Source organism: Peromyscus eremicus, chromosome 7, assembly GCF_949786415.1.
Source record: "Peromyscus eremicus chromosome 7, PerEre_H2_v1, whole genome shotgun sequence".
Classification (NCBI taxonomy): domain Eukaryota; kingdom Metazoa; phylum Chordata; class Mammalia; order Rodentia; family Cricetidae; genus Peromyscus; species Peromyscus eremicus.
Window position 1 is genome coordinate 5036735 of NC_081422.1, and position 64459 is coordinate 5101193.

The following is a 64459-nucleotide window of genomic DNA, read 5'->3' on the forward strand; positions in this document are numbered from 1 at the left end:
AAGACAGAACCTGAGAGGTACATTTGACTAATATATCCACAGGATAACAAATTAGCATGGTTTTTGTTACTGAACTTAGAGATGTTTCAAGATCAGGCCTAGATTTGTTTGGCTCAGATATATTTAATAGATAATGGTCCTCAACCCCTTCAAAGATCTGATGAATATGGCATTTAAATTATTTAATTAAAAAGCTTACTAACTTTACTATAACAAACAGAGATTCCCAGCTCCCAGCATTAACTTCCAAGGTCTCCAAAGAAGATATGGAATGACAAGAAGATGCCATCTGAATTGCAGACAACACCGACCACTGGCAAGATGCCCTGACTTAACACCTGCTGCCAGGGATCTGGCCCACACTGGAGACACTGACAAGATAAGATCAGTCTTTCCCAAGTTGCTCCTCCACAGGGAAAATTTCACGTTATGGGCCTGGCAGCCAAGACTGATGCTGTCCTGACACCTGTCCTGCCAATGCTATGAAGACTAAAGGAGCCTGGGATGGTGGCAATCTGGGCAATGGATAGTCTCTGTCATTTTTTAATAGATTTGAAAGTCTGTACTCAGGTAAAATTTATCTTTCTCAGCTCTTTGATGGCATTGATGACTGGGCTAACTATAGCTTTGTCAGCTTAGTAACATCAGTCAACCAGAGTCTTCCACAAAGTTGCAGCCACCTTATTAATTGATTGATCAATGCATTAATTAATTAAAGCTACTAAGTCTCTTAAAAGAGAGAGAGAAACACACATAGGTTCTGAATATAGACTTACAGATGACTTTTATAAGGCCAAAGACATTTCAGTCCAATCTATACCTGGCTCTCTAGACAGAAAAGACAGTATGGATCTCAACACAAATTGATAATACTACAATTACTGAGACTATGGGTCTGAAAGTTCCTAATAAGTTCATAAATTAACTCCTGTTCCTAGTTTATATCTGTCTCAACAGGTTTCCAGTTGGCTGACAGACGAGCCCTGAACTTGCTGAAAGTTGATATGGACCAATCCAGCAGATATAAATGCCATCTCTTCAGCTGGTCAATAAAACATTCCCTCCTTGCCTTTGACTGACATTCTGGCTTTCCAGGACCCTGACAACAATGTCCCAATGTCAGCAGGAAGTAATTACAGAAGCGAAAACATCACCCTTGTTTCCACCCCTGGAATGTTAGATCAAAAGGGAATTTCTTGTCATAGGGAACCTGAGATAAAGTAATATCTGGTCCCCATTCTCATTTCCAAGTTCCTTCAGGATAAGGAACTCTGTCAGCCATCACAGGGATTTTGGTCCTTCTGCTTCTGCTAATTACTGTTGGCTCTTACGTCATTGATGCCTTAACTAAATGAAGATTCCTGTCTGGGTACCACTAAACTGAGGATGCTAAAATCCCAACATCAGCCCCTGAATTACACCCATGACACACATGCAGATGGCAAAAACTGAATAAGAGGAAGCTCACTTTGCCATTGATAATGGGAAAATTCTTATGTCCTGATCCAATTAGTCTCTAAAGTGATCTACTAACTTGGTGGTAAAGTCTTTTACCAAAAAGAAACATCTCCAATCTTGGAGATGATACACTACTCAAGGGGAGAATGAAAGGACTAAGCAGATGCCATAACAGGCTGTCAGTCTTCCCTCAGAGATCAGGCCTCAATTTCAGTTTCCTGAGACTTGAGCAAGCAGTTTCTGGGAGGGCCATGAACAAAAGACGTAGTCCTTGCAGTAGCTCCCTTTCTGCACGTACTCTGACTGTTCAAAGTTCAGCCAGATGTTTACTCTCTGGGACCCCTCACCAACTTAAGAGTTATGTGCATGGGCCAATGTGAACATGCGAGGCCAGCCAGCCTCCATGACAGCTCAAGGACAAAGCCTGGGACTTGTCCAGGCCTGCCTAAAAATGATAACTGTAACCCCTAACCAGTAAATTCAAAGGTTACACACCCTCACCCAATCATATGACACCAAGACTTGTACCACCTTGCTTGTGGTTTTTCCCTTTAAAAACCCCTCACCCTGAGAGCTCAAGGCTGTCCTCCTTCACCTGGCTAGCCAGTATGTTGGACATGGACCAAGCCTGGGCTTGCTTGCTATCAATAAACCCCTTTGTGTTTTGCATTGGATATCATCTCTGTGGTAGTCTTGCTTGGGGGTCTCACAACGTGGCCACAACAATTGGAGTGCCTGGGGACATTGGGAGGGAAGAGTCGGGATTCCTGGGGAGTTGGAGTACATATGATCAAGACGCACAGTTTACATGTGTGAAATAAGAATAAATAATAAAGAATAAATAAAAGATACTCTTATTTTTAAATAATTCATGTGTATACACATTTTTCCTCCATGTATGTCTGGGCACCACATGTGTGTAGTGCCCACAGAGGCCAGAAGAGGGGATCAGATCCCCTGGAACTGGAGTGACAGATGCTTATAAGCTGCCTTGTTGGTGCTGAGAACTGATCCTAGGACCTTGGGAAGAGAAGCCAGTGCTCTTAACCACTGAGCCATCTCTCCAGCCCAAGATATTCTGTTTTTAGAGTTTGCCAGGCAGCAAGAGCAGATAATTTTTGTATTGGGAAATAACTTATGTGTCCTATGATTCTATATCACAATCATTTAGAGGGGGGTGCTAGGGTTGACCTGGGGACTTGTGCTAGCAGGCACAAGCATCTGTAAGCTCTACTGTCAACTACCTACATGATTGTAAGCACAAGGAACATGGAGCAGAAAGGTCTGCAAAGAAAATCACTTAAATACTAACCATGATGAGGAAAAACACAAAGCACTTTTGAAAATTTAATTTTCATATTTCTGTATCATACTTAAGTTTTTAACACTAACGTAATAGTTTTGACTCTTTTGGAATGAAAAAAAATTAAAGTAGCTATAAATGTTTACAGAGTGCTTAAAATGGTGAACAGTCTTCAGGAACTGCATGCATGAAGGATCTCTCAGTATTCCTTAGAACATTGGCTCATGAAATCGTTCACAGGTGGCCATACCATACCATTTCTACAGAAATCTCAGAGCCCTGATGTGGCCACTGCTGTTCTCACGTTACAAATGAGGTAGGAAAGGAACTGGTGGGGTGGGGTGGCCAGCACACTAAAGCAATGGAGAAGCCAGGAGTAAGGCTCTCAGAAGCAAGCTACCTGATCATGGTTCTACACAGGGCTTGCAAATTCAAATACAACTTCCAGAAATAAATGAGGTAATGGAGAGTAAGTCAATAGATGGCTGGTAAGGGTGGGGGAATCAGCTTTCTTTAGGGGTGTGGTCCATGAGAGCTGCCCATGCTCCACCGAATGCACATATGGGCAGCATCAATTGGACTCAGTGGGGTATTAAAAAAAAAACACATAAAGTTGGCAAGAGCACATAAGAGGGGGATTTAGGAAGAGTTGGAGGTAGGGAATGGATATGATTGAGATACATTGCACACATGTATAAAATTCTCAAGGAATAAACTTAAAATATTACATTTTCTTTTTTTTTGTTGTTGTTGTTTTTGTTTTTTAGAGACAGGGTTTCTCTGTGTAGCTTTGCGCCTTTCCTGGATCTCGCTCTGTAGACCAGGCTGGCCTCGAACTCACAAAGATCCTCCTGCCTCTGCCTCCCGAGTGCTGGGTTTAAAGGCGTGCACCACCACCGCCTGGCTAAAATATTACATTTTCAAAAAGCAAAAAAAAATATGCTGGGTATGCTGCTGCTCATCTTTAATCCCAGTATCGGGAGGCAGAGGCAGGAGTTTGAAGCCAACGTGGTCTACAGATTGAGTTCCAGGACAGCCAAGTTACACAGTGAAAGTCTGTCTCAAAAAACAATTGTGGAAAAAGGGCTTGGGGTGGGGTATGGCTTGATGGAAGAACACCTGCCTGGCAGTGTGAGGCTCAGACTTCCCAATGCTGCGTAAGAAAGAAGAGGAGGGAAAAACCACAAAATCTTGTGCCCAAGTCCCATCACCATCTAATCTTTCAATATACCAAAAGAAACTGACATTTAGATTTCTGAATTAATGTTCCAACTAATTTTTCAGTATCCAAACTGTTCTATTGATGAACAATGCAAAGCCAAATGCAGCATATCACTGGATGTTCACAGAGTTTGGGTAGAAATACTAACACACCCTTCAGACCTGGGCCAGTTCCCATGCATTCCATTAGCCCTTTGGTCAACAGGACACTGGGCCCCTCTCAGATCCTTGGTCTCCTAAACAAAAGAATTTTTGTTTTTGTTTTGTTTAGGCAGGATCTCATGAAGCCCAGACTGGCCTCATACAAAGTAGCTCAAACTGGCCTTGAACTACTGATCCTTCTGTCTCTGCCTTCCGTGTGCTAAGATTATAGGCATATGATATCATAGCAAGTACTACAGATAAAATAATGGAAAAACAGACACATGGCCTGGGGATGTATCTCAGTCAGTACAATGCCTGCCTGAAAACAGACACAAAAGGGACCAGAAGCCAGGAAAGGTGGCTCACGCTTGTAATCCCAGCACTTGGGATGGAGGTGAGAAAGTTCCTCAGTGATGTAGGCAGTTCTGAGACCTACCGCAAGAGACCAAATAAAGAATAAATAAATAAGTAAATAAATAAATAACGGCTCATTCAGCAGTGAGGGGAAGGGTGTCGTGTGTACAAGTGTGTGCGTGAGTGTGTATCTCATGGGGCAGCTGTTCCTTCCACTTCCTCATTCTGTGCTCAGGTGTGCGCCACTTGTTTTTCACTGTGGCATTCCATGCTTATTCGGTTGTAAAGCATGACTTCCTCTCACAGGAGGTCCCCAGTCTGGTCTGATGTAGAATCTCTGTCCTTATAGGGTACTCCTGACTACTGACAGTGTGGCCTCTAAAGGGTGTGACCGATCACCAGTGCCAACTACATGGCTGCCTCTTTATGCTGGGTGTGGTCAACATGGTGATGATAATATCATTCCAGATGGTGTCTGGGAAACAGGAGTGCACAGGGTTTTTCTGCCCACTTCCTTCCTCACTAATGTTCATTCTCCCCTTGCTCATGGTATTTGAGAATATCTTAGTACCTAATTAAACCTATTCAGTTTATCATTTTTAAATGTTAGAAATTGTATTTTGCCATTTTAGCCAATTTTAAGTTTAATTCAATGGAATTAATTACAGTCACAGTGTGTTTGACCATTGCCAATAGCTCTATTCCCAAAACTTTCATGGCTCTAGCAAAGGCTTTTTACCTGTTAGGTTTTAACTCCCAATCCCTTGCCCACCCCCAAGCCTTGTAACTTTGTTCTGTACCGTACAGAAGGATGCTATAGCTGTGCATTCAGTTTATTAAGCACATAGCAAGCAAAAGTAAAAAAAAAAACAGAGAGCAGGTAGCAGATAGAAGCAGCAGAACGATAGAAAAACATCAAATCAGGAGCTTAAACCACAAGCAGAGATGATTAAAGTCGCCTTCCATAGAGAGAAAATGAACACAACATCATCAAATTGGGTCCTTATAACATCCTGCAGAAACCAAGTGGAGAACTTGGAACTCCAGCTGGAACGCCACCAGTGAGTTTCCGGACTTTCATTCCCACTGCAGGTATGTTTTTTGGGTTTTGTTGTTGTTGTTGCTGCTGCTGTTGTTTTTGTTTTTTGGTTTTTTGAGACAGGGTTTCTCTGTGTAGTTTTGGTGCCTATCCTGGATCTCACTCTGTAGACCAGGGTGGCCTCAAACTCACACGCCTGGCTCTGCCTCCTGAGTCTTGCGGACTGCAAGAATATATTATAGAGATTCAGCTGTGTATTAAAGCTATACTTTGACTGGCCAGGGTCTGTCAAGAGGCAAGCCATTTATTATGAATGTTTGGTGTTATCCAGCCTTTAATATTTCAGCTGCCTTCTGCTATGAAATTCTTGAGTGCCCAAGTATTTCCAGACTTGCTGAAATCCTAGGTTACTAACTCCCCCTCTGAGCCCAGGAGACAAGCTGGCTGGAGACACATAGCTTTGCTTCTTGTGCAAATGAAGCTCAGACCATCATCACCTCACCTCGAGGCCTAGTGGCTCTCCGGAGCAACTGACTGAGAACAAAAGAGGTTTTTATATATCAAGGTGGGAAGTAAAACAACATTCCTGAGGAGGCAGAGAACCGTGTGCCCAGGGAAAGAAAGGGCAGACATTTTCTGTAGAGACAAAACTGCAAGGCGAGAGAGAAGAGAGGAAGACAGAGGTTCCCTAGAGGGTAAGCAGATCTCGTGTAGAGTTTTCTGAGAGCCAGGAGTAGAGAGTAGTAAAAACGGAGAATGAGAATACAGAGGACGAAGATGAGGCTGGAAGCACAGGAGTTTAGTCGTTAGCAGGGCTATGAGCTAGGGAACTGGACGGAACTGATGCTATGTAGACAGGATTTCATCCCGGAGAAATAAAGTAGACGGATATAGATTGGTATGTCTAGAGCTACTCCTGCCCTGAATGCCTGACGGAGCTATAGCTGTACTGATAGAATTTTGTCTTAGAGGAATAAAATTAATAGACATAAGAACATAGTGTACGTAGATTTTTTTTTCTCTCAGATGTCCCACCCCAGATGTAGTTAAACCCCCAGGACCCCTGGGTATTCTGTGTGTGTGTCTGTCTGTCTGTCTGTCTGTGTCTGTCTCTCTCAGAATGTATCTGTGTGTGTGTGCATCTGTGCCTGTCTGTCTGTGTCTGTGTGTGTGTCTGTCTGTCTATCTCTGTGTGTGTCCGTCTGTCTCTCAGTATGTGTGTATTTGTGTGTGTGTGTCTGTCTGTCTGTCTGTGTGTAAGTACACACATTCATGGCACAGCATGTGTGTGAAGGTCAGAGAACAACTTTGTGGAGTCAATTCTCAGTTCTCTCCTCCATGGGTTCTGGAGATCAAACTCAGATTTGCTGAGCGCTCTCCCTGGCCCCCCACCACAGACATGTTAGACCATGTGATCAACAACAGCAAGCACTGTTGGTGTTGGTTGCCTCCTTCCTGCTCTTGAGGACACACTGTTTTAATACCTTTAGAGCCTGATTATTTTCCTTTCTCCCTGGCACAGTAAGGAAAGGGACCTTTGAGGGGACACTTGAAGTAAACATCCCCAGAGTCCACATTCAGTGAGCTCAAACAGTGTGCAGATATCACCAATACAATGTAGGTCACAAACCTCTAATCTGCTGCTTGCCTCTGGCCTGTGTGCTTTGGACACTTGCCGTAAACAGCGTGCAGAGAGATTTAACCCTTTCCTTTTTTGGGTGCAGCTTATTTCACTTAGAAAATACTTTCAAGGTTTATTCTTGTTGTAGTATCTATAAGAACTCCCATTCTTTTTTATGATGAAGTATCCCATATGTGTGAATACCACCTTGTGTTTGTTTATTCATTCATCTGTTGATGGACACTTGGGTTTTCTCCACTGTTTGGATATTGCAGGTGATGCTGGGAACATTTGCATTTTAGTCATTTTAAGTCTCTGGTCCTGTTTTTTTGTTCTTTTGAGTACATATCTAGAAGCAGAATTATTGGGCAACATGATAATTATGTACTTAACAACCAAACCACTTTCCACAGTGATGACATCATCTTACAATCACATCTGCAATGTGTGTAAACAGATCTTTTTATTTGTTTTTTATTTATTGTTTTCTTGAGACAGGCCTCGTGTTGTTAATCCGCCAGTCAAGAATAAGACCACTACCACAATTTAAAGTCAAATCTGAAGCAAGCTTTAACTAAATATTGGCCAGGTTGATATACTCTGGCCAGGTCCATACCAGGGTTCCCAGGGAAATGGCCCAGAGGCACTGGCTTGCAAGGGCTTAAAAAGGCAAAATCCATAATTCACCACATTTCCCATCAGATCCAATCAGAGGCACACATATATCCTGACGTATTCCCTGCCCCTGTCTACTGAAAAAGTATTTGGTATTTGCTGTCAGCTGCTAACTTTTATAGGGAAATGAAAACATGTGGCTGGTTATCCCCCATAAATAATAGCCTCCAGAATTTCAGGAAGTATTTGTCCTTGGACAAGGGGCTCCTATGGCAGAAGCATTTTTGTTTCATGGACCTCTTAGGCATAGTAAAAAACTTAAAACTTAACTTTGGCTTAGCTAGGCTGGATTTAAACTTCTGATTCTTCCACCCCACCCCCCAAGTGCTGGGATTACAGGCAAGAGTCACCCACCACACCTGGCAATTCCTCATGTTTTAAATAAATAAACCAAGAGGGAATCCAGTTAGATAATTTGACCTTATCCCCAGATGGTCAGTGATGCAGCCGACAGCAGATACCAAGAACCTTTGTGAAACTCTGGGTCAAACGCTGACTGTGGTGCCTGTTAGCATACAAAAAACAAAAACCTCACTAGCCACCAGGCTCACTCAGTACCTATGGTTCCCCTCAGCCCCTCCCACCCCGCCCCCTACCCTAAACCTCTCCAGTCCAGGGGCTTCTTCCCTTCCCTACACAGCCCTGCCGGTTGCTCTTTTTGCCCCTGGCTGTTTCTCTTGGGGGCTCTCTTGGCCCTCTCCTCTCTTTGCTCTCCCCTCTCCAGCTCACATGAACTGGTTCACTCTGGACTCTCCCAGATGCCTCTGGCTGTACTCTCCTTGATATCTACAACAAAACCCTTTTCCTCTGCCATGCCTGAGAGTGGTCAAGTCCTCCTGAATTCACTCACCTTGATGCCAAGGACAAGTCCTAGAAAAGCACTAGACATTTAATTCTCCTTCCTGTCTACTTAGAGCACTTGTCTTGTGACACTCCCTTGTGATGCTGGGTTTTGACTCCCTGTCTGTGGAAAATGCATTGTCTATCTAAACATGAGAACTTCAAGAACAGGCTAGTCATAATTCTGTCCTGTTCCTTCTTCCGTACTCCTTGTGGTGCTGCACAGTGTCCTAGCGTCCTCGTTTGCTTTCTGTTGATGACAGAAAGGGACGGTGGGCATGGGGGTGGGGCGCATGACACAGGACACAACACAGAGTTTGTGTGACTTCCAGGTTACCCCCTCTAAAGCCAAACCCAGGGAAGAACCCACGTCGGGAGCTGGAGCCGAGGCTGTGACGAGGCTGCACACTGGCTTGCTCAGCTTGCTTTCTTCTTGGTTGGGAGCCATCTCTCCATCTCTCAGACTGCTTCCTTACACAGACCAGGACACCTGCCCAGACACCACCCACAATGGGTGGGTCCCACCACATCAATCACTAATCAAGAAAATGCCCCCAGGGACTTGGCTAGAGGCCAGTCTGATGGAGGCATTTCCCCAGTTAGAGTCCCCCTTCAGTTTGTATCAAGTTGACGAACAGGAAGGAGCATGGACAGTAAGTGCTCAGCAAAGAACTTCAAGATAGTTTTCCCGACTTCATGTCACAGAGCCTGGGGAGCTGGGTCTCGGACAGCTTCAGTTTCCAAGAAACGTGATTCAGGGCCAGGCAGACAGCTGAGTGATTGAGAACACTGGCTGTGCAAGCCTGCTAGCCTGAGCTCCACCCCCAGATCCCATGTAAAAAGCTTGATACAGTGCACACATTTGTAATCCTAGCACCTACTGTGAGGTGGGCAGAACTAAACCGGAAAAGTTGTCCTCTGACCTTCACACAGGTGTGGTATGGATTCACACAAATGTATACATATGTGCACATATACATACACACTCACATACTCTAAATAAATAACTTATTTTTTAAAAAAGAAAGAAAGAAGAGAAACTTGGTTCAGAAATCAAAAACAACTGAAAAGTCATTTGAGGGGCACAGAGATGGCTCAGCAGTTAAGAACACGTATTGCTCTTCCAGAGGACCCTAGTTTAATTGCCAGCTCCCACATCAGGTGGCTCACAATCACCTGTAACTCCACCTCCAGGATATCTGGCATCCTCTTCTGGCCTCTACAGACATCTGCACACACTCGCATACACATAAAGACCTACACACACACACACACACACACACACACACACACACACACACACACACGTAAGTGAAAATAAAAATAAGTCTTTAAAAAGTCATTTGAGGTCTGGGAGGTGGCTCAGTGGGTAAGGACACTTGCACCAAGAGGAGTTCAGTTCTCCAGGCCCCAGGTGGATGTGCTGGGGGCACGCTGACTGAGGTAAGAAGCCCCACCCCCCTCCGTGGCACTGTGCAGTGGAGGCAGTCCTGGACTATGTAAGTCGAGGGCTCCGACAGAGCAGCCGCCTGCATTTTCCCTCTGCTTCCTGATTGTGTGCTCCTACCAACTGCTTCCAGCTATTGACCTTGACCTCACCTCCACGGTGGACTTCACTTTTGAACTGAGGGCCGTAATAAACCTTTTCTCCCTTAAGTGGTTTTCATCAGGTATCTTATCACAGCAAATGGAAAAGAAATTAAGATTATATGTAATAAACAAACTGTGTGGTATATAACGCACAATCCGAGAGTTGGTATTAGTAATTAAGATTGGAATTTTAAAAAGCCCTATATTTGTCCTTACCAATGTCTTAGTCACTGTTCTGTTCCTGTGAAGACAGCACGACCAAGGCAACTCTTAAAAAAGGAAGCATTTAACTGCGGGATTGCTTACAGCTTCAGAGTCTTAGTCCATTACCATCATGGTGGAGAGCATGGCAGCATGCAGACAGGCATTGGATCAGTATCTGAGATCTTTACACCCTGGTCCACAGGCAGAGAGGGAAGGAGAGGAGAGGAGGGAAGAGGATGGGAGGGGAGAGGAAGAGAGAGAAAGAAAGAGAGAGACTGGGCCTAGCTTGGGCTTTCGAACCCTCAAAGCCCACTCTCAGTGACACACCTCCTCCAACAAGGCCACAACTACTCCAATAAAGCCACACCTCCTAATTCTTCCCTGACAGCTCATCAACTGGAGACCAAGCATGCAAATACACAGGGGCCTATGGGGGTCACTCCTGTTCAAACCACCACACACACCAGCTCTCAAGAGAATTTGTAGCCAGTGAAATGGACATAGCTTATGAATTTACTGTAATTCAATAAATTCTGACATTGTAGAAATACACAAGGGGCTGGACAGATGACTCAGTGGTTAAGAGCACTGGCTGCTCTTCCAGAGGACCTGGGTTCAATTACCAGCACCCACATGGCAGCTAATACCTGTCTGTAACTCTAGTTCCAGGGGACCTGACACCCTCACAAAGACATAAATGCAGACAAAACACCAATGCACAAAAAATAAAAATAAATAAATCATCAATTTAAAAAAAAAAAGGAAGAAAGAAAAACACAAACATTCCTGTCTATTTTTCTGACATGTTTGTGACAATATTAGAAATAGAGATTTTTAAGGGAAAACCCTGGGCTCCTTAGCTCTCCCTTGATGCATGAAGATGTAAATAATGATTACATCTCAGGAGGCGGTATTGTTACAGTGGCTTTGGAAGTACACAATATAGTAGCACGTAAAGATGGATATTATGGCCCTGGTGACTCCCATTCAGGGAATGCTATTTCCTGGTCAAATAAGTAAAAGCTACTTCTGGCCTTGGGTGGAGACATCACATGAGATCTGCTCCAAGATGAGAACATTAAATACTATTTTTTTAACCATTAAGAGTTAATCTATCTAGGCCTCTCCCATTCCTTGGCCAGAAGACTACTCTTCAGGAAGACTGATTCACCACGCTAAGGAGATGGGGAGGAATAATTATCTCCTTAATGACATAGTGCACATATTCTTCCCAGAAACCCTTCCTGTGCAACACTGGCAGAACTTCTGTTGCAACACTGTGACATCTCCTGTGCACATTGTGACATCTCCTGTGCACACTGTGACCCTCTCCTGTGCACACTGTGACATCTCCTGTGCACACTGTGACCCTCTCCTGTGCACACTGTGACCCTCTCCTGTGCACACTGTGACCCTCTCCTGTGCACACTGTGACCCTCTCCTGTGCACACTGTGACATCTCCTGTGCACACTGTGACCCTCTCCTGTGCACACTGTGACCCTCTCCTGTGCACACTGTGACCCTCTCCTGTGCACACTGTGACCGTCTCCTGTGCACACTGTGACCCTCTCCTGTGCACACTGTGACCCTCTCCTGTGCACACTGTGATCCTCTCCTGTGCACACTGTGACCCTCTCCTGTGCACACTGTGATCCTCTCCTGTGCACACTGTGACCCTCTCCTGTGCACACTGTGACCCTCTCCTGTGCACACTGTGACCCTCTCCTGTGCACACTGTGACCCTCTCCTGTGCACACTGTGACCGTCTCCTGTGCACACTGTGACCCTCTCCTGTGCACACTGTGACCCCTCTCCTGTGCACACTGTGACATCTCCTGTGCACACTGTGACATCTCCTGTGCACACTGTGACCCTCTCCTGTGCACACTGTGACCCTCTCCTGTGCACACTGTGACATCTCCTGTGCACACTGTGATCCTCTTCTGTGCACACTGTGACCCTCTCCTGTGCACACTGTGACCCTCTCCTGTGCACACTGTGACCCTCTCCTGTGCACACTGTGACATCTTCTGTGCACACTGTGACTCTCTCCTGTGCACACTGTGACCGTCTCCTGTGCACACTGTGACCCTCTCCTGTGCACACTGTGACCGTCTCCTGTGCACACTGTGACCCTCTCCTGTGCCCACTGTGACCATCTCCTGTGCACACTGTGACCCTCTCCTGTGCACACTGTGACCCTCTCCTGTGCACACTGTGACCCTCTCCTGTGCACACTGTGACCCCTCTCCTGTGCACACTGTGACCCTCTCCTGTGCACACTGTGACCGTCTCCTGTGCACACTGTGACCCTCTCCTGTGCACACTGTGACATCTCCTGTGCACACTGTGACCGTCTCCTGTGCACACTGTGACCGTCTCCTGTGCACACTATGATCCTCTCCTGTGCACACTGTGACCCTCTCCTGTGCACACTGTGACCCTCTCCTGTGCACACTGTGACCCTCTCCTGTGCACACTGTGACCGTCTCCTGTGCACACTGTGACCGTCTCCTGTGCACACTGTGATCCTCTCCTGTGCACACTATGACCGTCTCCTGTGCACACTGTGACCGTCTCCTGTGCACACTGTGATCCTCTCCTGTGCACACTGTGACCCTCTCCTGTGCACACTGTGACCCTCTCCTGTGCACACTGTGACCCTCTCCTGTACACACTGTGACATCTCCTGTGCAGCACTGGCAGAGGGTTGCTCAGAGAAGTGTGACTTTTCCTTTTTCCCTCTTTCTTTCTCCTTTCCTTTCAGATACTGATGGAAGTCTTGTCATACTTTGCAGACACTCTGGACGTTCTCACTCTTCTTCTCTGAGCCTCCCCCCCCTCCTCCATGCAGATACTCATCCTCCTATGAAACTGCCTTTCCTATTTTTTTAAGAATTTTATGATTTTTAATTATTTGTATGGGCACACACGTGCTGGTGCCTGTGGAGGCTAGAAGCCTTGAATTCCTCTGGAGCTAGAGTAACAGGCAGTTGTGAGCTGCCCCACGTGGGAACTAGCAGAACTGGATCCTCTGCAAGAACAGTAAGTACATGCTCTTAACCAGAGCCCCTGCCTGCTCGCCTGCTTTCCTAAGGGTGTGGCTCTCCCTCTTGGTCTCCCTCACCCCTGACAACTGCTTCAAAGCTTGCCCACCCTGTAGTTTTTCTCTCAGACTCTGAGAAAGCTGTTCCTAAAGCTTCCCCCCGAGTCCAGTTCTAAGTTATTTTGTTAATAAGTCTAGGCACCCAAAGAGGGAACCTCAGTTTTCCCCCAGGACAATACTGCACATCTGAATGCACTCTAAACGGGGGCCTTTGTAACAGATCCAGAAATGTCAGAAGGACTATACAATAGAATTGCAAAAGGATGTGGGCTCCAGAGCTAACATTGGGGTGCCCCAACACAAAGAGGCCTACTTAATTTCTCTCCTTCGGCCACCATATCCAAAATGGAATTTACTTTCAATATATACCCTAATACATTTCTGCTGTTCTCACTACTTCCATTCTAGCTCAAACTCCCACACATCCTCCTGTGAAGGTTCATTTTCACTGTCCACTGGACTTAGAATCACCATGGAAACACTCCTCTTGGCATGTATGGGAGGGTGTTTCCAGAGAGGTTTAATTGAGGGGAGGCCCACTTTGAATGTGGGTTTCCCCATTCCATGAGCTTGGGTACCACACTAAATAATAAGCTGTTCGCCTGCGTTCATCTACCTCTGCTTTCTGCTGGCGCCATGTAACCAGCTGACTCCAGCTCCTGTGACCATGACTTCCCTGCTGTGACTATGGCATCCTCAAACTGTGAGCCATAAATCCTTCCTTGGTGAAGTTGCTTCTGTCAGCGATTTTCTCACAAGTGAGGAAAGTAAGCAGTCTGCCTCTTAGTCACTCCACAGGCTGGGCATGGTGGTGCATGCCTATAATCCCAGGAGCTGAGCAGGAGGGTTGCATGGCTCTGAGGCCAGCCTGGGCTATACAGAGTATCAAACCACCTAGGTTATAGAGCCAGACTCTGTTGTTTGGTTTTGTTTTAAGCAAAATGAAATAAGACTAAATAATAATAAGTCATAACTCACTAATTCTTGAGTCACTTGCCATAGTGTTCTTTCTTCCTTTCTTTCTCTTTTTGTTTTGTTTTGTTTTGTTTCTTTGTTGTTTTTTGATACAGGTTTTCTCTGTGTAGTCTTGTCTGTCCTGGATCTCGCTCTGTAGACCAGGCTGGCCTCGAACTCACAGAGATCTGCCTGCCTCTGCCTCCCGAATGCTGGGACTAAAGGTGTGCGCCACTGCCACCCAACACCATACTTCTTTTTAAATGTTTGCAGGGCTAGATCCAGTCCATGTGCTTCACCAGTGCTGACTAAGCCCCAACCACTGAGCCACACTCCCAGGACCCATATCATTTTTCTAAATATTTCAGTTCCTCATGTGAAAATTCCCAAGACCCAAGACCCTTGCTGCCCTTAGTCAGTAATTCCCAGACATGCAGGCTTCCCTTCTGCCCACATAGCTGGCACACTGTAGTGACCCAGGTTTCTTTCAAGGACTCAGTCTTCCTATAGCAGAAGTTCCTAACCATTTACTCTAAAGTGCCTGCTGCTTCTCCAACACACCACAGTTGTTATTTTTAGTATGTGTATTTGGTTCTTTTCAGCTGCTCAAACTTTTGTTGAGCAGATAGCGCACCCTACTCACCATTTATGGCCCAAATGAGAGCATGAGGTGCTGAGCAGGAACAAAGTCTCTAGCAGCTTCATCTCCGATTTCAGAAACTTCCACAATAGTTATTTTATCTTTTCCTGTCACCTGAAACACTTGTTTCTGAAACCCTAGCTGTGGAAAATGTTCATGTAAGGAAGAATTGGGGCAGGAAAAAGAATTTGGGACATGAGAAAGAAAAGTAGGCCCTGACCCAGGAAACCAAGTAAAGCTTCTTAGGGGCAGAGAAGCACAGCCAACGGCAGCCCAAGGCCCTCTCCATCCTCATCCCACTGCAGTCCCTAGGACTCTCACCAGAAACCCCTGGACCACGCCCCCAGACCTTAGCGCAACTGACTCCATGATGGAAGTGCCACTCAGGCTGTGAAACTCAGCACGTGGACAGCACCACCTGCCAAATCTAGAACAAAGGCCTGATCCATCCAAGTCCATTGTTCTGGGAAGTCTCTAAATGAACTAACCTTGCTTTTTGGCTTCTGTAGTTCCCCTTTGGCTAACTGTTCTTGTTAACTGAAGTATGTCAATCCAAAATGTAGGGTTTTTGTTTGTTGTTTGTTTGTTTGCTTAAAAGCTCACCTTGAGAAAGGCTTGGAGCTAAACTGGGATCCCAAACATGAAATATAGTTGCTGGCCAGTTATACTTTCTGTTGGATTAAACCTGTGCCTAAGTTCTTTGGTGGATACCCCACAACACTCCACTCATGGAGAAAGGACACATTCTGAACCTTTATTCAACACTAGCGGGCCCGGGTTTCACCTTGTCAGATTGTAATTCCACTTCAGGCATCTCGGGAGCCTCCTCACTTAGCTCACTTATCAAAAGAGATGTAAAAGGGGCCTAGCAATATGACTGAGTGAGCAAAGACCCTGGGCCACTAACCTGATGACTCCCCAGGACCCACACGATGGAAGGAAAGAAATGACTCCCACAAGTTCTCTATGACCTCCATGCTGAGGCATGCTTGTGTCCACACACAGAAATATGTACAACACACACACACACACACACACACACACACACACACACACATACACACACACACACACGTAAACAAAGCATAATAAAATGTTTTAAAAGAGAGAAAATGGGGAAAGGGTTTCTTAGCAACCTTTAAAGATGTAACTTGGGGGCCACGGAAATAGATAATGCTGAGACAATTCATTGTGACTCTCTTAAGGAGCCTGTACCCACACTGGGGTGCATCTTGCTCTTTTCCTAAATGTCTCTCCTTCTCGAACCCCCATAAGATCTCCGACTTTTTTCATCTCACTGACTAGAACTGAAATTCTTTTCTATATCAAAGCCACAAATCCTGGCCTGGGATGAGGTAACACAGGCCACTGGAGAGTGCTGGCAGCATGAAGCCACCTCTCTGCCCTCACTGACAGAATGACACAAGGCCTTTTGATTAACTCCACATGTAGAACTGAAGAAACAAGAATCCCTAAGGACAGACTAGATAGTAAGAAAACTGAACTGGTCCCTAAGAAGAAAGGGGGAGGTGATAACTAGGGACTTAACAGTAGAAAGTCCCTGGGGCTTTTCCCACAACCACCCAAAACTTGGAAGTCTCTTCTCCTGCTAAGACAACTTCATTCTGACTAGAACACCTGAAAACACCCAAGGATGACCTTTGGGGCAGTAAATTCTCTGCATTCAGACACAGATTCCCCACATTTTTTCTGTTCCAGTGCCAGGGACCAAATCTAGCATCTAATATGATGATTAGTGTCCCTTTCAACGGAACAATCTAAAATCACCTAGGAGATGGATGTGTGGGCACGCCTGTGGGAGATTCTAAATTGTGGTGGGAAGACCCATACTATTTTAAATATTTATTTCTGTGTCTGGGTGCTTTGTCTGCATGCATGCCTGTGCCCCGCCTACATCCCTGCTGCTCCCTGAGGCTTTACGTCCCCCTGGGACTGGAGCTACAGACACTCGTGTACTGACACAGGGGTACCGGAATTGGACCGGTCCTCTTGAGGAGCAGCCAGTGCCCTTAACCACTGAACAATCTCTCCAGCTCTAGGAAGGCCCATCATAATTGTGGGTGGGACAAGTCCGGCACTGTACAATCCTGTAACACAGAGAACGTGAACTGGCTGCAAGTGTTCACTCCCTTTGTCTCTCTCCTCTTGGTCTACAGATGCCATGTGACCAGCGGCCTCACATTCCTGCTGCTGTGACTTCCTTTGCCAGTGTTGATTGTGACCTGAAACCATGAGCAAACAGTGAGTCTGTTTCCGGGAAGCTGCCTTTGTCCACTGTTTAATCCCAGCACCAGAAGGGGGACTTCAGTAGGTGGACACCAACCACAGCTGCCTTTGTCCAGACACTTGTCCCCTCCAACTGTCTGTCAGGCTGTTGAAAGTGTGGACTCCAGAGAGTGAAAACATTTCCAGAGTCCCATGCTGGGGAAAGGGGAAGACTGGAGCCTTCGTGACAGCAAAGGAGAGTCCACACAGTTCTGATTACTAAAATGAGCGTATGTCTTTTTCCCGGCTTTTATCTCACCTTTTCTAGAAAATTGTAATAGTGCTACAGAAAATGCAGACAGACACCAGAACTCTCCTTCACTCTAATTTGGTCAAAGTGTAAATAAATCCATCCTACTTATTTGTGTGGTGTGTGTCATGTGTGTCCGTGTGTGTGTGTGTGTGTGTGTGTGTGTGTGTGTCCATGTGTGTGTATGTGTGTGTGTGGGGGTGTGTGTATGTGTGTGGGGTGTGTGTGTGTGTGTGTGTGTGTGTGTGTGTGTGGTGTGGGGGGGGTGTGTATGTGGGGGGGTGTGTATGTGTGGGGGGTGTGTGTGTGTGTGTGTGGTGTATGTGTGTGTGTGTGTGTGTGTGGTGTGGGGGGGTGTGTATGTGGGGGGGTGTGTATGTGTGGTGTGTGTGTGTGTGTGTATGTGTGTGGGGGGTGTGTGTGTGTATGTGTGTGGGGTGTGTGTGTGCATGTGTGTGTGTATGTGTGTGTGGGGTGTGTGTGTGTGTGTCCGTGTGTGTCCGTGTGTGTGTGTGTGTGTGTGTGTGTGTGTCCGTGTGTGTCCATGTGTGTGTGTGTGTGTGTATGTGTGTATGTGTGGTGTGTGGGGTGTGTGTGTGTGTCCGTGTCCGTGTGTGTCCGTGTGTGTCCGTGTGTGTGTGTGTGTGTGTGTGTGTGTGTGTGTGTGTGTGTGTGTCCACGGGGATGCATGCTCCACTCAGATTGTGTGTGGCTGCCAATGCAGGTTCCAGGATCCCAACCTGAGTCCTTTGGATTGTACAGCAAGTGCTCTTAACCGCTGAGTCTCTAGAGAGCCCTTCCATTTTCCTTCATCCATATGCTTCCCAGCTTCTTTTAAGAAGTGGTGGGGTAGTGATCTAAGATCCCCTATAACACTACCCCTGAGCAGAGCTCCATAGTCCTCCCTTTTTAAGAAATCATCCCTTTGGAACTTCAATCCACTCAGAACTTTTTTTTCCTCACTGATTTTTGTGTGTTTGAAACAGGGTCCTGCTGAGTCTCCCTGGCTGGCCTGGGACTTGCTGTGTAGATCCAACTGGCCTCAAACTTGCAGCATCTGTCCTCACTGCCCTGGAACTGCAGTCAGTGACACTATGTGAGGCTTCCAGATTAGAAGTGGAAAGTCCAAATGTGCAGGCTTTTATTTTTTGCTTATTTTTGATTTGTCTTTGTTTTTAGCTCATTTTATTTTCCCTTTTACTCCTGTCCCTCTAGAGTCTTATACAATGTCAAACACAAAAGATATGCAATTCTTTTTGGTTGATTAACTATATGCACATTGGCTGCAATTTCCACTCTGAGGAAGACTGAACTAAAAGATGAGAAGGTATAAGGAAAACAGGGATTCTAGAATGCAGAGGGAAGAAATGAGTAAGTGGGCTTCCATTGTAAGACTCAATCAGAGTTTATTGTGGCTGTCCGTCCGCTAAAATGGAAGCTGACAGGCACTTGGCAGAGACATGGAAATGGACACAGGCCAATTTACAGCCTTTTGTTAAATCTTTCCACAGCTTTGCCTAATGTATAGCCATCACAGTCTCAAAGCCTGATGGATTCTGATTCCTTCATCATGCAAATATTAATTTATCAAAAAGTCTTATTGGCTCATAGCTATGAGGTAATTATCCACAGAATGCAGATCAGATGGGTCCTCCTCCAGCATCTGCTCCATTATTTATCCATCTCTCATGTAGCCTGGCTAGCTTCAAACTATGTAGCCAAGGGTAGCTTTGGACGTCTACACCTCCTGAGTGCTGTGATTACAGGCCTGCAGACCTCAAACTCAGCACCTGTTTCTTTTTAAACAAAAGCTTGCTGTGGTGAATTTTTAAGCAAGTATGATGGTTAGTCTTCATTGCCAACTGGACTTAGAACCACTTAGGAGGTACACCTCTAGGCATGTCTGCTGAGGGTGTTTCCTGAGAGGTTTAAAGGAGGGCAGACCCATCCTGAAGAGTGGCACCATCCCCTGGGCTGAGATCCTAGACTGAATCAAAGTTAAAAGGGGCGAGAATGTGAGTTCTGCCTCCTGACTGAGGACATGTGGCCTCCCTACGCTCTAGACCGTGCCCCGCGAGCTGTGGGCCAAAGTATAGCCTTCTTATGTTTGCTTTGTCACTGAGACAAGCACAAAGACAGCAAGTTCTGCTGGGAAAACACGAAATCTTTGTGTCTTTTGTACGATCATCACAAGAGCAATCTCTGCTGTTCCTGCATGGAAAGCAATTCACATCTGGTCCCTCAGGAATATTTTAGTGTTTATTGTGATTTTTACATTTTTTCTTTGTGATTGGAGTATGAATATGCAGGTCACAGGACAACTTTGTAGACCTGGTTCTTTCCTTCCACTTTTTTATAAGGGATGTTAATTAAAATCCTCTTGGATACTTGTACAAATATTTATTAGAATTAGGAGTGTCAGAAAACAAAGATTCACTACTATTATAGTATAATATATATGATTACATATATATATATACTACTATCATAGTATAATAGTATAACCTAATATATAATTTGAATAATAAAATGCCCCCCACTCTCTCGCTCTCTCTGTTTTTTGTTCTTTCGAGACAGGGTTTCTCTGTGTAGCACTAGCTGTCCTGGAACTCACTCTGTAGACTATGCTGGCCTCAAACTCACAGAGATCCGCCTGCCTCTGTCTCCTGAGTGCTGAGATTAAAGGCGTGTGCCACCACTGCTCTGACTCCCTTTTATATTCAAATAGAACAAATTCACATGCTTATTGAAAACAATGAAATGTTTCATTAATTAAAAAGATATCAAGAAAGTGAGCTGGGCGGAGGTGGTGTAGGACTTTAATCCCAGCACTCGGGAGGCAGAGCCAGGTGGATCTCTGTGTTTGAGGCCAGTCTGGGCTACCGAGTGAGATCCAGGACAGGCACCAAAAACTACACAGAGAAACCCTGTCTTGGAACAAAAACAAAAACAAAAATCAAGAAAGTAATGTATATGAAATTATTTTTGAGAATTTCCTGTAACTACAGCCTATATTTTTACATTTATTAATGATTAAAATACTAGACTTTCATGGTTATAAAGTAAATCATAATGTAGGTGTGATGGACATGAATTTGGCAGGTTCCCTTTCCACCTTCTTTATAACTAGAAACCAAGTACTATGTATGTATGTATGTATGTATGTATGTATGTATGTATGTGTGTGTATGTATAGTGTGTGTGTGCATGTGAAAGTTGTGTGCACATGTTGTGGAGACCAGATGTTGTGTATCTTCCTCTATGGATTTCTACTATCTAGTTACTTAGTTATTTTGAGACAGTGTCCCTCTGAACCAGAAACATACCGGGTGTCTAGCCAGCAAGCTGTGGGGGACCGCCTGTCTCTGCCCCTGCTGGCACTAGGGTTAGAGGCATCTGTCACTATGCCCAGTTTTTACATGAGTGTTGAGCATTGGAATTCAGGTCCTTATGCTTGCACAGTAGACACTCGATGACTGAGATGTCTCTCTAACCCCAACTCACTTTTAACCTCCTCATTGGGGCCCATCAGTGTCTATCATGCCACTGGACTAAAGTTAGTTTACTAAATTAGCTTACTAGTATATACAATAATCTACCTTAAAATCCTGTACCTATCCATTCCCCTTTTTCTTTTCTTAAGGAGAATAACAAGTCTAATTTTTTGTTCCACCCCCAACCCTATAACCATCGTCCACAATCCTGAGAAACACGAAACCTTTGGGAGAGGGGTGTCGTTGTCTTAGAATTGCTTCCTGCTGTTTTACTAGTAAACTAATTTAGTAAACTATCAGCCTTAAATAATTTGCATGGTTATGGATTCTTGTATATTGATACAAATGTAAACTATTTTTATATTTCTATTTAAGATAATTAGTATAGCCAGGCAGTGGTAGTGCACGCCTTTAATCCCAGCACACGGGAGGCAGAGTCAGGCAGATCTCTGTGAGTTCGAGGCCAGCCTGGTCTATAGAGTGAAATCCAGGACAGGCACCAAAGCTACACAGAGAAACCCTGTCTTGAAAAACAAAACAAAAAACAAAAAACAAAACCAAAAAAAGATAATTAGTATATTGATACAAATACAAAACTATATTTCTTGTATTGTACATGTATTTTTACTCTGATTTGAAATACCTTGTATATTGATATGAATGTAATATTATGTTTATCATACTGTATGTATGATCTACCTATGTTTAGGATATTTTGCATATTGATACATATCAAGGATATTGTTGTCATATTGCATATTGCACTATACATTTCTATCTCTGTTTAAGATATTTCATGTATTGTCACAATTTTGAGGTCATTGTCCTTTTACTGTACATTTGTTTACAGACTGTTTACCTTGTTTATATGAAGCCTTAGTCCTTAGGTTATTTAGGTAGATAAGACTTAGAAATTTATAGTCTCCCATGCTTATCATCTCTATAGTTATATTAGTTAGATTGTCCAGATGTACAGATACAGAGGTCGGATGGACAGGTAATCTTGAAACACTTCATAGACCTAGAGAGTATGGCATTTAAATAATTCTGTTGACATGAGACATGATTGCTCCTGGCAGCACCATCTAATCCCAAGAGAATTTGGGCTTTTAAGACACTTGGTTTGGAAGTTTGTCTTCCTCCTGGCATAACTGCCTGCTGGGCAAAGAACTGCCCTTGCCTCGACTGCTGACAGTACGAATACTGTCCTTTCTGGATGAGCAGGACACAAGGAAAAGTGACTACTGAACTCTGCCAAGAAGGGGTAAGATAGTCTTTCAAAATTCCTGCTTCTGAAAATGGTCTGTCAGATATTCTAGGCCTGTAGCCAAACTGGATGCCCCAAAGGTGCTGAGAATCTTTAGGTGACTGTCCAGGCTGCCAGCTGCCTTTGTCTACTCTTGAAAGATTTTTGAAAATTGCTTGCGTGCATTTCCTGTTTCTCAGGTATTATTATATTCCTTCTCACGTCTTTGATACAGTTACAATCTTCTAGTATCTTAGCTAGAACATACTAAGTACTAGATTCAGATTCTTCAGGATAGGACAGCTTTTGGAATAATCTCTCTAACATACCATTTACTTATGCTCTGGACATCTCTGTATTTTATTTAGTATGTGTCTCTTGTTTGATGTAATGTCTTGTCTTCCTCCTGGCATAACGGCCTGCTGGGCAAAGAACTTGTTGGTTGTAATTCCATTTGTTTATGTCATTACCCTTTATTTCTCCTGGACAATATTTAATAATCATTTTTATCGTACACAGTTTTGTGTTCGGCTAGAACCTTCTTGTTTAGACAAAAGGGGGAGATGTAGTAGGAGCTGTTTGAGCCAGGCCCTGAAGTGAGGTAGCAGGTAACTGTTACACCTGCCTATGTACTTCAGGTACATGCCCTGGGGCATCACCACTGGGGGACCCTTAAGACCTGAGATGCACGTATGCTCTATCGCTTTGCTACCTTGTGGTTTTAGATGCTGAGATCTTGGACCAGGCAGATCAATGTGGGACAGGTTTATTGAGTTAGGGTCTGATGTAGGCCACGCTGGCCTCAAACTTGCTAAAAGCTGAAGAAGACCATGTATTCCCAATCCTCCTTCAGCCTCCCAAGTGATGGGATCACAGGACTGTGCCTCTATTCTTGGCTGCTGGTTTGGTTGAGACAGGGTCTCACTATATATCCAGCTCAGCCTGACCTAGAACTCACTATATAGCTCAGATTGCCTTGAACTTGCAGCAATCCTCCTGCCTCTATCTGCCAAGGGCTGGGATTACAGGCCTGTGCTGCTACACCAGTTAGGGACCTGTTTAAAGACATAGGGTAGACTGCATCAGTACTCTTGAAACATTTTCTCTGCCACAATAACAAGAGTGGCATCAGTCTGAGGTGAAACTACTGGACAGACACGCTTGCCGAAAGTACTTTTTGGATAAGATTCTGGTGGCTTCTGTGCAAGCTTGTGGTCCTGGCAATCTTCTGTGATGATTTCTATCAAGTATTTCCTTAGTATAAGTACTTTTCCTTTGTAACTTTTCAGATTTATTTTTTGGTAGGGTTAACATGACTCCATTTTGATTCTGACACTCTTCACATTTCTGTTATGGGAAGACGAGCAAAGACAGAGTCGTCGACACCCTGGTATGTCTAGAGAACTTTTGCTGATTTGGTCACAATGAGCTATCACTAAACAAAGCAAGCACCTAGCACGGTGGTGCACATCTGTGATCCCATCACCTGGGAGGCTGAGGCAGGAGGATTGCCATGCATTGGAAGACATTGTGGACTATATAGTGAGACCCTGCCTGAAAATGAAACAAATCATCCATTCATATCATGGTATGGGGATCAGGCAGCAGACATTCTGGGGGAGCCTCCATCAAGGTCAGTCCCGGGAATAATTGTCAAGTAGACATCTTGTCTTCACATTGTCTCTATCCATTCTTGTTGCTGTAACAAAGTACCTTAGACTGATTAATTTATACATAACAGAAACTTGGCACAGTTCTGGAGGCTGGGAAGTCCAAGGCAATGCCCGCAACTGATTTGGTGTCAGTTCAGGACCCTTGGTCTCATAGACTATTTTTTACTGTTTCTTCGTAGCAGCAGGGATGGGGATGGGGTGTGTGTGTGGAAATTTCCCTCAGGCCACTTTCATGAGGCACTAATTTCATTGTTCAGAGCTCTGTTCTTCTGACCCAATCACTTCCCCAATGCCCAACACCTTTATATCACCACCCTGGGCATTGCATTTCAACATTCGGAGTCCGGGCAAACATCCATTTTACAGAACGTTCCTTCCTAGTCCATGTCTGGAAGCACTTGTTAGTCCCATGGCCAGGTTCTTCAGAAACAGAACCACCAAATCCTACACGTACAACTGTTGGTTTTTTTTTTTTTTAAGCCTGTGGTAGATGCCGGTATTTTCGGGTTGGCTGATTGCAACCTCGGATATAAGTCTTGTAAATGTAGAACAGATCAACCAGTTAATCCATGATCAGGACACATCTATAACCGATAAGCTTTGCTGGAGGTAAAAAAGTATTTCTCATAACCATGTTTTTAGCTTATCTTCAAAGTGCCCTGGATCAGGTGTGAGAGAGCTGCATTGCCCTGATCTGTCTTTGACATTAGTTGAGGAGTCTACACCAGTCACATACCATTTTAGAGTTCTGAGTGGAGTCAAAATAGTCTTTGGGAGCATTGGCTCTAGGGGCTTAAGAGAGATTTTTGTCAAAAAACTAGATCACAACAGCCGGTCCTGAGACAGGTCAGCGGACTCCATGCAGAGAGGGTCCGAGGTTATAGATGCAAAGTTTCCAACAGTTCTGCAAGCCGCATCGCCCACTCTAGTTGTTTCCGCACATATGCAGAAAAAGGGGGGCGCAAGTGGAGTATGAAGATCGTGATATTTACTTTGGAACTCGAGTTTGTCAGCTCTTAGGTAGAGTCCGACCTTCCTACACTCCTCTGAGGGGCTCCCTCTGCAGTCATCCAGCCTGCGACTTCCTTTCTCGCTACTAGCCGCACACGCCCCAATCCTCACCCGAAAACTTCTGTACAAAGCCTGTCTTCCGGACCTCGGGCAAGACCACTGCCAGCCAGTGGCAGAGAAAAGGGGCGCCATGGTCCCTGCACCCAGCTCCGACCACGCCCCGCACGGAAGGCCACGCCCTCACCCGCTTTCGAGCGCCCCGCCCCTTCTCGGCTAGGCCTCATTCAGTTCGAAGAGCCACGCCCCCACCCGCCTCCTTCGGCCACGCCCTCTCAGCCTCGCCCCTCTTCTCAGAGCCACGCCCCCTCTGGTTCGGCAGTTTTCCCCGGCCCCTCCTCCTGTGGGCCACGCCCCTCCTGACTTTGCGGACCACGCCCCGGCCCCGCCCCAGCCCGGCCCGCGCCCTATTTGGTCATTGGGGGGACCTGCGAGGCCCGCGGCGCTGCCGGGGAGCGGGACGCGGCGGAAGGGGACGCGGAGCGGTCGCGTGCGTGGAGGGCAGCTCGGGCGCCGTGCGGTGGCTGCGGGCGCTCGGGGGCCCTGGGAACAATGGCGCTGTGCGCGCGAGCCGCGCTGCTGCTGCTGGGCGCGCTGCAGGTGCTGGCGCTGCCGGGGGCGCCGGCCGACGGTAGGTCCGCGGAGAGGAAGCGCGCTGGGGCGGCCTGCGTCTCCATGTCCGGCGTCCTCGTGGAAAGTTCCACGCATCTGCCGTAGACTCCGCGGGCCGAGGGGAACTGAGGTTGGGGCGGGTTTCACGCTTGTCCTGGGGCCGCCTGGCTTTTCCGGGCTTGGGGGCGGCAGGCCGGCGTGGTGCCGGTAACCTGTTGAGTTTTCCTGGGATGGCCCTTCTGCCGAGGACTCAGCCTTTCCCTGGAGTTCTGTGGCTGGTAGAAAGACCTGTAGACTGAATATGTCCGCTGATTGCTGCAGAAACAGATCTGATTTTCGAATATCCACACAGCTTCCAGCAGAAGGTCCCCCAAGACGCTACAAGTTGGATTCCAGGGCCAGTGCTGCTGGGTGGGAGCCTTGGGTGTGCGCGCCTTGTTCTCCCCGCGCAAGCAAGGCTTCTGCCGGGGCCGTGGCCACTAGGGCTGCGAGTCACCTGCGCAGCAACCTTCAGGTCTGAGAGCCCACGACGTCATTAAGGCCGTAACAAAATGTGTTGGCAGGCTTCTGTGTAGGGGATTTTTGTTTCCCTTCGGGGCCTTGACCTTTTGGACACTTTGAGAACTCTGAGTTTGTGAGAATTCTGTTTTCCCTTATTACCTACTAGAGTCCAGTCGCTAGGGAAATAGTAAACTAGGATAAGTAGCTTTAAGTGACCAAAGGCTTTGTGGTTTTCAGTTCTGTCCATGTGTTGTGCGTGTTTTTAGTTTCATTTATGGAGAAATTTTCGTTCATTTTCTCCACCTGCTTGCCTTGTGTGCACAAATAAGTCTGTTTACTCTGAGTTACTGAGTAGAGGAGAGTGGAGTGCCCTCTTCTAGCTTTTGCTGTCAGATCACATTTTTGTTGTTGTTCGATACTGCGTTCTGTTTATAAATGTCTCACTAGAGAGGTTGGTGCTATTTGGAAAACTTGAAATGCTCTGATGCCCTGATGTCATAAACTAGTAGAGCCAATGAATTTAGTTCTATAGACTAGTCACCTTCAAACTGTGCTAAAAGGAGGTTTTGTTAAGTGAGTAATCAACAGGACCAGGCCCCCTGGTAATCCCTGCACTTCAAAGGAAGTTTAAGGCCAGCTTGGGCTACATAGGGAGACCGTATTTCTAAAAACTATACAACAAAACCAAAGAACTCGTCTAGTCTTTGCATGCAACATGTAACTGGTATAAGCAGCATTACAATACATGGAGATTTTTAGCAGTCATACTGATATGTGGCTAATATTGGCTAAGTACATCTTCTGCCATGTTCTCCACTGTAAATCACCCCTAGGAGACTCATATACCATCTCCATTTTATAGCTGAGAATCTGAGACTTCCAGATAAGCTAACTTACTTACAGTACAAGTAACACATTTGACTTCAGATCGGAGCCCAGACTCTACCATTTCATCAGCAGGCCATATCAGCTGATGTTAGCTCTTACTGTTCTCATTCCACAATGCTGTCCAGAATATTGTGAAAGACAGAGGATAATGTCATTGAACTTCTGGTTTTCAAATATTATTCTGCCTGGCATGATGGCACACGCCTTTAATCCTAACACTTGAGAGACAAAAGCAGGTTGATCTCTGTGAGTTCCAGGCCAGCTTGGTCTACATAGTGAGTACCAGGACAGCCAGGGCTGTATAGAGCACCCCTGTCCCAAAATACCAAAATAATAATTTATCGTAATGATGCTGATACTGGGTTGGTGGAACACGTCTTTAATCCTAGCACTCAGGAGGCAGGATGGCAGGCTGTTAGTATTTTTTTGATAGCAAATGACAAATACACTTTCAACAACCTTGGGGGAATGAAATAACTTTTATTAACTTATAACTGAAAGCATGGAATGTCTGTTTAAACATTCAAATATTTTGCCACTAAATACTGTCTCAGGAGTGACAGTGATTGATGTTTATGCAGCAGTTGAGACAGGTTGATCTTTGTTGTGGGGTCTTGGGCAGTGGGACAGACCACTTGCTAATAGATGGGACAGTGAAGCCAGAAGAGGGAGGAACCAAAGGATGGCTTGGTTGAGAAAGGAGCAGTTGGTGATGTCACACCAGGAAGATGGAGAGGAGAACATAGATCTATGCAGGCTTTGGAATTCATCAGCCCCATCCATATCCAGACTCACTAATGAGCAGAGCAGCTTTGTCTGGGCCTCAGTTCCTGTCACTGCAGAACAGGGCTCCTGCCATAGACTTTCCAGGAGGCTGAGAGGAAGCATTTAATATTGTTGGCCACTGCTTGATGCCTGGACTGGTACATCTGGACTGATCAGGTCCTGTCTGAGTTTCGTCTCACACTGGATGATAGTCCCATCCAGAGGAAGATATTTGCATATAAGAAATAGATTTGTCAGTTGGTCAATATTTCAAAGTTGTTGTTGCTGTCTTTGTGTTTTAAAGGTTCTTTGGTTTGTTTTGGATTTCTGTTTTGAGTGAGGGAGTTTGTTGGGAGTGCGTTATGTCAGAAACATAAAACACCTTTGTGTCTCTTTACATTGGGAGTGACTTAGAGCAGGGCTCAGCCTGACCTCAATAGGAGTGGTCTCTGTGGCAGGAACAGTAGTAGTATTACCTGAACTCCCTTCCCTCGTGGGTTGTCTTTATACCAGTTCCAAAGTAAACCACTGAAAGTTGCTCACCTGGAGCACAGGATTCTCTTCTCGCCCTCCCTCCAAATCTTAAGGTACTAGCTTAAAAATGAAAAGTCCTACTGAGATTTTCACTGAAAAATGAGAGAGCTACAAATATTATCTCTCCACTGAGTGAAACTAGGGGTGCTGGTGGCAAGAAGACCAGGAGGAACCCATGAACAAGAGGGCCTTTCCAAGATGGTCCACAACACCCAGAACAGAGCTGACGTCACCAGAGGTGGCACATAGTGAGCACTGTGCAAGTGTTTGTTACGGAAGCTTGCTGTGTTCCGTGTGGAAGATCTAACAATGCAGCCTCACACCCACTGACAGCTCCAGGATGTTTCATAGCAACAGTGGTACAAGCAGAACTTCCTGTGGCATTACCTCCCCTCCCCCATACCACTGCCATCCTCAGGCCTTGCCCATCTGCAGCTGTGAGTTCCCCTCCCCCTCATCTGCATACAGGCCCCAGGCTTAAAGACTCCCTGTATCTGACTAGGCATGGAGTATATGCATGATGGATATACATGCACTAAATGGGCCTCTCATTTTCTTCAAGCTCACAGTTCCTTCAAAATGCAAGACCCTCCCCCCCCCCGCCCCCCTGCAGCCCAGGAAGTGGAGACAGCCTGACTATAAGCATGTACAATGGACTGCTCATCAACCTGGTGGCATCTGTAAGGGACACATTCTGCACTCTTCCTCAGAGCGCTGGCCATGCTGTCTTTGCATGGTGTAGTGTCTTTTCTGACCTCTCACACAAAAACAGTCAGAAGCTGGCTTCAGTGTGCATACCCTTTGGAGCCCCAAACCTTTCACTGAAGGGCAGAGGGCTCATACCAAGTTGAATCCTCAGTACGCTTTACTAATGTTTCTCTTTATTTTTATAGGCCCTCCAAGTGGAAACAACTCTGTGCCTCTACTGACCTCCAGTGTTAATGTGACAGGTAAATCTTAAAAATTCAGGGTTTCCTTCCATCTAGGCTATAACCCTGCTAGCCAGGGAGTATATTCAAGATGCTCCAGGGCCTGGCTGAACCACAAGTTTGTCTCAAGTGAACCCATAGCCTGTGTAAAGAATTGCCCATTGTAGGCATTAACAGGTGGTGGTTCACTAGATGGTTGGTGTTAGTCCAGCAAAGATGTGAGTAACTGAAGAAAAAGTATGGGAAGCTGGGTGCCTGTAATCCTAGCACTTGAGAGGTGTATGCAGGAAGATTAGGACTTCGAGGTGATCCTCAGCCACATAGGGACTTCAAGGCAGCCTGGAATGCATGGGAACCCTGTGTGAGCTTGCTTTCAGTTGCTGTGATAAAATTCCATGAGCAAAATCAACATGAGGAGAAGACAGTTTATTTCATCATACAACTGTCAGGTCACACTCCATCACTCAGGGCAGGAACTCGGAGTTAAGAACTGAAGCAGAGCCCATGGGGGAATGCTATTCACTGCCTTGTTCCTCATGCTTGTTCAGCCTGCTTTCTTACCCAGTCCAGGACTAAAGCGAGAAATCCACGGGATTCTGCTAAGGAGTATTAGGGAATTTATTAGGACATGAATTGAGGAAATACACTCATGAATACAGAACTTAGTAAACAGCTGAAGTCGTCCTCTGTTCTGACTGCGAGCGAATCCACCTGGCCATCCAATCACACCAGGAAACAGGAAGAAGGGACTCGTGACCCCTCTCCCTTTTAAGAGGTCACGTAGGACGGCAAGAAACACACCTCCTTTGGGCCTTACAGCCCAAGGTCGTGGGCAGAGCAAATACCACTACACAGGACCACCTGCCCGGGGATGGCACTGCCCACAGTGGGCTGTGCCCGCCACATCAATCATTGATCAAGAAGGTTCCCCACAGCCCTGCCTGTAGGCCAGTCTGATTGAGACCTTTCTCAGTTGAGGTTCACTCCTCCCAGATGGCTGGTGCTTAGTCAAGTTGACAGAATCCTAACCAGTACAGTCCGTGTCCCAAACAAGGCAAAAACATACTGATTTCAACGTGCATGTGGCTTGTGAAGTCACGAGTCTGCAGGTGCACTAATGAACAAAGTCCCTGAGCTGTCCTGCTGGCTCTGAATGCCACCGTTTGAGCCATCAGACTTCGACCCGACATCTTCCTTTTCCAGAGACACCATTAATGAGGCCGTTCCTTCACTCACACTTTTAGTTTGGGACAAATGAGCCCCTTCTTGGGGCTCTGTGCTCATTAGCTTGCAGGTACTGTCACACGATAGGGCACCTGCCCACTGCCTTCATTTCCAGTGCTGACTTGTCAGAACTTTCCCAGGGGCCTGCCCTGAGAAAATCCTTCCCAGATTCCTGGGGAAGACACTACATCCAGTGGGGGTCATCTGAGGGAAAAGAATCTATGAACACCATGCTCTTTTGTCCTTTATTTCTCTAAGACAAAATTCTGTCTACATAGCTTCAGTTCCGTCCTGACACTCAGTTTCTCTCTGTCCCTTCTTTTTCTGTCCTCTCATAGTCTAATAGTAACTAAGCCCTTATGTTTTTGATCTCCTCTTCGTCCCCTGTTCCTTCATCCTCCATCTTTCCTCCCTCTCCTTACTCCTCGGCCTGAGCCAGCCTGCCTTACCATCTACAGAAACTCTGCCTTGTTCTCTTCTCCCCCCAGCCATGCGACTCTGGCCCTTATGTTTTTGATCTCCTCTTCGTCCCCTGTTCCTTCATCCTCCATCTTTCCTCCCTCTCCTTACTCCTCGGCCTGAGCCAGCCTGCCTTACCATCTACAGAAACTCTGCCTTGTTCTCTTCTCCCCCCAGCCATGCAACTCTGCCCTGACCAGGAATTCTGCTCCAGTCTTTACTGCACCTGGTTATGCAAAAAACCCTATTGTCCTGAGGCAATAGCTCTGCGGGGGGGGGGGGGGGGGGGGGGCGGCTACTAAGCCTGAAGGCAAGGGAATGGTCTGAGCTTCATTTGCACAAGAAACAAAGCTATGCATCTACAGCCCACCTGTCTCCTAGGCCCTGCAGGGGTGTTACCTAGTGGATCAGCAGCAGGTCTGAGAAGCTAAACTGTTTACCATATGACCTGATATATATTGAAAGCTGAATAACACCAAATATTCCATGATAAATGTCTTCCCTCTTGAAGGACTGCTTGGTCGATCAAGGTATAGCTTATTATATACAGCTGGACTCTTATTTCATATTCTTGTGGCCCATGACACTGACAGAGTCAGAAACTGGAAAGGTTGCACATAGTCTGAGTGCTCAGGGCACAAAGTAGACCACATCTTGACTCCCTAAAATGTTTTATATTTAATATTCTCATGGTAAAATATGGATGAGATGAAATTTCTGATTTTTGCCACTTTACATTTACAGTTCCTGCTATTATGTGCATTCACATTATTGTGCAACTTCATGGAGTTGTGTTGTTATTTATTTCTTTGTTTAACCATGTCATACAATGTAGGTTAGGCTTTGCTCAAGTTCACTGTGTGATGCAGACTGGTCTTGAACTTGATATCCTCTTGCCTCAACCCTGTGGGTTCTGGGATTAGAGACTTAGCCCACCCAGCTGGTCCCGGAGTCCTGTGTGGTTCATCCTCACACCCTGTGCCTTGTTCTCATTAGGTCTGCCTTTCCTGCTGATGTCTAGTGAAACATAGCTATGCTTCTGTTATGATCATAGTAATGACTGTGCTGAATTCCAGTATATGTGACAGAATTACAGAAAACTTCATGGGGGAGAAAAGGACTAGAAAGATGCCCCCAAGTATAGTAATATTTATCAACTGGGTTGATCAATTATTGTCAGCAAGTATAATGGTAATTACCACTGGGTAGTTGAGTGTTTTACATATATTACTAGGCTGTTAGGTGAATGTCTCTTCCTGTTAGCTTATTTTAGGGGGAAGGAAAACGTGTGTGTGTGTGTGTGTGTGTGTGTGTGTGTGTGTGTGTATGTATACAGGTGTATTCACCATTCGCCTGCATGTGGTGAAGGCCAATGATTGGCCTCAGGTCTCTTCCCTTGTCACTTTCCATCTGTATTACTTTTGTTTATTATTTTATTTATTATGTTTATAGGAGATGGCTTAGCAGTTAAGAGCTTTTGTTGCTCCTATCAAGGGAGAACCTGATTTCAGTGTTTAGTACCTACATCAGGTGACTCACACCCACCTGTATACCAAGTCCAGGGAATACAATGCTTTCGGCTTCAGCAGGCACCTGCACTAGAGTGCATACACACACACACACACACACACACACACACACACACACACACACACAACTAAAATGATTTTTTTTTTTAAAGTAAAACAGCAGAACTTTAAAAGTGGTGGTGGGGTTATAGAGAGAGATTTGATCTGGGAAAGAGTTTCCCTCACTGCTCTGAAAAGCCAGTTCAGACTCAACCTGTTTGATTTTCCCTGCTATTAATGACATTCATGTTTGTGTGCTTGCATTTGAAGATTGCTGGTAACGTGGAATGTCCGTAGATTTTCCCTCAGATTGTGGAGTGGAATAATCATACACTGCATGCCCACCTACTGAACCAGATGGATGTTTGGATTACCCACTTGACTTGGTGCTGTTTCAGGCACAAGGCATTTAGTAAATAAAATAGATCTGAGTTTGCTCTTGAGTGTTCCATCAAGGGAGGGGGAGGGAGTATAAGGAAGAAATGAACTGCAGATGGTTTGAGATGGTGATAAGAGGTAAACAGGTAAAATCCATACCTAAATAGGTGATGGGTGGGGTAGAGACTGACCACGGGTCTCCTTCAGGTTCTTTGGTGTGGGTAGACCTGTACAAGGTGGGCTGGCTTAAGCTGAGACTTAAAGACCGGAGAGAGCCAGCCCTATCCACAACAGAGGAAAGAACCTTCCAGGCAGGGGAGACAGCTGGCATAGCACTGTATTACAGGCACTCTGAGGCAGGAGCGACCGTCTTCCTCCAAGGACTGTTGGCAGTGACGTGGAAGGGTGTCTGCTTTTTGGTTATGTTATCGTATACAGGAATAGGGGACAAAACAATTACGGATTAGCTGTCAAAACATAGGAGGCTAGAAACGGGTCATGGCAACTCAGTCAACTTTCGGGGTCTTTTTTCTGTAGTGTCTGTCAGTGAGTCTGGCCCACTGCACTCTCTCATACTCCGCAGCTAGGATGACGTAATGTCCTGGTTTTCCTTCCATGTCTGTCTCTAATACACTGGTGTTGTGATTAGGAACCTGAACTGCACCTGGCATGTTGATGACTCGACCGGGACTGCTGTGCACATCGCCACTGTAAGCGTGTTGTGAGTTTCTTTGTTGTTGTGGCTGGTTTAGGTACCCCTTTTCTGGTTGTAAAGGTAATTCATGGTTCATGTGGAAATTTTGTAAGATATAGTAAATAGCTAACATCGTTACTTGAGTACTTTGTTTTATGTGTGTGTGTCCATGGGTTGTGTGGGGGTCAGAGAACACCTTATAGGAGTGAGTTCTCTCTGTCCTGCATGTCCTGGGGATGGAACTTAGACTGTCAGGCTTGGCAGCAAGCACCTTTACCAGCTGAGCCATCTTGCCAGCCCAATAACAATGTTTCATACTTGAAAACTGCTAAAAGAATAGATTATGAGGTCTCACCATAAAAAAAAAGTGTGAGGTGGGGCGTGATTTAGCCAATCCACAGTGGCTCAAAACATGTAGTACACTGTAAATATATACACAATTTTAAAAGTACTCTATTTTAGGTTTGGGTGTTTTTTTTTTTTTTTCAGCTTAAATTTGTGAGCACAGTATTTGAAAAATGGGAACTCAGACCCTCATGGCCTGTGCTTATAACATACTTGCTCACTCATGTGGCCCATTGTCCCTCTTATCTTTCTTTCTTTTTTGTTTTGTTTCTTTTTATAGAAGAAGCAAAATTACTTTATCCAGAGCAAAAAAAAAAAAGAGTACAGGTCAGAGAGGGCCACACAGTCCAGATGGGTGGCGGGCCCCATGAGCAAGAGTCCTCAGAACCCCGGGCAGTGTGCGAGGCCTCCTTGTAGGAGGTCAGGATGCAGGCGCTGCTCGCCAAGGGGGTAGTGTGAGCAGTTCTTTTTGCTTTGTCGTTTTTTTGGGCTTTTTTTTTCTTGTTGCTGAAAATTTTTTCATACACTTCACTCAGATCACACATTCCCCTCCGCAACTCTTACTGGACACTGTATTTTATAACCTTTGCTTCAAATAGAGTTTCCTTGCTACTTTCCCAAGAAGAGGAGAGAGGGGAAGAGAGGGGGGATGAAAAAAGGAGAAAACACTGTGTTGGGTGCTCTGAGACTGGCCTGCAGGCTCTGGGAAACTGGTTTGGTTGCTTGCTCTCCTCACTGGTTTTTAGTGTCTACCCATGGTATCTATTTCATGTTGTTCTTCAGAGAAAATAAAAAGAGAAAAAGAATCATTTTGTTGTTGGTTGGACATGGATGATATGTAGTCTCTCTGAGTCTCTCCTTCCATTCAGCAGCACAGGCCTCACAGGGTAGGTGAGGTGGCATGTAAGGACCCCAGCACTCAGCACTGACCAAGCAAGAACTCATATGGTTCTGTTCCTCCTCCTTCTCCAGACTCCCCTGGCTCCCCTGCCTCAGGCCTTGCACCAGACTGGTCTTGATACTAAAGGACTGTCCTTCCTGTGTCCGCCTTTGCCTGCCTGTTGTCCGTACGTCACTGACGTGCTCAGGCCTCACTCCTTAGTGAGCAGTCCTTGATCTCACAGATTTCTATGTCTACATGATGCTTTCTTCCTGTTACTCCACTGTACAGCCAGTGCCTGAAGGGGCAGTGCTGATTTCAGCCACCACATCCCAGGGCCCAGTGCAGGACCTGGCACGAATTTCTGTTGGAACAGTAAGCGATAACCAGGCGTTCTGTATAGAAGAAGTGTACAGGCTGTCCTCGCCCTGGGGGCCAGGAGTCACCAAGGTGTAGTCAGAGAGCACAGAGCTCTTGTGTTTATGGGAGTTGCCATGATTAGATTCTGTGTAGAAGCAACCCTGAATCTTGCTTCTTCCCAGGTGAAATCAGGCTGCACACCTAGCAGCTTCTTGGCAGGACAACATGTCTGCTTTGTAAGAAGGTAAAAAGGCAAGAGGAAAAAGGCTGGTCCTGCAGCTCTCCTGAGGAGGACAACTGTCTCCCTGGAGTTTGAAATTGATTATAATGCAGCCAGAAGCCATGGAAAACTCAAAGGTGGGCAATCCCATGATTTGATTGACATTTCAAAGAGCAAGGTTCATGATTAGGAACCTGTTGAGTGAGTGTAAATGGCTGTAGGCCAGGACAGTGGTGAGGAGTCTGCACAGGCCTGCTGCTGACTGACTGGGTATAGCAGGTGGGAGTGGGGGCTGCAGGCTGGTGTTCTGTGCTCAGATGTTTCATTGTTTGGGTCAGTGAGCAGACACTTCACCCCCATGTTTGGAGATCATTTCAAAGGGAGAAATTAAGATTGAGCGCTGCGAGTTCACGGCAGACTGGAGAGGCCCTACAGGCAGAGCCATGTGAGAGAGGAAAAGGAACCAGGCTAGAGAAGGAGAGACTCCCTCTTATTGTGCTCATTGTCTGTGCAAGGCAGCGGTGACTGGGCCGTGGCAGCACTGAAGATAGGCAGTTTTCACTTCAGTGAGCCACTTACTAAAAAGGTTCTTGTGCTTGTGGATGAATGGCTCCTTCAGTCCTGGAAATGGTTAGGTTACCCATCGCTTTTTAACTTTTAACATAACTTTACAACTTGCATCGGTCTTTACTTACTTACTTACTTACTTGTGTGTCTGTATGTCTGTGCCACATGTATGCAGATACCCATGGAGGCCAGAAAGGGAGACCTGGAGTTACATACAGGTGGTTGTGAGCCACCCAGTGTGGGATTTAGGAACTGAACTTGAGTCCTCGGAAAGAGCAGTAAGCTCTTGTCTTGGTCACCACTTTATTGCTATGAAGATACACCAAGGCAACTCGTATAAAAGAAAATTTATTGAGGGCTTGCTTACAGTCTCAGAGGCTTAGTCCATTATCATCATGGCAGAGAGCGTGGCAGTAGGCAAGTGTGGTGCTGGAGAAGTAGCTGAGAGCTATATCCTGTTCCAAAAGCAGAGGGAGAGGGAGATCCATGCTGAGCCAGGTGTGAGCTTTCGAAAACTCCAAGCCCACCCCCAGTGACACTTCCATCAAGGCCACGCCTCCTAGTCCTTCTTAAATAGTGCTACTCCCTGATGACTCAGTATTCAAGTATTTGAGCCTTTGGGGGCCATTCTTATTCAGACCACTCCAGCAGGCTTGACTCTTGAGCCTTCTCACCAGCCCAGATTGCTTCCCATCTTCAGAGCAGCAGCTCTCAAGCTGAGCCATAAGTTATTAGAAATTCCAATCCTGGTGCCTGTTGAGACAAATTAAATGTGAGTGGGAAAAAGCAGAGGATTGAAACACTCCACTGTGTCTGAAGTAGAGAAGCACTGCCCCCACCCCCGCTCCCACAGTGGCTGAGGGGCCATCTCCTCAGTGGTCTTTGCATAGGTATATGCTCAGCATGGCGGTCATAACGAGATATGAAGAAAGTACAGTTGATGGCATTTGGCAAGTAAGGGATTTGTTTCCTTGCTGGGGTTTAGAATATGTTGCCTGGTGATGGTCACTGCGTGGAAGCCTTCTGAAAACAGACCTGACACCCCACCTGTAGAGGCATGAGGGCAGCTAGACCCTTGGTGTGGTGGGGATTTTACTCTACCGGCTAACTTGTTTGACCTGATAGTCAGTCCAGAGAGTAAGGGGAAAGTCCGTAGGAAAGTAAAGCTTCCCTCAAGCTTCAGAACTGAAACTGAGATGTTACAGAGAATAGTGGAGAGGTCCCGTCACATGGTGGACTCTGCGTAGGTCAGCATGACACTTGTGTTCTAGGCACCTGTCCAGGGTTAGCCATGAAATAAATGTCCTGAAACATGAAAGCTAACCTTGGCAAAGCTGTCATCCCGATTAGTCCTTTTGTGACAGTGTAATGAGAGAGGGAGACGACAAATGTGAGTTTTTTTATTCATTTATGCCTTGAAACTTTGCCCTTTGAGAGACTCTTGTGAAGGCGGGCACTTTAATTTTTGTGGATTTTGTGAATATACATGAAGACTTTTCAAAACCATAACCCTAATGTCATTTTCACACTTTAGAAAAAACTCGTCATGTTTTAGGTGGTTGTCCAATCATTGCTTTTTGAATAATTTTTCATAAACTAACTCTGAAAAAAGAAAAAGAAAAATTTGACAAGCCTCTACCCACTGAGTCAACCTACTGACTATTTTTCCATTTCATTTCTCTCCATGGTCAAGCTCCAGTGAAACCAGCAAGCTTCTGGCTCCTCTAATGGGGTCTTAGTACCCTCCACTTTCCCAGAACCCTTCCATCCTCTGGTCAACAACCACAGTGTCAACATTTTAAAAAATGTTTCTTTTTAATGATATGTTCACTGCAAATGCAGATGCCCTTGGAGGCCAGAAGGGGGCGTTGGATCCCCTTGACCTGGGGTTGTAGGTGGTTGTGAGCTATGGCAGTCGGTGCTCAGAACAGAAAACCAGCCCTGGTTTTCCTTTTTTTCTTTTTGTTACAAAGTCTGCCTGTTTTTCAAATTGTCTCATATGGTCTACCATACCATAGCCAGGACCAAACTTTAGATTCCGTGCGTGCGTGCGTGCGTGTGTGCGTACAGTGCTGCTGTTTCAGTTTCTGATTTATTTCACCTGACATGATCCTCAGTCCATCTGTGTCACAGGATAGTCAGGACGTCTTTTATCATCAATGGCGTTCTGTTGTGTGTACCCACCACATTGTCTTTGTCATCAGCGGGTGCAGTTAGGTTGTTTGCATTTCTGGTGATTGATAGCTGCAGTCAAGATGGGCATGCAGCTACCTCTTTGACATGCTTGCTTTCCTCTGGATTGAGACCCAGACACCTGTCTGTTGCTGACAGTGGAATACTAAAGTTGTCAGCTAATGTTGTTGAAATTTTATCTTCACTTCCTCTTGCTGGACCGAATCTCCCATCATTGTATAATGGTCATATTTATTTGTACTGCTTTTGTTTTAACACATATTTTACCTATGAGGCTACCCTCTCTTAAATTCCTTTTTTCATGGGATTCTGTCTTCTTTCTTTACTTTCAGTTTGCATGTGCTCAAACAGTTGAACTTAGTTTTTTGTAAAGACCATTTAGTTTGATAGAAATTTGGGGTTCTGCCCACATTTATTCATTGTCTTTTAATTGGGGGATTTAATGCATATACCTCAAGGTTACTGTTGATCGGTTGGGTCCGAGTCTATCTTATTTTACAACTGGTTTTCTAGTTTTGCTGTATTTCCTCTTCTCTTTCAGTCTTTGTGGTTAAGTGACTGATGGTTTGGTTCCTTGCTTACTACTTTTGGGTCTTATCTGCTAGTCTTGATTTGTGGTTTTGTTTTGTTTTGTTTTTCCATGAAACTTGAAAGCAACAAGGCTTGATTGTAAGTAGCTGTTTCAAAACTAGTCCGCTGATTTCCTTAGCACTCAGGCATGGGAATCACTGTGCCCTGGTGTGCCAGTGGGAGACTGTCACCAAGACTCTTACTCAGCTGCCATCTTCCGGGGAAGAACATGTTTTTAAACGTTATGCAACAGGTTCTCTTTATCTTCCTTTTCTAGTGAAAAGGGAGGGGGCTTTCAGTGTTGTATAACAACAAAAAGCACAGCACCAACATTTGCACATGGTGATTATAAACTTCCCTTTTCATGGTATAGAGTCAAGGTGGTTTTAGTAATTCCTTAATGAAGTTGAAAACTTAAGGTTGATTGTAGGTTATGTAGCTCCATTGTAGAACACTTGCGTAGCATGCAGGAGGTCCCAAGTTCTGTGCCTGGCACTGTAATTAAGTAAATAAATAATGAAATTATTAACTGTATGTCTTACACATTTAAATGCTTTAAGTGTGGAATGGTTGTGATAAAGAAATTTATTCTGACCCGTTTCTGTTGATGCTTGAGTTAGATTGCTTACTTGTGAGAGTCTTTGTTCTGTTTTGGTTCCTTCCTGCTTCTCAACCTCCCTGGTGCTGGGATTACAGGCATTTGCCACCAGCACCTGTACGAATTTACCAGCCAAGCCTATAAAGAATCAGGTTTGCCAGACAGGAGGCGCTTGATCTTAGGGGTACTTAGTTAGGGTTTCTGATGCTGTGCAGAGACACCATGACCACAGCAACTCTTATAAAGAAAACATTTAATTGGAGCTGGCTTACATTTCAGAGGTTTAATCCATTATCATCATGGCAGGAAGCATGGCAGCACACAGGCAGACATGGTGCTGGAGAGGTAGCTAAGAGTTCTACATCTGGATCTTCAAGCAGCAGGAAGAAACAGTGAGTCACTAGGCCTGGCTTGAGCTTCTACAACCTCAAAGCTCATCCCCAGTGACACACTTCCTCCAACAAGGCCATACCTCCTAATGGTGCTGCCCCCTTTGGGCCTATGGGAGCCATTTTTATTCAGATCACTTTACTCCACTCCCTTTAGGAGCATTTGCCAGGGTATTGCATCACAGCAATTGTCTATGAGCAACTTCAACTACCTGAACTTTCAAGCTTTAGTTCCTCTAACAAGACCAGAAAAAGCCTCTGGGCCCACTGTCACTGGCTAAGCCAGGTCACTCCCTGCCTGAGGCTTTTCAGCTCACTGGTTGACTGCCAAAGCTAAGTAATAAATTATTTTAAAAACAAGATGGCTGGGCCCAAAGCTCAGGGGCAGAGCACTTGGGCTGAATCCTTGACCCCTGTGGTGATGGTGGTGGTGATTTGAATAAAAATGGCCCCCACAGATCCATTAGGAGGTGTAGCCTTGTTGCCATGCTTCCTGCTGTAACGATAGTAGACTAAACCTTAGATCTCTGAATTGTAAGCCAGCTCCAATTAAATGTTTTCCTTAATAAGAATTGTGTGGTCATGATGTCTCTTCAAGCAATAGAAACTCTAAGACAGAGTTGGTACCAGGAACTGGGGTACTGCTCTGATAGGCCAGGCCATGTTCTTGTTGCTGGAATGTGGACTTTGGGACTTTGGATTAGAAAAGCAGCTGAATACTTTTAAGTGGACCTTAAAGGGCAGTACTAGTAGGATCATGGAAGACAGTGGTGCTGAGATGATTTGAACTGTGAGGGCCTGGCTCAAAACAAAGCACCTCCTCATGTATTGAGGCTGGGCAAGGTGACCCAGTATGAGGAGTAGGGTCCCAAAAGTAGAAGAGTCAGAGACAGCCTCTCTTCCCTCTGTTTGGAGTCCCTTAAGAGGACCAAGCTACACAACTGTAACATATATGCATAGTGCCTAGATCAGTCCGATGAAGGCTCCCTGGTTGTCAGTACAGTCTCTGGGAGCCCCTATGAGGCCAGGTTAGTTGATTGTGTGAACCTTCCCATGGTGTCCTTGACCCCTCTGGCTCCTCCTCCACGCCTTTCTCCTCCTCCAAAGGATTCCCAAGCTCCACCTAATGTTTGGCTGTGGATCTCTTCATCGGCCTCCATAAGTTGCTGAATGTCGCCTCTATGATGATAATTAGGCCAGGTACCAATTTGGTCACAGGAGGTGGCCAGTTCAGGCTACTTATCCACTGTTGCTAGGAGTCTAAGCTGGGGTCCTCCTTATAGATTCCTGGGAGAGTCCCCTGTGCCAGGCTTCCACCCAACCCCGAAATGCCCCTCAGCAGTCCCCTTCAACACTCTCCTCCTCCGTATGCCCCCAACCTGATCACTCATGTTCCCATCCCCACCTGCCCTCAGTCCACTCATAAAATCTATTTCCTCATACCAGGGAGATCTGGATGTCTCCCCACCCCCATGAACCCTCCTTATTAACTAGTCTCTGTGGGTCTGTGGATTGTAGCATATAATTATCCTTTATTTTACAGCTAATATCTACTTAAGAGTACATACCATGTTTGTCTTATCAGTCTGGGGTACCTCACGCAGGATGGTTTTTTTTGTAGCTCCATCTATTTGAGGCTCAGTATGTTTCTAACATGCCTGGTTGACAGATACATAAGGACTCTATGTCCTGCCATTCTTGAGCATGAAAACTGATACAAACTGTAAGTAAATTTGTTGCAACTCTTGCAACTCTGGGAAAAGGTGTCCTGACTACCTGGGGAGTCAGGCAACATCTTGAGCTGCTCAGGATAGCTCTGCCCTGGGTATCCCAGACACCTGGAGCTGTTTAGCACAGCTCTGGTGGCTGGGGCTGCAAAAAAGCAGCCCAACCCTGGAGGGGAAGTTTTTCTGACTTCTTGGAAAAGTCAGGCCTGGAACTGCTTCAGCAGGGAAGGGTATCCTGACTGTTCTGGACAGTCAGAGTATACCTGGTGTGATGGGGCATGGTCTCCCCACAGGATATTGCAATCCTGCTCCTCTCCTGGAGAGCCTCTACAGCTGAGCTTTGCTCAGCCCCCACTTAAGGGGGCTTCCTAGCAGAGCTCTGCTTCTCCAGCCTAAGAAATTGCAAAAATGTAGCAATCTCCTCCGACTTACGAGAAAAGTGTTACTTTTTCAGCTCTTTAAGCTCCTCCTTGCTCTGTCCACTGAGGGACGTCTCAGCAAGGGTCTTCTCTATGCCAGTAAATGAAGATCTTCACACCCAAAACTCTCTTGAGAAAGAGATTTATTTGGAAAGGAGGAGTCCAGGTGGAGAGAACAGCTCTTTTTTTAACTGACCAGGCAGGGCGGTTTACATAGGATGTCTTGGGGGTGGAGTCAACCAGGGGTTGACTTGGGGCCCAGGGTTCTATTGTCCTGCTCTGTGGTTGGTTGGTTTCACAAGTCAGTTGGCCAGGGGCAGAGATGGCTCTGATTTAAGCCAAACTGTTTCTTTCTGCCCTGATCTGAGCCATCTCTCCCTAGTTCCGGGCTCTAGGGTTAGGGTGGGTTTCTTTAGCCAGCCCCTCTTCTCTACACAAACCAGGGACATTCTTTATTTCCTCTTCTACATTTTCACAAAGATAGGTGTATGCCTTCTCAGTGTTTCTGAACACTGGTGATGAATATGACCGTTTTCTTGAAGATTGTGTTTCTGAGAAAGCCACCTGGTGAGCATGGGGTTGGATGTTCAGGTAAACCTCGTTCTGACTCATATCTTGAGGACCCACTTCAAACCCGACTTTTACAAAGTCAGGAAACTAATAATGTCTCCGTAAATCAAGTTTGAACTCTCAAGAAAGGAATTCAGTCTTTTGTGCCCTGCTCTACCCACTTCCCACCTTCACTTCCGGTCTGTGGGATGCCAGTAAAAGTCCTTCTCCATGAGCTCTGCATGTGGAGTGCCTCCTCAGCCAGGCATCTCCTTAGACACATGCTCACAGTCACAGCCCATGAGGCAGTTCCAGCCTCAGAGGCCTCCAGATTCTCAAGGTTCTTTGTCCCCACATTCTAGAAGCTTCAGATAGCTTGGGTTAGGTTGCTTTGTCTTCTGTCTCCGACAGACGGTCATCTGTCTGTCCTGTACCAGCATTATGCCTCCCTTTAATTGCCCACTCCACTCTCAGTTGGCCTCTTTTAATCAGCAGTCAGCCAGGAACTTGTTCACAGTGTGTCTAAAATTAAAGTCATTTTGTTCTTTTCTTGTACAAGAGTTGAGATTCAGTTGTTTTAGGAATACACAGCCCCAGGGACAGACCTGGCTGGGGTGGAATGAAGAAAAGACAGACAGATGACACAGAAAGCTGGGGTCAGTGGTCTGGGGGTTCTTAGCTGGAGACACTGCAGCCCTGGAAGCTGGGGTGTTTGTGACAGAGTTGAACAGAGAGATGGGTCATTGCACACCACTGGACACTAGGCAGGTTTAGCCAATCTTAGTAGCCGTAGTCTCCAGGGTTGGGGGGGCACATCTTTAGGCTGTAAATGGGGGGTGGAGGGAAAAAGCTGTGGTGGACATTTTCTGCACATACTGTCAACACTTGGTCCCAAGAAAGGCTTTGCACTTCTTCTGAGTCTGAGGCTGTGAGGTCATTGGCATGGCTGAGCTTATGGCAACACACATTCCCTCAGGACCTGCACTCACTCAGGCTTCCTTTGCTCTCTGCAGGGTGTGTCTTATTTAAAATATTTACAGACCTCTGGACAATTGTGGCTGTTAACGTTCGTGCTTTAGCCTTTGAGGTGATGCTTTAGCATCTAAAGCAAAAACTTGAAAGGGTCCTGACCTCTTACCACTCCTTCCAGTAACTCCTAGACAGTCACAGTGAGACATGCCTGCATTGTTTGCTACTGTGAGTAACGGAGACATGCCCACATTAGCATTGTTGGTTTTGTCTCTTGTATCAACTGCAGGTTCAGAGCCCCAAGCTTAGTGGAGTTTTGAAGTATTCCTATTATGTAGTGTCATCAGGAGCTGGGCAGTAACTCAGTAGGGCTAACTTTATATTGCAGCCATTACCGGTGGCCATAGGCCTCACGTGGTTAGCTTCCCTCCTCTCCTGAAGAGGGCTGTGGAAGCTAGCCTCAGAGGTCAGGAGGCATCACCTGCACCAGATTCTCTTTCTCGGAAGAAAAACCTCAAGACAAGGGATGTAAAATCAGACCTCAACTTTTGGAAGGGAGCATGCATAGCAAAGAGTTTGTAGACATGTTATCTTGGGGGTTAGGGACATATCACACAGTACATGTGTGGAGGTCGGAGAACAAATGGCAGGACTCAGGTCTCACCTTGTAAAATGTGAGTTTCAGGGATGGAGCCAGGTTGTCAGACTTGACAGCAAGCACCTATACCCACTGAGACACATTGTTGGCTCTGTTTTAAATGTTCCCTATTTGTACTATTTCATTGTGTACCATGGTATAGATTCGTATAGTTTCCTTAGCCATACCCCATCAGTGCATATTTTATTCTTCTAAGCAGTTTTGCAGTGATCTTGCATGTACATCATTAGCAGCTTGAGCTAGATTAACTAGATTCCTAGATGTGGGATTTGGGGCATCAGTAGTTGTGAGATTCTAAGGACCATAAGGAATGGATCTCCTGTAACAAAAAAACCTGAATATGTACAAACCTACCTGACAGTACAGCTCTTAGGAAAGGTTGTAAATACTTTCCAAAACCAGTTACGTTGAATGCAAAGAGCAGATGTCAGAAGACATATTGTGCATAGAGTAGTTAATAAAATTTAAACCGTGGAGAGTAGTAGCATTATATGGTGTAGAAACCCTGCCAACTGAGGTAGTGTAAAGAAACCCTCAGTTGGGACAGTGGCTTCTGAGAGGGAAGCAGGTAAGGGAACACTTGCACCTGGGGGCTTCATTACTGAAGACTGCCTTAGTTAGGGTCGTATTGCTGTGATAAAACTCCATGAACAAAACAACTTGGGGAGGAAAGGGTTTGTGTGGCTTACACGTTGCAATCCGTCGTCACTGAAGGAAGTCAGGACAGGAACTCACACAGGGCAGGAACCTAGAGGCAGGAGCTGGTGCACAGGCCATGGAGGGGTGCTGCTTACTGACTTGCTCCTCATGGCTTGCTCAGCCTGCTTTCTTATAGAACACAGGACCACAGCCCAGAGATGGTACCATTCACAATGGGCTGGGCCTCCCCCATGAATCACTGATTTAAAATATGTCCTACAGGCTTGTCTATAGCCTATATTATGAAAGCATTCTCTCAATTGAGGCTCCCTCCTCTCAGATGACTCTAGCTTGTGTCAAGTTGACATAAAACTAGCCAGTACACAGACTGATGAGAACACAGATGTTTCTGTTATTGGCACCTTTCTTGTACCGGTCAGTATTGGTAAGTGGGAAGGGGCTGTGGGTACAGCCAACTGGCAGGTTCAACCCCAGCAGGAAAACACAACAGAAATCAAAGTTGTGAGATACTATGATCTTAAACGCTTTAAAAGCGAGCCTTCTGCTTCTGGTCTTTGTGACAAGTATCCGTGTGTGTCTTCCGATGCTGTCTGTAGTGCTGTGAGGACTGTCAAAAGGGAATCCGTGTCTGAGTGAGCACTTTGCGTGGCAGAGCGCTATCAGCTGGGCCTTCGCTGCCGAACAAGATGTTCAAGTGGCACCACTGCGGCATGGGCTTGCAAAAGAGGCCCTGTTAGCCCTCCTCCAGTCCAAGAGATCACACAAACTTGAAAACGGGGAAACCGCCTGGCGTGGCATCTGGTTGTGGGAATTTGGCCTTTCAATCTAATGACCAATGGGATGGAGCGGATTGGCCTGATGGGCGTGGTTTTCTGTGAGGATCCCTGAGCTTTTAAAAATCGAGGTGGGAGAGATGCGTGCCCTCTTGGACACGGAAGCTCAGCGGCCTGGTCCAGACCTTTCTCATCCCTCCCAGGTGGATGGCGCCGCTTCATTCTGTATTCATGAATGTGTTATATCAATTCATCCTTTAATAAATAAGTCCTGATCCAAGACTTCCATGGCCTCGATTGTCTAGCACCCAGCGCAGGCGCACATGGGATGCTGCTGTCTGAAATCCAGGATTTTTAGAAAACATTAAGCATGTGTATACTTTAGTGTCTCAAGGTTTTGCTGTTCCTTTGTCTTTCAGGGAACATATTGGGCATTAAGTATTAAACTTGGTTGTGCAGAGTCAGCCCAGGTAGCTTATACCTGTAACCCAGCCTTCACAAGGCTGAGGCAAGAGGATTGCCAAGAGTCCGATGCTACCCTTTACATAGTGTTTCAGGACAGTCTGGGCTACAGAGTGAGGCTCTTGTCTCTAAAACAATTACTAGCATCAAAGCTGGGTGTGGGAACCATGCCTGTAATATGGGTACTCAGGAGAATGAAGCCAGAGGATTAAGTTTGAGGCCAACCTGAGCTACACAGCAAGTTCCAGGCCAACCTTAGCTACATAGCAAGACCCTGTCTCAAAAAACCAAACAACAACAACAACAACCAGAAAACTGGTTGGTACCTTTCCCCGGGGACTTGAAGCGGTTGCCATGTGCTCCAGTGCAGCAGTTGTTGCCTCTAGGGACTTCTCTGCTGACATTGAGCAGCTGCTGTTTTGCTGACTGGCTCTCTCTTTGTTGTGGTGCTCTGAGCTTGTGGATAACCACATTCTTTTGTGGCAGCTGCGTATTGCACATGCCTATTCTGTGTTCAGGCCATAAATCTTGTATAACCGAGTGGCAGTACCATCTGCATAACCTATGAAATTGCTAGTACAGCTTTAATAGTGTTATCTCAGGCATGATTTCTCCCTCATCTCAGCCCTACAGAGACAGTGCAAAGACACAGGGGTATGTGAGAGGTCACTGTCAGTGCCCTGTGTGGGCCCCCTGATGGAGACGAGCCCATAGTGTTTCTTATATGCAGATTCAGGGAACATCAAAGTGTTTTGTGCTGAAATTGATACTTGAAGTAATTCTGAGCATGTTTGCATTGTAACTTTTTCAACCTAAATTCTTTTTAAATTTTTTTATTTTATATAAACTGGTCTTTCGCCTGCATATATGTCTGTATGAGGGTGTTGGAACCCCTGAAACTGGAGTTATAGTTGTGAGCCGCCATGTGGGTGCTGGGGATTGAACCCAGATCCTCTGGAAGAGCAGTCAGTGCTCTTAACCACTGAGCCATGTCTCCAACCCCCTCAGTCTAAGTTCTGTTCATGGTTTTATCATTCCAGCCAGGAGCATGTTAAAGGGTAGCACTGGGCAGTGGTGTACCTCCTGGCCCATTCCAGCCAGGCTTTCTGACTCTGGCCCTGCTGTCCCTTCTGACTAACTCACGTCATGGCCTCCACACTTGTGACCTTCTGTGTGCCTTTGTTTTTTCTGTAAGTGGGGCTGACATCTGCCTCAGAAACTCTGTAGAACAATCTTTGGCATAGAATGGGAACCAAGGTAATACGGGGCCAGCAGCACAAAATACAGAGGACATGGACTCAGCTCTGCAGCTCACGCCGGGTCACAGCTCAGCAGAAGACACTGGCCTTTCAGTTATGTTAGCCGCCCTGAAACTGTAGGAGGGGTAGAAAGTGCGGCAGGGAGACACTTCCCCGTCAAATGAGAGCCCAGGGGGCCGGAGCAGCCGGAACAGGGCGGGCCTTGGTCACATTACATATAGTATGCATATTTGTGCCAATTTCTATGTAAGAATCTTCCCCATTGCCTTATAGTATGTTTTCTAATTTTCTACAGAAAGAAATTTGGATTCAGCTTGTAAAATGAAAAGTAAAAACTGCTTAAAATGTACTCCCAGCATTAGAATGCCAGTGCCTGAAGAAAGGGAGAAACCGTTTCCTTTCTATCTGATCTAGAAAAGCCATTGCTAGCATGATAGAAAAACAAATGTTTAGTTATGTAGTGTGTGTGTGTGTGTGTGTGTGTGTGTGTGTGTGTGTGTGTGTGTGTGTGTGTTGGGTACATGCATCCTCATGCTGATCCCAAGAATCATTAATTTCTAAAGTAATAGAAATATAATTAAGAACTACAAAAACTAAACCAGGTATTGATTAAAAGGGAGACAGCGATGCCCAAGAAGGAGCGAAAGGCTAGCCCAGGTTGTAACTGTATTGGCCCTTATCTGTCAAGGCCACCATGAACCCCTCGCAGTGAGGCCCGTCTGCGCCAGTGGGGCCTCCAGGCATCATGGTCAGTGTGGAAGTAGCACTCACACAGTCAGGAAGAGGTGACTGAAGACCCGTCTGCTTGTAACTCGGGGTTAAGAGAGTAGGATGGGCCTGGTGTGGTGCCGCACGCCATAATTTTAGCACTTGAGAGGCAGAGGCACATGGATCTTTGAGTTCAAGGCCAGCCTGGTCTACACAGGGAATTCCAGGACAGCCAGGGCTACACAAGAAACACTGTCTCAAAACCCAGAGAGAGGGAGAGAGGAGAGAGAGGTATGCTGAGGGGTTTGGAGGGACACAGGACAGTAATGCCAAGCGTGCTTCCTTCTTTTCAGGAAATGGACCTTCTGGAGCTGGCGAGACTTTCTCCCTGTGGGTGTAGGATGTGGTTGTGGACTGGAGTGGGCAGGCCCTTGACGAAGGGACCTGGCTAAATGAGTCTTGTGGGCGGCCTCGTTGCCCTGAGCAGCCAGGCCACCAACTACCCTGCCTTTCCCATCCAGCTGTGGGGGTGAGCAGCGCTCCTGCTGTAGACTCAACTCCTCAACAGACTAGACAGAAGCCAGGTTTGTCCTGGGGCTTTAGATGAAACAAACCATTTGTACTAATAGGATCCATAAGACATTTGATATTCATGAAAAGACACTCCCTTGTGATGGGGCGCCTCTTAAAAGGCCCAGTTTTCACCTAGACTCATTTTGGTACATATTTGTCTAGGGTTTTGTTTTGTTTTGTTTTTTGTTTTTAGACTGATTTTTTTTAATCAGATTTTCAGTTCTGTATTCTCACTGTCAAGTAATTTGAATTTAGCAGAATTTCTAGAACAAGTCTGTGAACTGGCAGTAAGAAGGCCTTTGGCTTTTAACAGTGTCTCTGGGTTTGCTCAACACTTCCTGCCAGGGTAAGGGTAAGGTGCACTGAAGAGGGGTTCTCAGGGGTTTATTTATTTATTTTTTTAATTCTAGGAACTCATTTTCATTTTATTCAAGTTTTCAAGCTACACACCATGCTTAGAATCGGCTCCTCAAAATTGCACTTGGGCACCAGAACGTCTGGTTGTCTGGAAACAGCATCTTGTTTTCAGCAACTGTGCTGGACAGGGAGCTGCAACTACAGTTGAAATAATTGAGCTTTAAAACTGGATGAGAATTTAAGTGTGCATTGATGCCCCGAGGAAAACAAATAGTTTCCCTTCTGTTTCGGGGACTTGGTTACTGGGAAGGGTGGTTGCTTCTCACAGCAGCTACCGCGCACTGAGGCAGCTGGAGCTATCCAGGTGTTCGAGTCACGGGGAGGCTGCTTCACAGGGCATCACTGGCTCTGTCAGACAGTGGCTATTTGCCTCTTCCGTAGCTGAAACATGTCGTGACTGCTAACGGCCACCATCGGAAATGGGAGGCTGGCTGGTGTCCCCTTTGCTTCATGGAGGGAACTTTGCAGTGCCGTCTCTCATAGGCTTGATGAGCTAACATTACCTCAGCTAATGCTCCCAGCCCTGGGAGCACTTTACAGGCACAGGACAGTGGCCCCAGAGATGTTAGGAGGCTCCGAGCTCTGCTCCCTGTGGCTGGAACTAAGTGGGATAGAGGAGTGAAATCTGATCAGACTGGTGGAGGCCCCAAACATGCACATGTGCACATGCGTGTCTGCCTTTCTCTTTTTCACTGCAGCTGTTGGGAGGTACATGGGCTGGTACTGGACAGCTTCCTTCCTTCCCTTTCCTATGATTATATTCAGTGAAGACAGAAGACCTTGGATCTCACATTTTGACTAAATTCATCTCCCTGTGACCTTGGAGATGTGTAGAAGCAATGGGCTGAGCACAGACACTGTGCCAGCTGTCCAGCTGCGGGGCACTTTAATGCCAGTGCATGGGACCCTGGAGCCAAGCACAGAGCTTGCCAGGACTGCCTGAAGCAGCATCGAGAATGGAGGGAGATGTCAAGACTGAGAGATAGGGTCCCTGGGCGCTCTGTGGTCAGAAGTGTAAGCAGTTTTAGGGCAAAAGTGCCTTCTCTGGGAGTCCCAAAGGATAAGGGCGGGCCACCCATCCCAACGTAATGTTTAAAGTGATAAGTAATAATGTGAGTGAGAGGGGATTGCTTACTGCACGAGGAGGAGCAGACAGGTGTGGTGACGCCAGCCTTGTCTTCAGAGTACAGCCATGTGTTTCACGCCTTATTGCAGAAGGAACTGGGGTGGGGAGAACAAGAAATTTCGTAACTAAACAGTCTTGGTCAAGATTGAGGTCTGGTTGATCTTTGATCAAAGTGGTTCAAAGAAGTTGCTACTGCCGTCATCCCAAGAGAAAGTCTCATGAGATGATCACGTCTGCTGGGGTACAGCCTTGCCATGAGAGCTAACGGCCTCTGGGCACAGTCTGTCCTGCCCTGCTAGGCTCAGGGCTGCTGTGGGTTATAGTCCCTTGTCACAGTGTTTACAGATGAATCCTTTCCCGGAATCTGAGATGAATTCGGGGGGGGGGGGGAGCCACCATGAGGAAAGGTTCAAGAGGCAAATGCAGAGCCAGGGAGGAAGACTCCATGGAGTGAAGCAGCCGGTGGCTGGAGCCTCCCTCCGCAGCAGCCTAGTGCCTTTACCTTCGTCCTTTTTCAGAAGACACCACAGTGGATTGTAGCTTACCCCAACAACTTCTCTTAATATGATGATCTCTGTAAAGACCCTGAATATCAGGGTTGAGTCTGACACTGAGTTTGGACCACATATGAGTTTCAGCCACAGCTCAAGCGTTAACATTGAGTGTGGGCAATGCTTTCCTGGTGCCACCCCACCGCACACTAGCTCTGGTGTCATAGGTGATATGTGCAAATTACTGAATAAAAATAATGGGTACCGTTTCTGTAGAGCATGACTTCAAAATGCTGAAACGCTACAGCGATTCCGCACTGGACCTTAGATTTGCCAACACAGCCAGCTCCGAGGTTACACGTAGTCTACCAGAAGAAGCCGACACTGTTGGCCACCTCTCCCCTCTGCTTGCTTCCCTTACGGGGCCAGGCCCAACGGGCTTAAGGAGAAAAGCCAGTTAGCTGCTTGACGGTTGGCACCCTCTGGAAGACCCTCCTGATTCTCTGGGAGGTTCTGGCAGATTGTCCTGCTGAGGCCCCTCGCTCCATCCACGCAGCAGCGTTTCCTTTGCTGGCCTCACGCCACCCCGCAGCACCCTGCAGGCTGCCCCATGGCAGCTCTCCTCTTAGGTTCTGTGATTGACTCGTGTGAACCACTTCGGTATCAGGTAAGGTGGCATCCTAAATTCTGCTGGTAGATAGATAAGCTATCTAACAAACAACTAACAAACAAACCTTGCCTGGAACAGCCTCTCACCTTGGCCAGTCTCAGGGCAGAAAGCTGTCTGACTTTTCAGGTGCATTCCTTTGTTCTCTTAGTTTCTCTCCATGGGCCAAGGGTTGGGAGCTAACACCCTCCCCAAGCCTGCCTTTTCAACCTTTGCTTAGAGCAGCAGTCTCAGCCTGTGGGTTGGGACCCCTTTGGGGGTCGGACGACCCTTTCACAGAGATCTCATATCAGATGTCCTGCATATCAGATAATTACATTATAATTCATAACAGTAAAATTACAGTTATGAAGTAGAATGAAATAATTTCATGGTTGGGGTCACCACAGCATGAGGAACTGTATTAAAGGCTCACAGCATTAGGGAGGTGGAGAATCACTGGTCTAAGAGACTAGAGGAGAGCGAGGTGCTAAGCTGGGTGGATGACAGGGTTTCTCCCTAACAGGGCCAGCTGCCTGCCTGGCCTGGTGTCCTCACACTGCTGTACACATGACAGTTTTGTTAATGGTACATTTAGGTACTCATCATTCCCTGGACAATGAAAAGAGGGAGAAGACCAGGCTTAACATGGTTATCGTTTATATAAAATATTTTATTCAATGCACTCATTGTGAGTGTATGAACATAGCACGCGTGCGGAGGTTGGGGACAACTTCAGAGTGTCCTCCTTTTATCATGAGGGTTCTGAGGGTCAAACGCGGCTCTCAGGCCTGGCAGCTAGCACCTTACCCACTGAGCCTTCTGCCTCGCCCATTGTTTTGTTCTTTGAAACAGGATCTTGCCTTGTAACCCTGGCTGGCCCCAAACTTGCAATCCCCTGCTTCAGCCTCCTGAGAGCTGCTTTTGTAGCTGGGTGCCTCCGTGCCCAGACTGATACAGTCATTCACAGAGGAAACACATGACATTTTATTATACTTCAGAACAAGGGAGTTGAGTCACCAGGCATGAGCTCTGACCTCAAAGAGAGCATCCTTACATCCCAGCTCTTACATCTGAACCTTAACACCAGTTTACCCTTTGGAATATTTTACCAATTTTTAGAAATTTCTAGCCAATTAGTTGTTTCTCTAGCACGTTTGATTTTCCGAGTAGGACACTAATATATCCTCCCGTCCTGCTTTGGCCCGGGTGGCTTTATGGGTGGGAAGCCGTGTTGTTTACTGCTCTTCACTGTGTTTAGTTTCGCCACCATAGAATCTGTGCAGCATTTAAAGTGTGATTAGATGTCATAGTATGCAGGATTGACTAGTAAAAGGTTAGTTCAAGTGTGGCACCTGCTAGGATAATGATAAGTGTTCTCTTAATCTTAAAAAAAAAAAAAAATAGCTAATACCCCATGGGGGAGAACACAGTAGAGGAACGAGGTCGTGAGGCACACCGGGAGTTAAGTGTCTGGGTGTGGAGAAACAGTGCCCGTAAAATCAGCCTGGACAGTTAAGCTTGAAATGCTCGGTCTTAAGACTAGCTGTGGAGGACAGGATGGTGACGTGTGGAGTCATCATTTTGCTCTGTAACACAACAGAAGGGCCGATGAAGATGGAGCAAGAAGATGGGCCCAGTGACTCATCTTCTCTATTTATGAGGAGAAAAATGGGCAACAAGGGAAACCAGTAAGCTGTTCCATCTCTGAGATGGAAAGCCAACCCAGAAATAAACACCACCGTCTTCCAGAGTCAAACGTGCATTACACGTCTCCCACACACGTGTGTACACTGTAAGCAGCTGTAGAACGTCAGAGTGGTACCGTTTGGACCATTGATGTAGGACTTGGTTTTGGTCACATGGAGTGTTTTATACTCCCTCAAGGGAAATACCTACTGAATAAGACATAAAGAAGACAGTTTGTTGTTGGGAGTTTTACTTAAGGAGACTAAATGTTTCTGTCCCTTTTTCATGCACACAATATTTCATACCAAAAAATAGGAGCTGGGCCTGGGCTGAGGCACCAGCACTGTAAATCACTGTGAAACGGACTTTGAGATTTGAGGCGTTCAGAATCACAGCCTTCCGCCTGTGCACCCCATCACCATCACAAAATGACCACCTAACTGGTAGCATTTCATCCCCAGAGTCACCCCAGGGAAGAATACCTGCCTGCTCATATCCTACTGTGTCTTGGAAATCTGCAGCTGCTGGCCGTCCCCAGAGTTCTTGAAACAATGTGGCAGAGAACCTTAAACTTAAAAACCTTTTCACTTTCACACTCAGGGTTTATTCCTCTAGACAAGAACTGATTTGTTACAGGTTGTGAGGGGCCTGTAATCCCAACACTCAGGTAGGCTGTCCTGTGATTGCTGCAAGCCTGGGGCCAGCCTGGGCTACATAGCAAGACCCTGACTCTAAAAAACAAACAAAAAAGTATCTTATAAAAACCAAAAATGTGTGGGTGGTGGTAGTGCACACCTTTAATCCCAGCACTCAGGAGACAGAGGCAGGCAGATAGCTGTGAGTTTGAGGCCAGCCTGGTCTACACAGACCCAAGACAGCCAGAGCTGTTACACAGAGAAACCCTGTCTCCAAAAACAGAAACAGCCATCCTAAAATGTGATAGGAAGTGTGGTGCAGCGGTCATATTCGGGGGTGACTCAGTCTTACAGGTTTTTAGCTCGGTGAATGTGGCCTGGTTTTGTTGACAGCTTGGGTGCTGTCACACAGCTCTCCTGCTGCTGCCTGGTTAGACCCGCTCTGTGTGAGGCCATGACCAGTGGCAATGTGTGGGATCTTTCACTCGAGATCCTAACGGTTTTTATTCTTGGCATTTTTTTTTTCAGAGAATATCACTGTGCACATGACTTCCAACCAGACCAGGGAATTTAATAGCAGCACCATGAAGCCAGTAGTAACTTCAACACTGCCAAAAACTGTCACAGCTGTCACTTTGAAACCTGCAACTATTGCTAAAACATCAACACCAGGGGTCTCGCCACACGCGACTTCCACTGCCTCCAAGTCTACACCCAAAGCAAGTGCTTCCCCAAATTCAACCCACGCGTCAGCATCGGTGACGACCACAGGCCCCAGTAGTTTAAAGACATCGATAACAAGTATGTATTAAAATGACGTACGTTCTCTGTGCTGTAAATTAGTTGTTAAATGCCACGTTAAAGCCAGCTTTCCATTCTGCAAAAATACAGAACCTTTATGTGCCTATATTTTCCCTCATCCCCACTTCAGCACTCTTAAGGGAAATTCAGACTTCAGAGCATGCACTGTTTCAGACTAGAGCACGGACATCTGTTTTGTCTCCTAGTAACAGCGACTATTCATTCTGACAAAAGCAAAGGATCCAGGTTTGACACCGGCAGCTTTGTTGGAGGAATAGTGTTGACACTGGGAGTTCTGGCTGTGCTCTACATTGGATGCAAAATGTACTACTCAAGGAGAGGCATCCGGTATCGAAGCATGTAAGTCGGGCCACTCTACATAGCTTTATCATGACCAGTGTTCTCCCCAGGACAGACTTCCCTACGCTTGGGTCAGACGTGTGCTCACAGATGAAAACACACCTGGACCAAACAGTGCTTCACCAACTTTTAACCAACTCCTTTGTTGGCGTTTACCACACATCATAAATGATGTACCTGGTCTCATCAACCTCGTGACTTGTCCACATGCCATATATATATATGTCAGTGGTGTCAAAGAGTATTTTTGGTAAAAGCATCGTTTTTGCTTTAGTGACAAAGATACAGACACAAAAGGAAATTCCTCTGCTTAGTTTTCCCTGGTAATAGTAGTTACTGTGAGTACAGACTCCATAAGCCAGGTGTGGTGTTCCATGACTTGTAATCCTAGCCTTTAAAGTCGCCTAACTTCCTAACTTTACCCTTTATGGGCTAATTTTTCCCTCATGTGTACATGACCAGATAATGGCTTATGCCCTATGAAAAGTCACAGGGATTTGACTGTGGGCCTGTTTGGCAATCTTAACCACTGCAGTATACTGGGTATGCACATAACTTAATGCTGAGCAACAGTAATTAATTTTGATTGTGAAGATAGAGACCGTTCTAACGTCTTCCTTACGAATACTAATTTGACAGTAATTTAAATTTTCTATTACAGTGATGAACATGATGCCATCATTTAAAGCACTCTACTGAGCAAGGAAAGAAGAGAGACTGCAACCCTATCAATTAGTTTGTTTATATTAGCTTAAAATATTATTTTCTTGGAAGTAGTATAAGAAGCATGCATAAAATGAACAGTGTGTTCCATGATATCCAGAAATCCCTCATTACTGAAGGTAAAGGGTGTGGTCTGGGCAGTTCAATGAATAATTGGAGCGAACAGGTAATTTATCCAATGATTACATTTACTTTAGAAAGTCCTAGCAAGACAAGCCCTGTCTTTCGGAGTATGAAGATGGCGCTGGTTGTCACTGGGGGCAGGATCCCATGTAGCACACAGGGAGGAGTCTGCCGCAACACTCGACTTTCACTAAACAGTGATCGTGTAAAGAACCTGAGTGCCATTCAGAGCTGGGTGTGCCCTAATTCATGCCTCGGGTTCCACAGCTCACCTTAAGGAGGCATCAACATTTTAGGGTTTAAAGTCAGGCTTGATCTAGAGAGAACTTGCACTCCAATGCAGCCCTCACAGCACCATCTTGTATTGAAGGCCCTGGAGTGCTGCGGAGTGTGGACTCTACTAACCACCTCTTTTGAGCTGTCCGTGTTGCTCGCTCTTCCTTTCCCCATGATTTAGGCAAGCCACAGCGCTGCCTGGGAGCCTGACACACCTCTGGGAACGCTGTTCACAGGCACTTGACAGTTTGAGTTTCAGTGACCAATTAGGCAATGTAGAGATGCTTTCCTATACAGAACTTTGTAATGGAATGTAAAATACCTTTTTTTTAAAGTCCCCATTATCTGATTTCCAAATCAGTGTTTAGAAGTCTACATTGACAGCAAAATGCTGTGCTTTCTGAACCAGGGACTGTGAAGCGCCCCCAGGCCACTAAACCTACAGAGTGGAGATGCTGCATTTTTTACACTGTCAACTTATTCAGATTTGAGAAAATGGCGTTTTTATTCTAGGCTGTATTTTCGAGTAAATTCCAGCTTCCTTGTCCCCAGGCCCACTTCTTACCCTTGGTGTTTCCAGGGAAATCAGCACCCTGTCCCCCAGCAGCCCGTCACCCCAAAGCCCAGGCTCTCTGCGGCATTTAGTTCTATAGTTTAGATTCCAGGTCAAACTCAGGGTCAAGGTTAACAAAGGAGGTGTTAGTTACAAAATACTAATATAATATTTCTGTTGTAGAGGGCAAAAAAAATTACAGCAATTTCTGAAAGTGTAGAAATAAGCCACAAATGTCCTAATGAGTGCACACCTGTTACAGTTAAAATTAAGTGTAACTTTTGTAATCTACTGCTGGTTTTCAGAAAATGCAAACTACCAAGAATTTTTTATATAAATAAATTTATTTCTACTTGCTGTGCATTAGGGCCAACTGATACTGTAAATGTGGAATGCTCAGGTCTATTAACAGGGAGAATGGAGGAAATGCTAGGAAATGGAACATGGGGTAGATTAGTTTCAAGTGTGGGCTGATGGGAAATGAGTGCTTTCTCATTGGCTACTTTCCTTTCTTCAGAGTCTAGTTTAGGCTCCTGCGGTGGTGAGGGCTGTTAAGTTTAACTTGTTTCTGTTTGCTGCGCTCTTGGTACTTCAGTACCAGCCAGCGGTGTTCTTGGATGCTTGTTTCCTTAGCACTTGGAAGAGCTAAACCTCTTCCTGAAGTAGTCTTTCTTTGCCTCTTAGTCTCCACTGACTTGGGGGTTAAAAGTAATGTTGTTATGTCTTTTCTAATTTGTTACTTTCAAATACCAGGACTTTTGTTGAAGGGATTTCTTTTTAATCTACCAAAATTGACCACATTTTCGAAGCGTAAGTTTGTCTTCCGAGACTGGCTTAAGCGAACGCTCACCTTTCCTAGCTTTCCTAGAGAATGTGTTTGTTAAGATAAAGCAATCCTAGATGTACGCGTGTTCACCAGAGCTATTCTGGCTTTAAATTTCACTTCAGTAATTCCATAAAAAGAATAATTCAAAGGTAGAGAAATGAGAGTTGGCAACATATTTTATGGTGTGATAATTTTGTATCTTTAGGGGAAAGACTAGCAAACTCTTGTTACCCTTTTTTCTATAATGACCAATTTTGGTATTTCATTGTTACTAAGGTCTATTTTTAGAATAAAATTTGTTCTCCATTCAAAAGTTTTAGTGTTTTGTTGAATGTGCACAAAGGTTCCTATTTTATTTCTCCAGTATATAATCTTCTTCTTTTTTTTTTTTTTTTTTTTGTTTTTCAAGACAGTGTTTCTCTGTGTAGCTTTGTGCCTTTCCTGGATCTCACTCTGTATACCAGGCAGGCTGGCCTCGAACTCACAGAGATCCACCTGCCTCTGCCTCCCGAGTGCTGGGATTAAAGGCGTGCGCCACCACCGCCCGGCTTCCAGTATATAATCTTGACCCATGTACAGTAGAGGCCTGCTTTTACACCTAGGCCAGACCTTGGATAGTTTAGTCTCACAACAAAAACGTCCATTCTTTGGCACAAGCTTTGAAAGTTTGCCTTTGCGGTCTCTCATTTCTTCAGTATTCTTGGATTCAGTTTCTTTTGCAACAGATTATCAGCCATCCGTTTCCACCAGAGGCTGCCACCCCCACAAACACATCACACACCACAAAGCAGCCACTTATTTCACTCCAGAAATCAGAGATGCCATCTCTCCTGCCGACCCTGAACAAACTTGAAACACTCCAGACCTAAGCCCTGAGGCTGCATAGTACCTACCTGTGCTTCTGACCGGGAGACATCCCCAGAACCAGCTTGCTTTCACATGGACCCTCAAGCCGTGTGCACATTTAACGTGCCAGCTCGGCTGTCAGGGATGCTCAGGCCTAGACATCCAACATCAGTGGTCTCATGCTTGGGGCCCAGGGCCACTGTGTGATGTGCCTGTTTACTAGTGCTAGCTAATGCGGTCACCAGAGAGAACACAGACCTCACCTCGCCCTGCAGCCACCATAGCCATGTGCATGCCACATGCCCTTGTTCCCAGTTCTTGGCTGCTTCACAGGTGGAACCTAGACACTGTCATGAACTTATCCTGAGAACCCGTGCTCTAGTCCCTGGAGACACAGCCTCTCCACAGACACCACTCTTCAGAACATAGTAATGTCACAGTGTGCCTGCAGCTGGACTCAGTGCCTTCAGAAGCCTTAGCGATGACCTCTGTGGTGCAGAATGACTCCAGCAGACGTCACAAGTGAACCCACAAAACCCTGAGCTACTCACGTACAGAGCTCTGAGGGCGGGCCCTACAGTGTCTGCCACAACCACCTCAGCTGCCGGCCGGCTGTCCTCACCTGTGCCAGGTCATTGTACCTCTCACCAGCGCCCTCCATCCCAAGTGTAAGCCCTTTGTCCCAAAGCCACCCTAAAAGTGACAGTGCCACTAAATACAGAGTTCAACAGGAAATGTGATGTCAAGAAGACAGGAATACCAACCAACCACTTCCCAGCAGCTAGAGAGCTCCACACTATTAACATATAAAAATAAATCGGGATAATCATTTTAAGGAAGATTAAACAAGTGACAAAGTGAAAATTGTAATATAATGAAGTGTTAAATCGGCTTTACGTTCCTGTAATAAAATAACTTGATACTCGGCCTATAAAAAATATTTCTTGCCTAAGTGGGGGGAGGACTGTTCATCCATGATTGATGGCTACTTGCTTGCTGTTGGGCCCATGGTGGGGCAGAGCATCATGGGAACATGTGACAGAGGAAACTGTTTCCATGCTATCTGTGGGCGACTGGATCCAGGACACCGAAAGCTACCAAAATCTGCTTAAACTCATCACTAGAGTACTTACAGGACCTACCTAGCGCAGTGCAAACGCTAATAGACGAAGTATACAGTCATCAGAGGGAAAAAGATGTGAAGAAATGAGATCCTACACAGTTTATGAGCCAGCATCACAAGTGAAAATACTGAATACAGTATTAAAGGAGGAAAAATTACTTAAAGAAATAATAACTAGAAATGCCCCAAATCTGGGGGAAGAAATGATTTTTAAAAATCCAGGTGCAGAAAGATCCAAAGTCACAACTCATATTTGATTGAGAATGGATTACACTGTGACATTGCAATCAAATTGCCAGACACGACAGGATCCTGAAGGCAACCCCACACAAAGGCTCCAATTTTACCATCAAGACTTCAGTGGAAACCTGACATGCTGGAAGAATGGGGTGGAATGATCTAGTCAACGTTCTAAGGGGAAAAACAAAAACCCGACTAAATGGCAAAGCTGTCCTTCAGACTTGCCACAAAAGTGTGGGTGGTGTTCCGTTATCACACTACTCAAGGAGGGAGCCTTTCAGAATGGTTGTGGGAGCCATCGGGCTTTAGCATGGGCATTAGAAGGATAAGCATTTCTGGTGACAGCTGCACTGTTAGCGGTATATGACAAAAAAGGACACGTTATGACATGAGTAATAAAAATGGAAGGTGGGATGGTAAAAGTACAGAGCAGTTTACACAAAGTTGTTAGTTCCTAAAAGAAATAACCACTGGGCTATGTAACAGCCAATGGGTACATAGAAGATAAATAATAAAGCATATTACCACTGCTGGTACAGAAGGTTACCCAGGCACAGGGAGACAGCCAGAGGATTTGCAGGACCTAAATAATAACACAATTCTTGCCTGTATATACAGGTTCAGTATCTCTGACCTGAAATGCTAGAGAGCAAATGTGTCTCAGATTCTGGACACTGGAATATTTACATATGCAAAAGGATAGAACCTGTCTAATCATTTGTGTGTGTGTGTATGCGTATGCCTTAAACACTAGCCGAAAGGTAGCTTGTGTGATAATCTTAGTGTGCCTTCATTTTGACTGAACATCACGGGGTCAGGTATGGAAATTTCCTCATGTCATCAGGTCAATGCTCAGGAGTTTCCGATTTTGAAGCATTTCCGGTGTTAAGAGTAGGGATGATAGCAGGGTGGTGGTAGCATGCGCTTCTAATGCCAGTATTCAGGAGACAAAGGCAGGCAGATCCATGAGTTTGAGGCCAACATGGCCTACAGAGCAAGTTCCAAGACAGCCAAGGCTACACAGAAACCCTGTCTCAAAAAACAAAACTACAGAAGAGTGAGGATGATCAACTTTGAATATGTTTAATAAATAAATATAAATGAACTAAAACCTCTAACCAAAATCACTGACTGAACTGGGAGATGCTCAGTGGGTACACTGGTCTTGGTGTGAGCAGCAGGGCCGAGTTTGGATTCCCAGCACCCACATAAGGGAAAGAAGTGGCAGTACACACCCATAACCCCGTGCTGGGGAGCAGAGACACTGACAGACCCCTGCGGCTTGCTGGCCAGCCACCCAAAAAAGTGGCTCTAGGTTCAGTGAGAGACCCTGTCTCAAAAATATATATAAAGTAGTGGAGGATACAGCCTAAAGTAACTTCTGACAGCATACATCTGCAGATGAACACACACCATTGAATAGATTTAAAAAACAATACTCAGGTTTATTACCTGCCTCCTGGCAGGCCTCCATAAGGCTTCCCTAAAACCAGTAAACTATGAAAGACTAAGAATGATAATTCAAAGGACAAAAATCCGTCTCATTTCTTAGAACGGCTTACTAAGGCCCTTCTTGAATATACTAGCCTAGATCCTGAAAGCCCAGAGGGCAGGCAGCTCCTTATGACCCACTTTGTCTCACAGAGCTTCCCCAACATAATGGCAAAACTTAAACACTTGGAGAAAGGCCCTCTGACCCCACAGGCAGAAGTGTTGGCGGTGGCATTTAAGGTGTACCATGGAAGAGATGGAAAAGCCCAAAAGAGGAATGTGCCAGATGCTGGCACATGCTGTCCGACTGGCTCCCCGGAAGCTGCCGGGTCCCTGTTTCAAGTGTGGGAAAGACGGCCATTGAGCCCAGGCTTGCGCCACTGCCCCACGGGGGGCACTGATAGGGCCTTGCCCAAAATGCTGCCAAAAGGGCCACTGGTCAGGTGTAGTTGGAGTTTTCTCCAGTCCCGCTCAGACCTGGGCAGCCACTCACACCCAAATAAACACACAGACGCTTATGTTATTTAAACTGTTTGGCCTAATGGCTCAGGCTTCTTGCTATCTAGTTCTTGTATCATAAATTAACCCATTTCTATTAATCTATAAGTTGCCACATGACTTGTGGCTTACTGGTACCTTACATCTTGCATCTCATTAGAGCAGCGGCTGACAGCATCTCCTGACTCAGCCTTCCACTTCCCAGCCTTCTCCTCTCTCTTTGTCCTGCCTATACTTCCTACCTGGCTACTGGCCAATCAGCACTTTATTTATGAACCAATCAGAGCAACACATTCAGAGCATACAGAACATCCCACAGCAGTCAGGTGACTGTCCTAATGCACCTAGTAGCATGGGAATGCCAGATCAGGACCACCCTCCAGCTGACTTGGCTTGGCTTTCAGCGACAACTGATGCTGCCTGGGTCCCACCTCAGCCACTCCCACCTCATACAGGGAACCCAGGGTAGCAATAATAATATCTGGGCAACCCATCTCCTTCCTTCTGGATACCAGAGCTACCTACTCTGTCCTGAGGGAGTATTGGGGCTCTACTTCTCCTTCTTGTCTCCCTATTGTTGGGGTGGGGGGGACAGCCTTAGCTACCTCATCAGACCCCACCAGTTAATTGTATTTTCAGAGGCACCCCTCTTACACATTCTTAGTGGTGCCAACCTGCCCTGTGCCTCTAATGGGAAGGGGTTTTCTAGCTAAGGTAGGAGCATCCAGTTCTTTTGCTCCCCACATTCGCCTCACCCCCAGACTCGCCAGCAGCTCCTCTTCTTCTTCTCCTAGCCACCCACCCTACTGACTCTAACAGTTCCTTTCCCTTGCCAGCCTCTCAGGTAGACCCAAAAGTCTGGGACACCCAGAACCCTTCTATCGCTAGGCACCATCTGCCTATTACTATCCAGTTACAGGACCCTACCAGATATATCACCCAAGCTCAGTACCCTCTCTCACTCCAGAGCCTAAGAGGACCTAAGCCTATCATTTCTGACCTTCTCAGGAAAAAGCTGCTCTGCCCAACCTCTTCACCTTTTAACATTCCCATACTGGCAGTTAAAAATGGAACCTACCGCCTGGTTCAAGACCTCTGTCTCATTAATTCTGCAGTGGCCCCTCTCCATCTGGTAGTGCCTAATCCTTATACTCTCCTGTCCAGTATCCCTGCAGGAACCTCTCACTTCTCAGTTTTAGACCTCAAGGATGCCTTCTTTTCTATTCCTCTCAGTCCTCAGTCTCAAAATATCTTTGCTTTCACCTGGACTGACCCTGACACTCACCAGTCCACACAGCTGACCTGGACTGTTCTGCCACAGGGATTCAGAGACAGTCCACAACTATTTGGTCAGGCTCTGGCCTCTGACCTGCTTTCTCTGTCTCTCCCTGGCTCTAAACTAATACAGTATGCAGATGATATTTTACTCTGTAGCCCATCCTTACAGGTTAGCCAAACTAACACCTCTGCTCTCCTAAGTTTCTTATCCAGCCAAGGTTACAGGGTATCACCTTCTAAAATTCAACTGTCCACTCCCCAGGTCACCTATTTGGGTCTAACTATTACTCCAACTCACAAGGCTATTACTGTAGACAGAAAGCATCTAATCCAGTCTCTTACAGTCCCTTCTACTAAACAGGAGATTCTGTCTTTCCTAGGAACAGCTGGCTTCCTACGGTCTTGGGTTCCATCTTTTTCTCTCTTTGCTCGCTCCTTATACGAGGCAGCTCAGGGCTCCCCACATGAGACCCTCCTTCACCCCATTATTAAACCTTTCCAGAAGCTCCAACAGGCTCTTCTCCAGGCCCCAGCGCTTCACCTCCCAGACCTAACCCGTCCCTTCTCCCTCTATGAAGCAGAGGAGGGATTTGCCCTTGGAACTCTAGGGCATCAGCGGGACCCTCCTTTGCACCTGTAGCATACCTGTCAAAGAAACTAGATCTCACCACTCAGGGACGGGCACCCTGTATTCATGCCTCAGCAGCTGCTGAACTCCTTATTCGGGAATCAGAGAAGCTAACCTTTGGGTCACCTCTTACTGTCTTCTCTCACCACAACCTGTCCCGTCTCTTAACTTATAAAGGCTTACACACTTTACCTCCTTCCCGGGTTCTTTCTCTCCAGGTGGCATTACTAGAAGATGCCACACTTACCTTCCGGACCTGTCCACCTCTCAATATTTCAAGCCTCCTCCCTCAACCTAATGCTAACTATTCTCCTTCTCATTCCTGCACTGAAACCTTGGAGGAACTGTTACCTCACCCTTCACACATACAGGAGGGCACATTTCCTCAGGCCACTTATACCTGGTACACAGATGGCAGCTCCTTTTTATATGAAGGGACCCGTAAAGTGGGTTATGCCATAGTGTCAGATACTGAGATAATAGAGGCACAGGCATTACCCACACACACCATTAACCAACAGGCTGAGCTGTTAGCTCTCACCCATGCCTTCCAATTGGCACAGAGGCAATCTCTAAATGTTTACACAGATTCCAAGTACGCTTTTCATATCCTCCTGTCCCACGCTGCTTTTTGGAGAGAGTGTGGCCTTCTTACAGCAAAAGGGGGATCCATATCTAACTCAGGCCAAATAATGGCCATGCTGGAGGCTTCCCACCTCCCCAAGGCTATAGGAATTGTCCACTGCCAGTCTCATCAGACCGATAGCTCCATCATCTCTAGTGGAAACAACTGGGCTGACCAGGCAGCCAGGACAGTGGCCCTCCAGGGGAATCCATATAGTACAGCCTACACCCTCACAGGGAACTCTTGACACTAGGCAAATTCTTTTGGGTTTTTTTGTTGTTTTGGTTTTGGTTTTTGGTTTTTCGAGACAGGGTTTCTCTGTGTAGCTTTGTGCCTTTCCTGGAAATCACTTTGGAGACCAGGCTGGCCTCGAACTCACAGGCATGCGCCACCACTACCCGGCGCAAATTCTTAACTACACCAGCTCTTTCACCCTAATAGTCTTGCTCTGTCTCAATTCGTAAAA

General features: G+C 46.0%; 1 protein-coding gene across 1 annotated transcript; it reads left to right on the plus strand.

Moving 5' to 3' along the window:
- Window positions 1-25531: 25531 nt before the first annotated feature.
- Window positions 25532-55579, plus strand: Tmem123 (transmembrane protein 123). The gene is made up of 5 exons (XM_059267280.1): window positions 25532-25798; window positions 29361-29417; window positions 54131-54403; window positions 54610-54763; window positions 55425-55579. Exons 1-5 carry the CDS (start codon window positions 25720-25722, stop codon window positions 55447-55449), a joined length of 588 nt encoding a protein of 195 aa, XP_059123263.1. The 5' UTR covers window positions 25532-25719; the 3' UTR covers window positions 55450-55579.
- Window positions 55580-64459: the final 8880 nt, after the last annotated feature.

What these genes read in the sequence shown, in the direction of transcription:
- Tmem123 (XM_059267280.1), top strand. Translation starts at nt 25,720, where the DNA reads ATGGCGCTGTGCGCGCGAGCCGCGCTGCTGCTGCTGGGCGCGCTGCAG. An exon ending in GCCGGGGGCGCCGGCCGACG is followed by an intron (nt 25,799 to 29,360) that starts GTAGGTCCGCGG and finishes TTATTTTTATAG; the next exon opens with GCCCTCCAAGTGGAAACAAC. An exon ending in CTCCAGTGTTAATGTGACAG is followed by an intron (nt 29,418 to 54,130) that starts GTAAATCTTAAA and finishes TTTTTTTTTCAG; the next exon opens with AGAATATCACTGTGCACATG.